Below are 60,948 nucleotides of genomic sequence, written 5' to 3' on the forward strand. Positions count from 1 at the left end.
TCACCAGAGATCAGCGGTGACATCACTGAGAATGCCTCCTATCCATCACCAGAGATCAGAGGTGACATCACTGAGAATGCCTCCTATCCATCACCAGAGATCAGAGGTGACATCACTGAGAATGTCTCCTATCCATCACCAGGGATCAGAGGTGACATCACTGAGAATGCCTCCTATCCATCACTAGAGATCAGAGGTGACATCACTGAGAATGCCTCCTATCCATCACCAGAGATCAGCGGTGACATCACTGAGAATGCCTCCTATCCATCACCAGAGATCAGCGGTGACATCACTGAGAATGCCTCCTATCCATCACCAGAGATCAGCGGTAACATCACTGAGAATGCCTCCTATCCATAACCAGACATCAGAGGTGACATCACTGAGAATGCCTCCTATCCATCACCAGAGATCAGAGGTGACATCACTGAGAATGTCTCCTATCCATCACCAGAGATCAGAGGTGACATCACTGAGAATGCCTCCTATCCATCACCAGAGATCAGAGGTGACATCACTGAGAATGTCTCCTATCCATCACTAGAGATCAGTGGTGACATCACTGAGAATGTCTCCTATCCATCACCAGAGATCAGCGGTGACATCACTGAGAATGTCTCCTATCCATCACTAGAGATCAGTGGTGACATCACTGAGAATGTCTCCTATCCATCACCAGGGATCAGAGGTGACATCACTGAGAATGCCTCCTATCCATCACTAGAGATCAGAGGTGACATCACTGAGAATGCCTCCTATCCATCACCAGAGATCAGCGGTGACATCACTGAGAATGCCTCCTATCCATCACCAGAGATCAGCGGTGACATCACTGAGAATGTCTCCTATCCATCACCAGAGATCAGCGGTAACATCACTGAGAATGCCTCCTATCCATAACCAGACATCAGAGGTGACATCACTGAGAATGCCTCCTATCCATCACCAGAGATCAGCGGTGACATCACTGAGAATGTCTCCTATCCATCACCAGAGATCAGCGGTGACATCACTGAGAATGCCTCCTATCCATCACCAGAGATCAGCGGTGACATCACTGAGAATGCCTCCTATCCATCACCAGAGATCAGCGGTGACCTCACTGAGAATGTCTCCTATCCATCACCAGAGATCAGAGGTGACATCACTGAGAATGTCTCCTATCCATCACCAGAGATCAGCGGTGACATCACTGAGAATGCCTCCTATCCATCACCAGAGATCAGCGGTGACATCACTGAGAATGTCTCCTATCCATCACCAGAGATCAGCGGTGACATCACTGAGAATGTCTCCTATCCATCACCAGAGATCAGAGGTGACATCACTGAGAATGCCTCCTATCCATCACCAGAGATCAGAGGTGACATCACTGAGAATGCCTCCTATCCATCACCAGAGATCAGCGGTGACATCACTGAGAATGCCTCCTATCCATCACCAGAGATCAGCGGTGACATCACTGAGAATGTCTCCTATCCATCACCAGAGATCAGCGGTGACATCACTGAGAATGTCTCCTATCCATCACCAGAGATCAGCGGTGACATCACTGAGAATGTCTCCTATCCATCACCAGAGATCAGCGGTGACATCACTGAGAATGCCTCCTATCCATCACCAGAGATCAGCGGTGACATCACTGAGAATGTCTCCTATCCATCACTAGAGATCAGTGGTGACATCACTCAGAATGCCTCCTATCCACTTGCAATAAATATAATGGTCTGAATCTAGATAGTCTAGTATCCTGGAGACAATCACATGTCATCCATTTACAGCTGCTGGGAAACAGTACAAACACCAGTCAATGATTAAACCTGGTGAAAGAACATGATTCTCACAGTGCAGAGGACAACAAGGGTAAGTTCACACAGGGCATTTTTACTGCTTTTTTTTTCTGCAGCAAAACCTGATCATCTTGGCAGGAAAGAAGCTGCGTCAAAAACGCAGATTTAGGTGCGTTTTTTTTCTTAGTCCAGGCTAATGTCCTTGGATTTTCAGCAGCAAACACGCAGCAAATAATGACACCTGCGTTTTTGCTGCATTTTTTTCAACACCCATTCAAGTCAATGGATGAAAAAACGCAGCAAAAACGTCCTGTGTGGCATTCTCAGTGATGTCACCGCTGATCTCTGGTGATGGATAGGAGGCATTCTCAGTGATGTCACCGCTGATCTCTGGTGATGGATAGGAGGCATTCTCAGTGATGTCACCGCTGATCTCTGGTGATGGATAGGAGGCATTCTCAGTGATGTCAACACTGATCTCTGGTGATGGATAGGAGGCATTCTCAGTGATGTCACCGCTGATCTCTGGTGATGGATAGGAGACATTCTCAGTGATGTCACCGCTGATCTCTGGTGATGGATAGGAGGCATTCTCAGTGATGTCACCGCTGATCTCTGGTGATGGATAGGAGGCATTCTCAGTGATGTCAACACTGATCTCTGGTGATGGATAGGAGGCATTCTCAGTGATGTCACCGCTGATCTCTGGTGATGGATAGGAGACATTCTCAGTGATGTCACCGCTGATCTCTGGTGATGGATAGGAGACATTCTCAGTGATGTCACCTCTGATCTCTGGTGATGGATAGGAGGCATTCTCAGTGATGTCACCGCTGATCTCTGGTGATGGATAGGAGGCATTCTCAGTGATGTCACCTCTGATCTCTGGTGATGGATAGGAGACATTCTCAGTGATGTCACCACTGATCTCTGGTGATGGATAGGAGGCATTCTCAGTGATGTCACCGCTGATCTCTGGTGATGGATAGGAGGCATTCTCAGTGATGTCACCGCTGATCTCTAGTGATGGATAGGAGGCATTCTCAGTGATGTCACCTCTGATCTCTGGTGATGGATAGGAGACATTCTCAGTGATGTCATCGCTGATCTCTAGTGATGGATAGGAGACATTCTCAGTGATGTCACCGCTGATCTCTGGTGATGGATAGGAGGCATTCTCAGTGATGTCACCGCTGATCTCTAGTGATGGATAGGAGGCATTCTCAGTGATGTCACCGCTGATCTCTGGTGATGGATAGGAGGCATTCTCAGTGATGTCACCTCTGATCTTTGGTGTTGGATAGGAGACATTCTCAGTGATGTCACTTCTGATCTCTGGTGATGGATAGGAGGCATTCTCAGTGATGTCACCGCTGATCTCTGGTGATGGATAGGAGGCATTCTCAGTGATGTCACCGCTGATCTCTGGTGATGGATAGGAGGCATTCTCAGTGATGTCACCGCTGATCTCTGGTGATGGATAGGAGGCATTCTCATTGATGTCACCTCGGATATCTAGTGATGGATAGGAGGCATTCTCAGTGATGTCACCGCTGATCTCTGGTGATGGATAGGAGGCATTCTCAGTGATGTCACCTCTGATCTCTGGTGATGGATAGGAGGCATTCTCAGTGATGTCACCGCTGATCTCTGGTGATGGATAGGAGACATTCTCAGTGATGTCACCCCTGATCTCTAGTGATGGATAGGAGACATTCTCAGTGATGTCACCGCTGATCTCTAGTGATGGATAGGAGGCATTCTCAGTGATGTCACCGCTGATCTCTGGTGATGGATAGGAGGCATTCTCAGTGATGTCACCGCTGATCTCTGGTGATGGATAGGAGGCATTCTCAGTGATGTCACCTCTGATCTCTGGTGATGGATAGGAGACATTCTCAGTGATGTCACCGCTGATCTCTGGTGATGGACAGGAGGCATTCTCAGTGATGTCACCGCTGATCTCTGGTGATGGATAGGAGGCATTCTCAGTGATGTCACCGCTGATCTCTGGTGATGGATAGGAGGCATTCTCAGTGATGTCACCGCTGATCTCTGGTGATGGATAGGAGGCATTCTCAGTGATGTCACCTCTGATATCTAGTGATGGATAGGAGGCATTCTCAGTGATGTCACCGCTGATCTCTGGTGATGGATAGGAGGCATTCTCAGTGATGTCACCGCTGATCTCTGGTGATGGATAGGAGGCATTCTCAGTGATGTCACCGCTGATCTCTGGTGATGGACAGGAGGCATTCTCAGTGATGTCACCGCTGATCTCTGGTGATGTATAGGAGGCATTCTCAGTGATGTCACCTCTGATCCCCGGTGATGGAGAGGCGGCATTCTCAGTGATGTCACCGCTGATCTCTGGTGATGGATAGGAGGCATTCTCAGTGATGTCACCGCTGATCTCTGGTGATGGACAGGAGACATTCTCAGTGATGTCACCGCTGATCTCTGGTGATGGATAGGAGACATTCTCAGTGATGTCACCTCTGATCTCTGGTGATGGATAGGAGGCATTCTCAGTGATGTCACCGCTGATCTCTGGTGATGGATAGGAGACATTCTCAGTGATGTCACCTCTGATCTCTAGTGATGGATAGGAGGCATTCTCAGTGATGTCACCTCTGATATCTAGTGATGGATAGGAGGCATTCTCAGTGATGTCACCGCTGATCTCTGGTGATGGATAGGAGACATTCTCAGTGATGTCACCTCTGATCTCTGGTGATGGATAGGAGGCATTCTCAGTGATGTCACCGCTGATCTCTGGTGATGGATAGGAGACATTCTCAGTGATGTCACCTCTGATCTCTGGTGATGGATAGGAGGCATTCTCAGTGATGTCACCCCTGATCTCTGGTGATGGATAGGAGGCATTCTCAGTGATGTCACCGCTGATCTCTGGTGATGGATAGGAGGCATTCTCAGTGATGTCACCGCTGATCTCTGCTGATGGATAGGAGGCATTCTCAGTGATGTCACCCCTGATCTCTGGTGATGGATAGGAGGCATTCTCAGTGATGTCACCGCTGATCTCTGGTGATGGATAGGAGGCATTCTCAGTGATGTCACCGCTGATCTCTGGTGATGAATAGGAGACATTCTCAGTGATGTCACCGCTGATCTCTGGTGATGGATAGGAGACATTCTCAGTGATGTCACCGCTGATCTCTGGTGATGGATAGGAGACATTCTCAGTGATGTCACCGCTGATCTCTGGTGATGGATAGGAGGCATTCTCAGTGATGTCACCTCTGATCTCTGGTGATGGATAGGAGGCATTCTCAGTGATGTCACCGCTGATCTCTGGTGATGGATAGGAGGCATTCTCAGTGAGGTCACCGCTGATCTCTGGTGATGGATAGGAGGCATTCTCAGTGAGGTCACCGCTGATCTCTGGTGATGGATAGGAGGCATTCTCAGTGAGGTCACCGCTGATCTCTGGTGATGGATAGGAGGCATTCTCAGTGATGTCACCTCTGATCTCTGGTGATGGATAGGAGGCATTCTCAGTGATGTCACCGCTGATCTCTGGTGATGGATAGGAGGCATTCTCAGTGATGTCACCGCTGATCTCTGGTGATGGATAGGAGGCATTCTCAGTGATGTCACCGCTGATCTCTGGTGATGGATAGGAGACATTCTCAGTGATGTCACCGCTGATCTCTGGTGATGGATAGGAGACATTCTCAGTGATGTCACCGCTGATCTCTGGTGATGGATAGGAGGCATTCTCAGTGATGTCACCGCTGATCTCTGGTGATGGATAGGAGGCATTCTCAGTGATGTCACCGCTGATCTCTGGTGATGGATAGGAGGCATTCTCAGTGATGTCACCGCTGATCTCTGGTGATGGATAGGAGACATTCTCAGTGATGTCATCTCTGATCTCTGGTGATGGATAGGAGACATTCTCAGTGATGTCACCGCTGATCTCTGGTGATGGATAGGAGACATTCTCAGTGATGTCACCGCTGATCTCTGGTGATGGATAGGAGACATTCTCAGTGATGTCACCGCTGATCTCTGGTGATGGATAGGAGGCATTCTCAGTGATGTCACCGCTGATCTCTGGTGATGGATAGGAGACATTCTCAGTGATGTCACCGCTGATCTCTGGTGATGGATAGGAGGCATTCTCAGTGATGTCACCGCTGATCTCTGGTGATGGATAGGAGACATTCTCAGTGATGTCACCGCTGATCTCTGGTGATGGATAGGAGGCATTCTCAGTGATGTCACCGCTGATCTCTGGTGATGGATAGGAGGCATTCTCAGTGATGTCACCGCTGATCTCTGGTGATGGATAGGAGGCATTCTCAGTGATGTCACCGCTGATCTCTGGTGATGGATAGGAGGCATTCTCAGTGATGTCACCGCTGATCTCTGGTGATGGATAGGAGGCATTCTCAGTGATGTCACCTCTGATCTCTGGTGATGGATAGGAGACATTCTCAGTGATGTCACCGCTGATCTCTGGTGATGGATAGGAGGCATTCTCAGTGATGTCACCTCTGATCTCTGGTGATGGATAGGAGGTATTCTCAGTGATGTCACCGCTGATCTCTAGTGAATGATATCTTATGGCATAATTGATGACTAGACATCTCGCAACATTAATAGTGGCCTCCATTCCTTTCCTGGGTCGTGTTATTTGGACTCTTTTCTATAAGATCTGAACACTTGCCAGATGAGCGAATCTATCTCCAGTGATTCCGTGTAATAAGCGTCTCTTCCTGCAGCAGTGAGAAGCGATCACATTTCTCCGGGGGCTGCTAATTCCTTCCCGTCTGCGTTGTGCCTGACGCTCTTATTTAATTAAATCCAGAGTTGGCTTATTGATAGTCATTTCTCTATAATTGCCAATTAGTCTGTGTTGTGGGTGCAGCCAACTCTCGCCGGGGAGCGACAACTATGCGCATGGTGCTGCAGATCTCAGGATGTCACACAACGAGCACCCATGGGGTTATCTCTGACTTTCTACTCACGCTATACACATATATTTATATATGGCTCCTTATATTATGTAATGCTTAAAATGCCATTATGAGCAAATCCTTAGTCTGTCTTTTCATCACCTAACTTTGAAGTCCAACACCTATTCTTTTGAGTTTTCCTATTCAAAAGGTTTGGGTGACAATGTTCTCAAAATTAGTGATAATAGTTTATTTTTATCAATTTAAATTCAAATTGATGAACAAAAGATAGGCTTTAAATGTATCTGTATTTGGTGACGCCCTTTGCTTTCATCCCTTTTAAGATACACTTGTCACAGTCACGGATTTTGTAGAATTATTGTCAGGTGTATCAGTAACCAATTATATCAAACTGTAGATGCAGGAGGCTTAAATATGGGTGAGGAACAGCGACACTCTGTTACAAAGGTGAGGTTGTTAAAGACAGTTCCCTGTCACAAGTCACACACCATGGCAAGTATAGGCACAGAAAGAAGATACAAGGTAGTTATACTGCATCAGCAAGGTATTTCCCAAGCAAAGATTTTACAGCAGGTTGGGGTTTGCAGATGTTCTCCTCAAGCTCTTTGGAAGATCCATCAAGTGTAAAAGTTGAGGACCGTAGACACAATCGTCAGCCAAGGAAACTTGGTGCAGCAGATAAGACATATCATGCTTTCTCTTGTTTGAAATTGGTAGATTTCCAGCAGTGCCATCAGCTAAAAACTGGCAGCAACCAGAGGAACCCAGCTACACCCATCTACTGTTTCAAGAATGGCGATAAGTCGTCTTCATGGAAGAATTGTGTCCAAAAGCAAGACCTGAAATTTAGAAACAAGATCAAGTGAGTCAACTATGCTCAAAAACAAAGGAGCTGAGATGCCGAAAAAAAGCAGCGGCTCTGGACTGTGGAGTCAAAAGGTGATATATTTGACTGTAACAGTTTGTTCCCGAAGGGCGGCAAAATAATGAGGGTCTGCTTGATTAGTGACGCACAGTGCGGGGTCCAACAAATCTGGGGTTGCATTTCAGCAAATGGAGTTGTGGATTTGGTCAGGATTAATGGTGTCGTCAGTGCCGAAAACTCCAGGGACACACTTGCCCATCATGGGATACGATCAGGACGCATCTGATTGGCTCCAAATTTATTCTGCAAGTTGACAACGACCTTCAACATCCAGCCAATGTCGTTATGAAGAAGTAGTCCTGGGGGTGATGAAAGGCCCCTCAGAGCCCGGATTTCTTATCATCCAGTCTGTCTGGAATTTGAAGTGACAGAAGTATCCACACAAGCCTCATACACAGAAGATCTGGGGGCAGATCTCCAAGGTGTTTAGCACAATCTCCTGCCGAGATCCTCCGTAACCTGTGTACAGGTGATGAGAAGAAGTGATGGAGGTGAAGGGCGCTCACCAGATACAGATGATGGAGGGGACTGGTGGTCACCAGATACTGATGACGGAGATGACACGGAGTAACCATACATGGATGGAGTGACCGGCGGTCAACAGATACTGATGATGGAGGTGACGAACGGTCACTAGATGCAGATAATGGAGGCGACGGGTTGTCACAGATACTGATGATGGAGGTGACAAACGGTCACTAGATGCAGATAATGGAGGCGACGGGTTGTCACAGATACTGATGATGGAGGCGACGGGCGGTCACCAGATATTGATGATGGAGGTGGCGGGCAGTCACCTGATACTGATGATGGAGGGGACAGGCGGTCACCAGATACTGATGATGGAGGAGACGGGCGGTCACCAGATACTGATGATGGAGGTGACGGGCGGTCACAGATACTGATGATTGAGGTGACAGGCGGCCACCAGATACTGATGATGAAGGTGACGGGTGGTCACCAGATACTGATGATGGAGGTGACGAACGGTCACTAGATGCAGATAATGGAGGCGACAGGTTGTCACAGATACTGATGATGGAGGCGACGGGCGGTCACCAGATATTGATGATGGAGGTGACGGGCAGTCACCTGATACTGATGATGGAGGGGACAGGCGGTCACCAGATATTGATGATGGAGGTGGCGGGCAGTCACCTGATACTGATGATGGAGGGGTCAGGTGGTCACCAGATGCTGATGATGGAGGTGATGGGCGGTCACCAGATACTGATGATGGAGGGGTCAGGTGGTCACCAGATGCTGATGATGGAGGTGATGGGCGGTCACCAGATACTGATGATGGAGGGGTCAGGTGGTCACCAGATACTGATGATGGAGGTGATGGGCGGTCACCAGATACTGATGATGGAGGGGTCAGGTGGTCACCAGATACTGATGATGGAGGGGTCAGGTGGTCACCAGATACTGATGATGGAGGTGACGGGTGGTCACCAGATACTGATGGAGGTGATGGGTGGTCACCAGATACTGATGATGGAGGGGTCAGATGGTCACCAGATACTGATGATGGAGGTGATGGGCGGTCACCAGATACTGATGATGGAGGGGTCAGGTGGTCACCAGATACTGATGATGGAGGTGACGGGTGGTCACCAGATACTGATGATGGAGGGGTCAGGTGGTCACCAGATACAGATGATGGAGGTGATGGGCGGTCACCAGATACTGATGATGGAGGGGACAGGCGGTCACCAGATTCAGATGATGGAGAAGACGGGTGGTCACCAGATACAGATGATGGAGGGGACAGGCGGTCACAAGATACAAATGATGGAGAAGACGGGCGGTCACCAGATACTGATGATGGAGGGGTCAGGTGGTCACCAGATGCTGATGATGGAGGTGATGGGCGGTCACCAGATACTGATGATGGAGGTGACGGGTGGTCACTAGGTACTGATGATGAAGGTGACGGGTGGTCACCAGATACTGATGATGGAGGTGACGGGTGGTCACTAGCTACTGATGATGGAGGCGTGGTCACTAGCTAATGATGGGACTTAAATTTTCTCTTTTGTTTATTCACTTAATTGTATATTGTTAATTGATCAAAAATAAGCTAACACTTCTATATCTGAAAGCTTTTTTTTCTTTTACATACCTGCCTAAGACTTTTGCACAACACTGTACACAATGTATGTCCACTTTATTAGATTCATCAGTTGTGGCGATCCATAACTAGACCCGCTTGCTGCATTCCGTTTTGCCATAGGGTAAGCGGCTGCTATGAATGAATGAACGTAGGATGCTCAGTTAAGTCCTGTTTGACCCTCCATCCGCCGGTATCATAGGCGGCAGGGTGTACCAAGAAACGCCTCCCCCATTATTACCGGAGGCTGACCGTATGAGGTCATCCATTGATGTGGCTTGCCCTCCCATGAGCATGGTTTCACGGCAGTCTGGATTTATCTTCCACCACCGCTTAGTGATAGAACTTTTGGCTCTATTGTTCTCTGCAGTCGCTTTTTTTATATTTTCTTTAGCCAGTAATGGCGTTCGAATCAGTCATCTGCTGCAGCAGCTTGTATGTGCTTGTTATTCGCCTCTTCTGGCTCCAGCTCTGGGAGTTTTCCTACTGACACCGACACATGCCTTCGCTTTTGTGTGTGTTGGGTTGTTAGTAGCCAGTCACACATTGCTGACGCCGTTTGCCTAGCCTTAAGGCCAATTCAGTTGGGGGCTCACCACCTCAATATTTAGCTTGTTCAATGACCCAAAGTATGCCACATTACATGCCCAGGTGCCAACATGGCTAAATACTTCGAAAGCGATGTATGCTCGATCAGATCTGCTACAACCAAGTGCCTGTTATGAACTCAGCTCTGCTGTTCCTGGGTTCTGTATGTGGCCTTGGCTCTACTACTCCAATGTGCCTGCCAACTCAGCTCTGCTGTTCCTGGGTTCTGTATGTGGCCTTGGCTCTACTACTCCAATGTGCCTGCCAACTCAGCTCTGCTGTTCCTGGGTTCTGTATGTGGCCTTGGCTCTACTACTCCAATGTGCCTGCCAACTCAGCTCTGCTGTTCCTGGGTTCTGTATGTAGACTTGGCTCTCTTACTCCAATGTGCCTGCCAACTCAGCTCTGCTGTTCCTGGGTTCTGTATGTGGCCTTGGCTCTACTACTCCAATGTGCCTGCCAACTCAGCTCTGCTGTTCCTGGGTTCTGTATGTGGCCTTGGCTCTACTACTCCAATGTGCCTGCCAACTCGGCTCTGCTGTTCCTGGGTTCTGTATGTAGACTTGGCTCTACTACTCCAATGTGCCTGCCAACTAAGCTCTGCTGTTCCTGGGTTCTGTATGTGGCCTTGGCTCTACTACTCCAATGTGCCTGCCAACTCAGCTCTGCTGTTCCTGGGTTCTGTATGTGGCCTTGGCTCTACTACTCCAATGTGCCTGCCAACTCAGCTCTGCTGTTCCTGGGTTCTGTATGTGGCCTTGGCTCTACTACTCCAATGTGCCTGCCAACTCAGCTCTGCTGTTCCTGGGTTCTGTATGTGGCCTTGGCTCTACTACTCCAATGTGCCTGCCTGCCAACTCAGCTCTTTAGTAGCAGAGCCGATTATTAGGAAAGCACACACCGTAAAGTGCCTGACTGCCAACTTAGCTCTGCTCTTCCATGGTGTAGTTCACACACTCGACCCTGCATCAAGGTACCAGTTAGTTTACTCGTTCCTATATTTCCGAGGTGCTGTCCGCCCATTGGACTATGCTATTCCCATATATCTTACATCGCCGTTTTGCTAAAAAATCTTAACATTTAAGTTTCACCAGGTTCTGTATTTCAGCAAAAATGTTCATTGCAACACTGGTGGTTGTGGACTCACTGTGCCATGGGCTGAGCTCATTCTGGAGGGGCATGACTACCAGGTATTCACTAGAGCCTCTGACGGTGAGGATAAGCTTGGCTGCCGTTAAACACCAGGTCCCACTCCAGAGCAGTCCCCGTGACTGCAGCAGCTGACCGGAGGGTCAGAGACACAGGTAAGAGGTAAAGGAGGATGAAGGCAAAGACTTGGTCAGTAAATCCGAGGTCAGGGCAGGCAGCACAGGTTTGCTACCTGTAGCTGAGATCAGAAGCGGAGAGGTCAGACAGGACATGTAAACTAGCCGGGTCTATAACTGGAGTAACAATACAAACAAGCGCAGAACATTATCAGAAACTAGGAACCAAGTTCAGGCAAGGAGTGGTGGAAGAAGTTGCCTCAAATATACCCTGCTCACACGGGATAGGCCAGGAAACCTAATCTCTGCTGTACATGGCAGTTAAATTCCTGTAGAAACTAGCCTTACCCCTTATACCAGGTGGAAACAGCAAGAAGATGCAGCAGTGCTGAGAAGTACTGCAAGAGGCAAACTCAGCGAGATAGCCTGACTCAAAGAGAAGCAGAGCAGAGACTGCAGTTAGTAGGGATACCGCTGACATCCATGCTGTTCACTCTGACTTGTGACTGAGCAATTTCACCTCACCAGGAAAACTTATATGTGCAAAGGATGATTTGTGTGTTCATAGACACTACCGTTATATTTGGCTCGTTTTCTTAGTTGTACCACACTTTTTCCATTGGCATGATTCTACAAATCCTCCTCTGATCCTTACATCACTACAATGCTGCATATTTTTCTCTGCTCCCTTCATCAGAACGATTCTTCACTTCCTTCTCTGATTGTTTAATTAAAAGGATCTTTCACATCTTCCGCTGCTCTTTTTATCAGAACGATTCTTCACATAATCCTCTGCTTCATTCATCAGAATAATGCTTTAAATTCGCTTATCTTTTCTTAAGATTTATTCTTCACATCCTCATCTGCTCCTTTCATCTGACCTATTCTTCATATCCTCATCTGCTCCTTTCAGGCCGATTATTCACTTCTTCCTCTGCTCCTATCATCAGAACGATGGTCCACATTCCCCTCTGCTCCTATTAGCAGAACAATGCTTGACATCTTTCTCTGACCCTTTCATCAGAACCACGATGCACATATTTCTCTGCTTCTTTCTTCACGATTCTTCTCATCCTTTCTTAGATCGTTTCAGCAGAACGATGCTTCACATCCTTCGCTGCTTCTTTTAGCAGAACGATGCTTCTCATCCTCCTCTGCTCCTTTCAGCAGAATGATGCTTCACATCCTCCTCTGCTCCTTTCAGCAAGACAATGCTTCGCATCCTCCTCTGCTTCTTTCTGCAGAACGATGCTTCGCATCCTCCTCTGCTTCTTTCTGCAGAACGATGCTTCGCATCCTCCTCTGCTTTCTGAAGAACGATGCTTCGCAACCTCCTCTGCTCCTTTCAGCAGAACGATGCTTCGCATCCTCCTCTGCTTCTTTCTGCAGAACGATGCTTCGAATCCTCCTCTGCTTCTTTCTGAAGAACGATGCTTCGCAACCTCCTCTGCTCCTTTCAGCAGAACGATGCTTCGCATCCTCCTCTGCTCCTTTCAGCAGAACGATGCTTCGCATGCTCCTCTGCTCCTTTCAGCAGAACCATGCTTCGCATCCTCCTCTGCTCCTTTCAGCAGAACGATGCTTCGCATCCTCCCCTGCTCCTTCCAGCAGAACGATGCTTCACAATCCTCCCCTGCTCCTTCCAGCAGAACATGCTTCACATCCTCCTCTGCTCCTTTCAGCAGAACGATGCTTCATAACCTCTGCTCCTTTCAGCAGAACGATGATTCCGAGACAAAAAGAAAAGCCGGCACCATTCAACCTGTGTTTAACTTGTCCAGGACCAGTAGAAGCACAGGAGAGCATGAAACCATAGTCGTCCTGCAAATGCGCTCCTTCCCTCTTAACAGCCAGTTTTAAAAATGTTTTTCTGAAGAATTCAGATTTGAATTCTACAGGACCGGTGAGTGCCACTGTTTTTTCTTCTCATATACATAAGAAAGATGTTTCACATCCTCCTCTGCTCTTGTCAGCAGAACGATGCTTCACATCCTCCTCCAATCCTTTCATCAGAACAATGCTTCAAAGCCTCCTCAGATTCCTTCATCAGAAATGATGCTTCACATCCTCCTTTGCTGCTTTCATCACAACGTTGCATCGCATCCTTCTTTGATCCCTTCATCAGAATGATGCTTTGCAGCCTCCTCCGATCCCTTAATCAGAATGATGCTTTCCATCATAGACATTTTGTCAATAAATATCAGGGTTGACCTGCAAATTTTAGTTTTTTTAATTTTGGCCTACTGTGTATTTTAGTGTGACATTTATAATTTGCATCTTCTGCTCCTTTCATCAGTTTGATGCTCAACATTCTTCTGATTCTTTCATCAGAATGATTCTTTCTTGCTTTACATTCACCTCTGATCCCTTTGTCAAAAGGATGCTTTACATTCTCCTCTGATCCGTTCGCTAGAACAATGCTTTACATTCTCCTCTGATCCCTTTGTCAAAAGGATGCTTTACGTTCTCTGATCCCTTCATCAGAACTATGCTTTACATTCTCCTCTAATCCCTTCATCAGAATGATGCTTTACATTTTCTTCTGATCCCTTCATCAGAACGATGCTTTACATTTTCCTCTGATCCGTTCGTCAAAAGGATGCTTTACGATCTCCTCTGATCCCTCCATCAGAATGATGCTTTACATTCTCCTCTGATTCCTTGGCCAGAATGTTGCATTACATTCTCCTCTGATCCCTTCGTCAAAAGGATGCTTTACGTTCTCTGATCCCTTCATCAGAACTATGCTTTACATTCTCCTGATCCCTTCATCAGAACGATGCTTTACATTCTCCTCTGATCCCTTTGTCAAAAAGATGCTTTACGTTCTCTGATCCTTTCATCAGAACTATGCTTTACGTTCTCCTGATCCCTTCATCAGAACGATGCTTTACATTCTCCTTTGATTCGTTCGTCAAAATGATGCTTTACGTTCTCCTCTGATCCCTCCATCAGAACGATGCTTTACGTTCTCCTCTGATCCCTTTGCCAGAACGTTGCTTTACATTCTCCTCTGATCCCTTCATCAAAAGGATGCTTTACGATCTCTGATCCCTTCATCAGAACGATGCTTTACATTCTCCTCTGATCCGTTCGTCAAAAGGATGCTTTACATTCTCCTGATCCCTTCATCAGAACGATGCTTTACATTCTCCTCTGATCCCTTTGCCAGAACAATGCTTTACATTCTCCTCTGTTCCCTTTGTCAAAAGGATGCTTTACGTTCTCTGATCCCTTCATCAGAACGATGCTTTACGTTCTCCTCTGATCCTTTCATCAGAACTATGCTTTACGTTCTCCTCTGATCCCTTCATCAGAACGATGCTTTACATTCTCCTTTGATCCGTTCGTCAAAAGGATGCTTTACGTTCTCCTCTGATCCCTCCATCAGAACGATGTTTTACATTCTCCTCTGATCCTTTTGCCAGAACAATGCTTTACATTCTCTTCCGATTCCTTTGTCAAAAGGATACTTTACGTTCTGATTCCTTCATCAGAACGATGCTTTACATTCTCCTCTGATCCCTTAATCGGAATGATGCTTTACATTCTCCTCTGATTCCTTCATCAGATTGATGCTTCACATTCCTCTAATAATATCATCAGAACAATGCTTTATTCTCCTCTGATCCCTTAATCAGTATGATGCTTTACAGTCTCCTCTGATCCCTTCATCAGAACAATGCTTCACATCTTTCTCTGACCCTTTTTTTCATAACTATTCTCAACATCCTCTTTTCCTTTCAATAGAACTATCCTTTACGTCCTCTTATCCTTTTTATCAGAATCATTCCTCACATCCTCCTCTGCCTAATTCATTGGACCTAGTATTTGCATCCTCCTTTGATCCCTTTCATCGAAACGATTTTTTCTTATCCTCTGCTGATCCTTTTTCTAAACTAATTGTTTCTGTCTATTGGTTCCCTTGTAACTAGACTTTTTCTTTCCTTGATCGCACCATGCTTGGTATACTCTCCACACAGCGGCACCAGAAATCCTCACAAGGTTGGCGGTCCCTGTGATCCTGGTCCCGGCCAGTCTAGAACCAAAGACCAGGTTGTTTAAGTCACTTAGACCCTTTTGTTCCATTTCATGAGGGTTGTGATTATTTTTTAAAAAAAGCACAGGTCACCTCTTAAAAGTTTATCAGTTTATTGCACTTTTTCCTGTACAGAAATTCCATTTCATTGTACTGTCCCTTTAATTAACCGTCACATTCAGTTCTGTGCTATTAAGACCAGATAGACAAGCAGCCATCAGTCTCAGACACCCCCCATTAAAATAAGAACTCTTCTGGAGTCCCTCACTTCTTGTTCATTGCATTACATGATGCTGCGACGACGACAACCACTAATCAATTCTTAGAGGCGGGTTGTCAGGAATAAAACTCTTCTGCTCTATGCCGCTTTACACTGAAAATAACATATAAGATAAGGGGGATCGATTTAAGATGGAGTTACCCTTTAAGGCAAGAAGCGTTAATGTTGCAGTTTGCGTAGTGATAAAAAATCAATAAAAATTTGGGCCATGCAGTTCATTTTGTGGATGGGACAGATAGTCGCTTACCATCCGCCTGACAAGGCACTATGTATGTGCGTGGCTGCGATGTAGCAGAGCTGTAGAGCTACAGGCGGCTGGACTGACAACATCAAGCAAAACGGATGCTGGGAGCAGCAGACAAACCCATTGAATGCACATTTCCATCACCCCCAGGACTTTTCCATAAAGTGACTATCACCGTGCGGTATTCTGGAGCGTGTAGTGCACTGGCACAGAACAGTGAGGAAACTGCGGCATTGAAAGCGGAACACCGAGTATCTAACCCTTAGAACCTATGAGGACGCGCCCTCTGTCTCCTGCCGGCTACGGATGGGGCGGTGACGAGCGGTCACCAGCACAAGACGAGGACGGCGGAGCCAACGTGACTCCCATTTCTGTCTGATGTTATGATCGGGGAGGGCTCTGCTCCGGGGAAGTGGGTGGGAAATCTTAGCTGCCAGACCCTCATTCTTCCACGTGGCCGTCTGTGCAGAGACGTCTTCAACAAAATAAAACAGTGAGCGGCTCCTTTAAAAAAAAAAAGAAAAATAAATTAATGGTTACAATTCTTTCATTTCCCAGTTGCCGACGTTGTATTTGAGGACTCATCTGTGACCATTGCAGGTTCAAGTCCCCTAAGGGGACTACAAAAATAAAATAAAAATTTTAAAATCAACCCTTTTTTCTTCCTTTTTAAAATGTGTCTTTAAAAGTCCGATCTATGAAAATGTAAAACGCTGCAAAGAAAAATAGACCTCCAGATTTGCCATTCATCACTTGCCGCACTTCCATAAAAAAAATAAAAAAAGATCTAAACATAATTACCCCAAAATGGTATAAAAACTATATCTGTGTTCAATTTTTTTTTTTTAATAACTAAAATCTAAAATAAATCCTCATTGGCATAATCGAGCTAACTGGGAGAATCATGTGACCAACAATGAAAGCGGTAAAAACAAAACCCCAAAACGTCGGAATTGTGTTTATTCTTCTCCCCAACATTTCATCCCTCTTGGATTTTTTATAATTCTGTTTTTCAGTCTATTATATGGTAAAAATGAATGGTGTCATTCATAACTGCGTGAAAAAAAAAAGTTATGGATCTTGGGAGAAGAGGAAGGAAAATCGAATTAAAAAAAAGTTACGAAAAAAACCCTCAAATCTGGTTTTGGAGGCGACTTCTGGAGATACCCTAATGGAGCATATGGACTTGATATTTTTGGCATGTCCTCAGACCCCCGGACCAGACCACCAGGTGAGGTACAGTCCAAATGCAGAGCTGGTGAAACAAGGGTTAAAGTCTTTCATTTTGGGGGTAGGAAGAGGTGGGTGATACTAGTTCAGATGGGCAGCTACTTACTGGCTCATTTCTCCGCGGGTTCGGCCTTTATAGATCTTTGCTGTTTGCTGGAGTTCGGAGATTTGTTAAGTTCCTCCCCGGTGAGAAGAGCTCGGATTTCGGAAGGTATTTTCCCTTGATCCATGGCTTTACACCACTGCTTGTACTGGAGGGAGCAGAGAACAGAACAGGGGGCACACATTATACAACCATAAGGGTCCAGTTGTTTTAGGTTCTGATAGACTAGACTTTTCCGGACGCACTGACATCAAACTCGTTTTTTTTTTATTTTTAAAATTTGAAAAGGGGGAATGATTGAAACTTTTGGTCGGGGGTCCTGCTGATGGCGGCGGCCTTCTTTGTCCTCCTATACATAGGAGACATGATGCTGTATATATACTGGCGGGCGGGTGTACAGAAGCATTTAGGAGATCGGGAGGTATTGGAATTCTTGTCATTATTAGTTCCCCTGGAGGCGATGACGGCGCAGTGAGATTTATCTGTCTGGATTCTGGGCACATTCCCTGACATGCAAGGTAAGACACAGGAGGACAGGGAGTTACCATCTCCAGCTCCTCCCGCAGCGCACAGATGGCTCGCTCCCGGCTGGACACCAGTTCCTCCAGGTACTGGTAGCGCTGTTTTTTCCGGGCCCGACACTCCCGTGCGCTCTGCCTGCTCCGCTCTAGCTTGGCCTTCAGATCAATCTTGGCCGGTTTCCTCCCTCTCTTCCCCGGCTTCTTCACCTTTCCGCCACAGACCTGTGAAGTGAGGGATGGAGCATAGATACTGGATGTGAGAAATGCTGGATGCTCGTAGTACACAGTACGGGCACGCTCGCACCTCCCGCACATCCGTAGTACCGGCACGCTCACGCCTCCTGCACATCCATAGTACTGGCACGCTCACAGCTCCCGCACATCCATAGTACTGGCATGCTCACACCTCCTGCACATCCATAGTACTGGCGCATCACCCCTCCCGTACATCCATAGTACTGGCACGCTCACACCTCCTGCACATCCATAGTACTGGCACGCACACAGCTCCCGCACGTCCATAGTACTGGCGCATCACACCTCCCGTACATCCACAGTACTGGCACGCAAAGGCCTCCTGCACGTCCATAGTACTGGCACGCTCACACCTCCCGCACATCCATAGTATTGGCACGCCTCCCGCACGCTCACACCTCCTGCACATCCATAGTACTGGCACGCTCACACCTCCTGCACATCCATAGTACTGGCACGCTCAAGCCTCCCGCACATCCGTAGTACCGGCACGCTCACGCCTCCTGCACATCCATAGTACTGGCACGCTCACGCCACCCGCACGCTCACACCTCCCGCACATCCATAGTACTGGCACGCTCACAGCTCCCGCACATCCATAGTACTGGCACGCTCACACCTCCCGCACGTCCACAGTACTGGCACGCTCACACCTCCCGCACATCCATAGTACTGGCACATCACACATCCCGCACATCCATAGTACTGGCACGCTCACACCTCCCGCACGTCCATAGTACAGGCACGCTCACGCCTCCCATACGCTCACACCTCCTGCACATCCATAGTACTGGCACGCTCACACCTCCCGCACATCCATAGTATTGGCACACCTCCCGCACGCTCACACCTGCACATCCATAGTACAGGCACGCTCACACCTCCTGCACATCCATAGTACTGGTACGCTCACGCCTCCCGTACGCTCACACCTCCTGCACATCCATAGTACTGGCACGCTCACGCCTCCCGCACATCCAGAGTACTGGCACGCTCACACCTCCCGCACATCCACACTACTGGCGCATCGCACATCCATAGTACTGGCACGCTCACACCTCCCGCACGTCCATAGTACTGGCACGCTCACAGCTCCTGCACGTCCATAGTACTGGCGCATCACACCTCCCGTACATCCACAATACTGGCACGCAAAGGCCTCCCGCACATCCATAGTACTGGCATGCTCACGCCTCCCGCACGTCCATAGTACTGGCATGCTTACGCCTCCCACACATCCAGAGTACTGGCACGCTCGCACCTCCCGCACATCCACAGTACTGGCACGCTTACACCTCCCGCACGCACACACCTCCTGCACATCCATAGTAATGGCACGCTCACACCGCCCGCACATCCATAGTACTGGCATGTTCACACTTCCCGAACATCCATGGTACTGGCACGCTCACGCCTCCTGCACATCCATAGTACTGGCACGCTCACACCTCCCGCACATCCATAGTACTGGCACGCTCACGCCTCCTGCACATCCATAGTACTGGCACGCTCACGCCTCCTGCACATCCATAGTACTGGCATGCTCACGTCTCCCGCACGTCCATAGTACTGGCCCACTCACACTTTCTGCACGCTCACACCTCCCTCACATCCATAGCACTGGCACTCTCACACCTCCCGCACATCCATAGTACTGGCACGCTCACGCCTCCTGCACATCCATAGTACCTGCCCACTCAGGCCTCCCGCACGCTCACACCTCCCGCACATCCATAGTACTGGCATGCTCACGCCTCCCGCACATCCATAGTACTGGCACGCTCACACCTCCCGTACATCCAGTGCTGGCATGCTCACGCCTCCCGCACATCCATAGTACTAGCACGCTCACGCCTCCCGCACACCCATGGCGCTGGCACGCTCACGCCTCCCGCACAGCCATAGCACTGGCACGCTCACACCTCCCGCACAGCCATAGTACTGGCACGCTCATGCCTCTCACACCTCCCGCACATCAACAGTACTGACACGCTTACACCTCCCGCACGCACACCTCCTGCACATCCATAGTACTGGCACGCTCACACCGCCCGTACATCCACAGTGCTGGCATGCTCACACCTCCCGCACATCAACAGTACTGACACGCTCACACCTCTCGCACATCCATAGTACTGGCACGCTCACACCTCCCGCACATCTATAGTGCTGGCACGCTCACGCCTCCCGCACATCCATAGTGCTGGCACGCTCACGCCTCCCGCACACCCATGGCGCTGGCATGCTCACGCCTCTCGCACAGCCATAGCACTGGCACGCTCACGCCTCCCGCACAGCCATAGCACTGGCACGCTCACACCTCCCGCACATCAACAGTACTGACACGCTTACACCTCCCGCGCGCACACACCTCCTGCCCATCCATAGTACTGGCATGCTCACACTTCCCGAACATCCATGGTACTGGCACGCTCACGCCTCCCGCACATCCATAGTACTGGCACGCTCACGCCTCCCGCACATCCATAGTACTGGCACGCACACACCTCCTGCACATCCATAGTACTGGCACGCTCACACTGCCCGCACATCCACAGTACTGGCACGCTCACAGCTCCCGCACATCCATAGTACTGGCGCATCACACATCCATAGTACTGGCACGCTCACACCTCCCGCACATCCGTAGTACTGGCACGCTAACGCCTCCTGCACATCCATAGTACTGGCACGCTCACGCCTCCCGAACATCCATAGTGCTGGCACCTCCCGCACATCCATAGTACTGGCACGCTCACACCTCCCGCACATCCACAGTGCTGGCATGCTCACGCCTCCCGCACATCCATAGTACTGGCACGCTCACGCCTCCTGCACATCCATAGTACCTGCCCGCTCACGCCTCCCGCACGCTCACGCCTCCCGCACATCCATAGTACTGGCACGCTCACGCCTCCTGCACATCCATAGTACTGGCACGCTCACGCCTTCCGCACATCCATAGTACTGGCACGCTCACGCCTTCCGCACATCCATAGTACTGGCACGCTCACGCCTTCCGCACATCCATAGTACTGGCACAATCACACCTCCATCACGCTCACGCCTTCTGCACATCCATAGTACCGGCACATCACACCTCCCGCACGCTCACGCCTTCTGCACATCCACAGTACTTGCACGCTCACACCTCCCGCACGCTCACACCTGCACATCCAAAGTACTGGCACATAACAACTCCCGCACGCTCACGCCTTCCACACGCTCACACCTCCTGCACATCCACAGTACTGGCACGCTCACACCTCCCACACATCCATAGTACTGGCACACTCACGCCTCCAGCACGCTCACACGTTCCGCACACCCATAGTACTAGCATGCTCACACCTCCCGCACATCCACAGTACTGGCACGCTCACAGCTCCCGCACATCAAAAGTACTGGCGCATCACACATCCCGCACATCCATAGTACTGGCACGCTCACACCTCCCGCATGTCCATAGTACTGGCACACTCACACTTCCCGCAAATCCATAGCACTGGCACGCTCACACCTCCCGCACATCCACAGTACTGGCACGCTCACAGCTCCCCCACATCCATAGTACCTGCACGCTCACGCCTCCCGCACGCTCACACCTCCCGCACATCCATAGTACTGGCAGGCTCACACCTCCCGCACATCCACAGTACTGGCAAGCTCATGTCTCTCACACGCTCACGCTTCCTGCACATCCACAGTACTGGCACGCTCATGCCTCTCGCAAGCTCATGCCTTCCGTACATCCACAGTACTGACACGCTCACGCCTCCTGCACATCCACAGTACTGGCACGCTCACCTCCCGCACATCCACAGTACTGGCACGCTCATGCCTCCCGCACGCTCACACCTGCACATCCACAGTACTGGCACGCTCACACCTCCCGCACAACCACAGTAATGGCACGCTCATGCCTCCCGCACATCCACAGTACTGGCACGCTCACACCTCCCGCACATCCACAGTACTGGCACGCTCATGCCTCTCGCACGCTCATGTCTTCCGTACATCCACAGTACTGGCACGCTCACACCTCCCGCACATCCACAGTACTGGCATGCTCACGCCTCCCGCACGCTCATGCCTCCTGCACATCCACAGTACTGGCACGCTCACGCCTCCCGCACGCTCACGCCTCCTACACATCCACAGTACTGGCACGCTCACGCCTCCTGCACATCCACAGAACTGGCACGCTTACGCCTCCCGCACGTCCACAGTACTGGCACGCTCACGCCTCCTGCACGCTCACGCCTCCCGCACGTCCATAGTACTGGCACGCTCACGCCTCTCGCACGCTCACACCTGCACATCCACAGTACTGGCACACTCACGCCTTCCGCACATCCATAGTACTGGCACGCTCACTCCTTCCGCACGCTCACACCTCCCGCACATCCACAGTACTGGCACGCTCACGCCTCCTGCACATCCATAGTACTGGCACATCACACCTCCCGCACGCTCACGCCTCCCGCACATCCATAGTGCTGGCACGCTCACGCCTCCCGCACATTCACAGTGCTGGCACGCTCACGCCTCCCGCACATCCACAGTGCTGGCACGCTCACGCCTCCCGCACATCCACAGTACTGGCACGCTCACGCCTCCAGCACATCCATAGTGCTGGCACGCTCACACCTCCCGCACATCCATAGTGCTGGCACGCTCACGCCTCCCGCACATCCATAGTCCTGCACATCACACCTCCAGCACGCTCACGCCTTCCACACGCTTATGCCTCCTGCAAATCCATAGAACTGGCACGCTCACGCCTCCCGTACGCTCACGCCTCCCGTACGCTCACGCCTCCCGTACGCTCACGCCTCCCGCTCATCCACAGTACTGGCACGCTCACACCTCCCGCACATCCACAGTACTGGCACGCTCACACCTCCCGTACATCCACAGTACTGGCACGCTCACAGCTCCCACACACCCACAGTACTGGCACGCTCATGTCTCTCACACGCTCACGCCTCCTGCACATCCACATTACTGACACGCTCATGCCTCTCGCAAGCTCATGCCTTCCGTACATCCACAGTACTGGCACGCTCACATCTCCCGCACATCCACAGTACTGACACGCTCACGCCTCCCACACGCTCACACCTCCTGCACATCCACAGTACTGGCACGCTCACACCTCCCGCACTTCCACAGTACTGGCACGCTCATGCCTCCCGCACATCCACAGTACTGGCACGCTCACACCTCCCGCACTTCCACAGTACTGGCACGCTCACGCCTCCCGCACACCCACAGTACTGACATGCTCACGCCTCCCGCACATCCACAGTACTGGCACGCTCATGCCTCTCGCACGCTCATGCCTTCCGTACATCCACAGTACTGGCACGCTCACACCTCTCGCACATCCACAGTACTGGCACGCTCACGCCTCCCGCACGCTCACGCCTCCTGCACATCCACAGTACTGGCACGCTCACGCCTCCCGCACATCCACAGTACTGGCACGCTCACGCCTCCCGCACGCTTACGCCTCCCGCATGCTCACGCCTCCTGCACATCCACAGTACTGGCACGCTCACGCCTCCCGCACATCCACAGTACTGGCACGCTCACGCCTCCCGCACGGTCACGCCTCCTGCACATCCACTGTACTGGCACGCTCACGCCTCCCGCACGCTCACGCCTCCCGCACATCCACAGTACTGGTACGCTCACGCCTCCTGCACGCTTACGCCTCCCGCACGGTCACGCCTCCTGCACATCCACAGTACTGGCACGCTCACGCCTCCCGCACGCTCATGCCTCCCGCACATCCACAGTACTGGCACGCTCACGCCTCCCGCACATCCACAGTACTGGCACGCTCACGCCTCCCACACGCTCATGCCTCTTGCACGCTCATGCCTTCCGTACATCCACAGTACTGGCACGCTTACGCCTCCCGCACGCTCACGCCTTCCGTACATCCGTAGTACTGGCACGCTCACGCCTTCCGCACGCTCATGCCTTCCGTACATCCACAGTACTGGCACGCTTACGCCTCCCGCACGCTCACGCCTTCCGTACATCCGTAGTACTGGCACGCTCACGCCTCCCGCACGCTCACGCCTTCCGTACATCCGTAGTACTGGCACGCTCACGCCTTCCGCACGCTCACGCCTTCCGTACATCCGTAGTACTGGCACGCTCACGCCTTTCGCACGCTCATGCCTTCCGTACATCCACAGTACTGGCACGCTTACGCCTCCCGCACGCTCACGCCTTCCGTACATCCGTAGTACTGGCACGCTCACGCCTCCCGCACGCTCACGCCTTCCGTACATCCGTAGTACTGGCACGCTCACGCCTTCCGCACGCTCACGCCTTCCGTACATCTGTAGTACTGGCACGCTCACGCCTTCCGCACGCTCATGCCTTCCGTACATCCACAGTACTGGCACGCTTACGCCTCCCGCACGCTCACGCCTTCCGTACATCCGTAGTACTGGCACGCTCACGCCTCCCGCACGCTCACGCCTTCCGTACATCCGTAGTACTGGCACGCTCACGCCTCCCGCACGCTCACGCCTCCCGCACGCTCACGCCTTCCGTACATCTGTAGTACTGGCACGCTCACGCCTCCCGCACGCTCAAGCCTTCCGTACATCCATAGTACTGGCACGCTCACGCCTCCCGCACGCTCACGCCTTCCGTACATCTGTAGTACTGGCACGCTCACGCCTTCCGCACGCTCACGCCTTCCGTACATCTGTAGTACTGGCACGCTCACGCCTCCCGCACGCTCAAGCCTTCCGTACATCCATAGTACTGGCACGCTCACGCCTCCCGCACGCTCACGCCTTCCGTACATCTGTAGTACTGGCACGCTCACGCCTCCCGCACGCTCACGCCTTCCGTACATCTGTAGTACTGGCACGCTCACGCTTTCCGCACGCTCACGCCTTCCGTACATCTGTAGTACTGGCACGCTCACGCCTCCCGCACACTCACGCCTTCCGTACATCCGTAGTATTGGCACGCTCACGCCTCCCGCACGCTCACGCCTTCCGTACATCCGTAGTACTGGCACGCTCACGCCTTCCGTACATCCGTAGTACTGGCACGCTCACGCCTCCCGCACGCTCACGCGTCCTGCACGCTCACGCCTGACTCACTGTCATTGTGTTGTTATCATTACTCCAGTCACATCCGGAGCTGCGCTCTCTATTGTGTCCAGCCCCGGGGACTTCTCTCTCCTGTGTGGCCCCCAGGGGCCCTTCTCTCTCCTGTGTGGCCCCCAGGGGCCCCTCCATCCCAGCACCTCCATCCCAGCAGAGGAGTCCAGTGACCACTGCCCTGGGGATAATGGACATTATACTGTTTGGGGTGTCGGCTCTTACCTTGCTTTCCTCCATCTTGCTGATCCCTTGTATGATGCCCGGCCGGACCCCTGACTCGTCCTGGGGCCCCTGGTCCAGCTCTACACAGACTTTTGTGGACGAGCTCAGTTTGTTTACAATAGCTCAGCTGACTCCTGATCTTTAATCGGGAAGTGGCGCTGTACCTCATGGGAACTGTAGTTCTCCAGTCGATTGACTTGTTAGAAAAAAAACAAGCGCAGACTACATCTCCCATGAACACGCGCGCTGCTGGGGCGTCTGTAGAAGCTACGTCAGAGCTGTTATGTAAAAGTCGTTTGTATCGCGCCACCAGGGGGCGGAGGTGAGCGGCGGCAGGGAGTGAGGACTGGTGCGGGGACAGACCAGGGGGTCCGCTCCCCGTCACTAGTGTCCTCTGCTGAGAGAGCGCGATCTCTGCGGCGCCGCCATATTGTTGTAGACCGACTCGTTACATTCCAGCGGCGGGCGGCAACAAAACGGCCTGTGATTGGTGTGCTTCCCCCAGAGAAGACACAGGGCGAGTGGTTACCCATAGCAACCAATCAGGGCGTTGCTTTCATTCTCAATATTGGAGATGGAAACTGGTTGCTAAGGGCAACATTCGATTGTTTTATCTGCATTTGTTTTCATAAAGCTTATAAGTTATTATGGAGCAGGGGGACTACAAGGACCAGCAACACCTGCTAGTGTATCTGCATGGTATAGTATTACACTATTATAATGTACGGGGCTGTAATTACAGTGTTATTAGATCACATTATTACTCTGTCATTACAGTGCGGAGGTTATTAGATCACATTATTACTCCGTTATTACAGTGCGGTGGTTATTAGATCACATTATTACTCCGTTATTACAGTGCGGAGGTTATTAGATCACATTATTACTCCGTTATTACAGTGCGGAGGTTATTAGATCACATTATTATCCCGTTATTACAGTGCGGAGGTTATTAGATCACATTATTACTCTGTCATTACAGTGCGGAGGTTATTAGATCACATTATTACTCTGTCATTACAGTGCGGAGGTTATTAGATCACATTATTACTCTGTTATTACAGTGCGGAGGTTATTAGATCACATTATTACTCCTTTATTACAGTGCGGAGGTTATTAGATCACATTATTACTCCGTTATTACAGTGCGGAGGTTATTAGATCACATTATTACTCCGTTATTACAGTGCGGTGGTTATTAGATCACATTATTACTCTGTTATTACAGTGCGGAGGTTATTAGATCACATTATTACTCCGTTATTACAGTGCGGTGGTTATTACATCACATTATTACTCCGTTATTACAGTGCGGTGTTATTAGATCACATTATTACTCCGTTATTACAGTGCGGTGGTTATTAGATCACATTATTACTCTGTCATTACAGTGCGGAGGTTATTAGATCACATTATTACTCCGTTATTACAGTGCGGTGGTTATTAGATCACATTATTACTCCGTTATTACAGTGCAGTGTTATTAGATCACATTATTACTCCGTTATTACAGTGCGGAGGTTATTAGATCACATTATTAGCCCGTTATTACAGTGCGGTGGTTATTAGATCACATTATTACTCCGTTATTACAGTGCGGAGGTTATTAGATCACATTATTACTCCGTTATTACAGTGCGGTGGTTATTAGATCACATTATTACTCCGTTATTACAGTGCGGAGGTTATTAGATCACATTATTACTCCGTTATTACAGTGCGGTGGTTATTAGATCACATTATTACTCCGTTATTACAGTGCGGAGGTTATTAGATCACATTATTACTCTGTTATTACAGTGCGGAGGTTATTAGATCACATTATTACTCTGTTATTACAGTGCGGAGGTTATTAGATCACATTATTACTCCGTTATTACAGTGCGGAGGTTATTAGATCACATTATTACTCCGTTATTACAGTGCGGAGGTTATTAGATCACATTATTACTCCGTTATTACAGTGCGGAGGTTATTAGATCACATTATTACTCCGTTATTACAGTGCGGTGGTTATTAGATCACATTATTACTCCGTTATTACAGTGCGGAGGTTATTAGATCACATTATTACTCCGTTATTACAGTGCGGAGGTTATTAGATCACATTATTACTCCGTTATTACAGTGCGGAGGTTATTAGATCACATTATTACTCCGTTATTACAGTGCGGAGGTTATTAGATCACATTATTACTCCGTTATTACAGTGCGGAGGTTATTAGATCACATTATTACTCAGTTATTACAGTGCGGAGGTTATTAGATCACATTATTACTCCGTTATTACAGTGCAGTGTTATTAGATCACATTATTACTCCGTTATTACAGTGCAGTGTTATTAGATCACATTATTACTCCGTTATTACAGTGCGGAGGTTATTAGATCACATTATTACTCCGTTATTACAGTGCGGAGGTTATTAGATCACATTATTACTCCGTTATTACAGTGCGGAGGTTATTAGATCACATTATTACTCCGTTATTACAGTGCGGAGGTTATTAGATCACATTATTACTCCGTTATTACAGTGCGGAGGTTATTAGATCACATTATTACTCCGTTATTACAGTGCGGAGGTTATTAGATCACATTATTACTCCGTTATTACAGTGCGGAGGTTATTAGATCACATTATTACTCCGTTATTACAGTGCAGTGGTTATTAGATCACATTATTACTCCGTTATTACAGTGCGGAGGTTATTAGATCACATTATTACTCCGTTATTACAGTGCGGAGGTTATTAGATCACATTATTACTCCGTTATTACAGTGCGGAGGTTATTAGATCACATTATTACTCCGTTATTACAGTGCAGTGGTTATTAGATCACATTATTACTCCGTTATTACAGTGCGGAGGTTATTAGATCACATTATTACTCTGTTATTACAGTGCGGAGGTTATTAGATCACATTATTACTCCGTTATTACAGTGCAGTGTTATTAGATCACATTATTAGCCCGTTATTACAGTGCGGAGGTTATTAGATCACATTATTACTCTGTTATTACAGTGCGGAGGTTATTAGATCACATTATTACTCCGTTATTACAGTGCGGAGGTTATTAGATCACATTATTACTCCTTTATTACAGTGCGGAGGTTATTAGATCACATTATTACTCCTTTATTACAGTGCGGAGGTTATTAGATCACATTATTACTCCGTTATTACAGTGCGGTGGTTATTAGATCACATTATTACTCTGTTATTACAGTGCGGAGGTTATTAGATCACATTATTACTCCGTTATTACAGTGCGGAGGTTATTAGATCACATTATTATCCCGTTATTACAGTGCGGTGGTTATTAGATCACATTATTACTCCGTTATTACAGGGCGGTGGTTATTAGGTCACATTATTACTCCGTTATTACAGTGCGGAGGTTATTAGATCACATTATTACTCCGTTATTACAGTGCGGAGGTTATTAGATCACATTATTACTCCGTTATTACAGTGCGGAGGTTATTAGATCACATTATTACCCCGTTATTACAGTGCGGTGGTTATTAGATCACATTATTACTCTGTTATTACAGGGCGGTGGTTATTAGGTCACATTATTACTCCGTTATTACAGTGCGGAGGTTATTAGATCACATTATTACTCCGTTATTACAGTGCGGAGGTTATTAGATCACATTATTACTCCGTTATTACAGTGCGGAGGTTATTAGATCACATTATTACTCCGTTATTACAGTGCGGAGGTTATTAGATCACATTATTACTCCGTTATTACAGTGCAGTGGTTATTAGATCACATTATTACTCCGTTATTACAGTGCAGTGTTATTAGATCACATTATTACTCTGTTATTACAGTGCGGACGTTATTAGATCACATTATTACTCCGTTATTACAGGGCGGTGGTTATTAGATCACATTATTACTCTGTTATTACAGTGCGGAGGTTATTAGATCACATTATTACTCTGTTATTACAGTGCGGAGGTTATTAGATCACATTATTACTCCTTTATTACAGTGCGGAGGTTATTAGATCACATTATTACTCCGTTATTACAGTGCGGTGGTTATTAGATCACATTATTACTCCGTTATTACAGTGCGGTGGTTATTAGATCACATTATTACTCCGTTATTACAGTGCGGAGGTTATTAGATCACATTATTACTCTGTTATTACAGTGCGGTGGTTATTAGATCACATTATTACTCTGTTATTACAGTGCGGAGGTTATTAGATCACATTATTACTCCGTTATTACAGTGCAGTGTTATTAGATCACATTATTACTCCGTTATTACAGTGCAGTGTTATTATATCACATTATTACTCCGTTATTACAGTGCGGAGGTTATTAGATCACATTATTACTCCGTTATTACAGTGCAGTGTTATTAGATCACATTATTACTCCGTTATTACAGTGCGGTGGTTATTAGATCACATTATTACTCCGTTATTACAGTGCGGAGGTTATTAGATCACATTATTACTCCGTTATTACAGTGCGGAGGTTATTAGATCACATTATTACTCCGTTATTACAGTGCGGAGGTTATTAGATCACATTATTACTCTGTTATTACAGTGTGGAGGTTATTAGATCACATTATTACTCCGTTATTACAGTGCGGAGGTTATTAGATCACATTATTACTCTGTTATTACAGTGCGGTGGTTATTAGATCACATTATTACTCTGTTATTACAGTGCGGTGGTTATTAGATCACATTATTACTCCGTTATTACAGTGCGGTGTTATTAGATCACATTATTACTCTGTTATTACAGTGCGGTGGTTATTAGATCACATTATTACTCTGTTATTACAGTGTGGTGGTTATTAGATCACATTATTACTCCGTTATTACAGTGCTGAGGTTATTAGATCACATTATTACACTCCGTTATTACAGTGTGGAGGTTATTAGATCACATTATTACTCTGTTATTACAGTGCGGAGGTTATTAGATCACATTATTACACTCCGTTATTACAGTGTGGAGGTTATTAGATCACATTATTACTCCGTTATTACAGTGCGGTGGTTATTAGATCACATTATTACTCCGTTATTACAGTGCGGTGGTTATTAGATCACATTATTATCCCCTTATTACAGTGCGGAGGTTATTAGATCACATTATTACTCCGTTATTACAGTGTGCAGGTTATTAGATCACATTATTACTCTGTTATTACAGTGCAGTGTTATTAGATCACATTATTACTCCGTTATTACAGTGCGGAGGTTATTAGATCACATTATTACTCTGTTATTACAGTGCGGTGGTTATTAGATCACATTATTACTCTGTTATTACAGTGCGGAGGTTATTAGATCACATTATTACTCCGTTATTACAGTGCGGTGGTTATTAGATCACATTATTACTCTGTTATTACAGTGTGGTGGTTATGAGATCACATTATTATCCCGTTATTACAGTGCGGAGGTTATTAGATCACATTATTACTCTGTTATTACAGTGCGGTGGTTATTAGATCACATTATTATCCCGTTATTACAGTGCGGTGGTTATTAGATCACATTATTACTCTGTCATTACAGTGCGGTGGTTATTAGATCACATTATTACTCCGTTATTACAGTGCGGTGTTATTAGATCACATTATTACTCCGTTATTACAGTGCGGTGGTTATTAGATCACATTATTATCCCGTTATTACAGTGCAGAGGTTATTAGATCACATTATTACTCTGTTATTACAGTGCGGAGGTTATTAGATCACATTATTACTCTGTTATTACAGTGCGGAGGTTATTAGATCACATTATTACTCCGTTATTACAGTGCGGAGGTTATTAGATCACATTATTACTCCGTTATTACAGTGCAGTGTTATTAGATCACATTATTACTCTGTTATTACAGTGCGGTGGTTATTAGATCACATTATTACTCCGTTATTACAGTGCGGTGGCTATTAGATCACATTATTACTCTGTTATTACAGTGCAGTGTTATTAGATCACATTATTACTCCGTTATTACAGTGCGGACGTTATTAGATCACATTATTACTCCGTTATTACAGTGCGGTGGTTATTAGATCACATTATTACCCCGTTATTACAGTGCGGTGGTTATTAGATCACATTATTACTCCTTTATTACAGTGTGGTGGTTATTAGATCACATTATTATCCCGTTATTACAGTGCGGAGGTTATTAGATCACATTATTACTCTGTTATTAAAGTGCGGAGGTTATTAGATCACATTATTACTCTGTTATTACAGTGCAGTGTTATTAGATCACATTATTACTCTGTTATTACAGTGCAGAGGTTATTAGATCACATTATTACTCCGTTATTACAGTGCGGTGGTTATTAGATCACATTATTACTCCGTTATTACAGTGCGGTGGTTATTAGATCACATTATTATCCCCTTATTACAGTGCAGAGGTTATTAGATCACATTATTACTCCGTTATTACAGTGCAGTGTTATTAGATCACATTATTACTCCGTTATTACAGTGCGGAGGTTATTAGATCACATTATTACTCCGTTATTACAGTGCTGAGGTTATTAGATCACATTATTACTCTGTTATTACAGTGCGGTGGTTATTAGATCACATTATTACTCTGTTATTACAGTGCGGAGGTTATTAGATCACATTATTACTCCGTTATTACAGTGCGGTGGTTATTAGATCACATTATTACTCTGTTATTACAGTGTGGTGGTTATTAGATCACATTATTATCCCGTTATTACAGTGCGGAGGTTATTAGATCACATTATTACTCTGTTATTACAGTGCGGAGGTTATTAGATCACATTATTACTCTGTTATTACAGTGCGGAGGTTATTAGATCACATTATTACTCCGTTATTACAGTGCGGAGGTTATTAGATCACATTATTACTCCGTTATTACAGTGCGGTGGTTATTAGATCACATTATTATCCCGTTATTACAGTGCGGTGGTTATTAGATCACATTATTACTCAGTCATTACAGTGCGGTGGTTATTAGATCACATTATTACTCCGTTATTACAGTGCGGTGGTTATTAGATCACATTATTACTCTGTTATTACAGTGCGGAGGTTATTAGATCACATTATTACCCCGTTATTACAGTGCGGAGGTTATTAGATCACATTATTACTCTGTTATTACAGTGCGGAGGTTATTAGATCACATTATTACTCCGTTATTACAGTGCGGTGGTTATTAGATCACATTATTATCCCGTTATTACAGTGCAGAGGTTATTAGATCACATTATTACTCTGTTATTACAGTGCAGTGTTATTAGATCACATTATTACTCCGTTATTACAGTGCGGAGGTTATTAGATCACATTATTACTCCGTTATTACAGTGCGGTGGTTATTAGATCACATTATTACTCTGTTATTACAGTGCGGAGGTTATTAGATCACATTATTACTCCGTTATTACAGTGCGGTGGTTATTAGATCACATTATTACTCCGTTATTACAGTGCTGAGGTTATTAGATCACATTATTACTCTGTTATTACAGTGCGGTGGTTATTAGATCACATTATTACTCCGTTATTACAGTGCGGTGGTTATTAGATCACATTATTACTCCGTTATTACAGTGCGGTGGTTATTAGATCACATTATTACCCCGTTATTACAGTGCGGTGGTTATTAGATCACATTATTACTCCGTTATTACAGTGCGGTGTTATTAGATCACATTATTACTCCGTTATTACAGTGCAGTGTTATTAGATCACATTATTACTCCGTTATTACAGGGCGGTGGTTATTAGATCACATTATTACTCCGTTATTACAGTGCAGTGTTATTAGATCACATTATTACTCCGTTATTACAGTGCGGTGGTTATTAGATCACATTATTACTCCGTTATTACAGTGCGGAGGTTATTAGATCACATTATTACTCCGTTATTACAGTGCGGTGTTATTAGATCACATTATTACTCCGTTATTACAGTGCGGTGTTATTAGATCACATTATTACTCCGTTATTACAGTGCGGTGTTATTAGATCACATTATTACTCCGTTATTACAGTGCTGAGGTTATTAGATCACATTATTACTCTGTTATTACAGTGCGGAGGTTATTAGATCACATTATTACTCCGTTATTACAGTGCGGAGGTTATTAGATCACATTATTACTCTGTTATTACAGTGCGGTGGTTATTAGATCACATTATTACTCTGTTATTACAGTGCGGAGGTTATTAGATCACATTATTACTCCGTTATTACAGTGCAGTGTTATTAGATCACATTATTACTCTGTTATTACAGTGCGGTGGTTATTAGATCACATTATTACTCCGTTATTACAGTGCGGTGGTTATTAGATCACATTATTACTCCGTTATTACAGTGCGGTGGTTATTAGATCACATTATTACTCCGTTATTACAGTGCGGAGGTTATTAGATCACATTATTACTCTGTTATTACAGTGCGGTGGTTATTAGATCACATTATTACCCCGTTATTACAGTGCGGTGGTTATTAGATCACATTATTACTCCGTTATTACAGTGCGGTGTTATTAGATCACATTATTACCCCGTTATTACAGTGCGGAGGTTATTAGATCACATTATTACTCCGTTATTACAGTGCAGTGTTATTAGATCACATTATTACTCCGTTATTACAGGGCGGTGGTTATTAGATCACATTATTACTCCGTTATTACAGTGCGGTGTTATTAGATCACATTATTACTCCGTTATTACAGTGCGGTGTTATTAGATCACATTATTACTCCGTTATTACAGTGTGGTGTTATTAGATCACATTATTACTCCGTTATTACAGTGCGGAGGTTATTAGATCACATTATTACTCCGTTATTACAGTGCGGAGGTTATTAGATCACATTATTACTCTGTTATTACAGTGCGGTGGTTATTAGATCACATTATTACTCTGTTATTACAGTGCGGAGGTTATTAGATCACATTATTACTCCGTTATTACAGTGCAGTGTTATTAGATCACATTATTACTCTGTTATTACAGTGCGGTGGTTATTAGATCACATTATTACTCCGTTATTACAGTGCGGTGTTATTAGATCACATTATTACTCTGTTATTACAGTGCAGTTTTATTAGATCACATTATTACTCCGTTATTACAGTGCAGTGTTATTAGATCACATTATTACTCTGTTATTACAGTGCAGTGTTATTAGATCACATTATTACTCCGTTATTACAGTGCGGACGTTATTAGATCACATTATTACTCCGTTATTACAGTGCGGTGGTTATTAGATCACATTATTACTCCTTTATTACAGTGTGGTGGTTATTAGATCACATTATTATCCCGTTATTACAGTGCGGAGGTTATTAGATCACATTATTACTCTGTTATTACAGTGCGGAGGTTATTAGATCACATTATTACTCTGTTATTACAGTGCAGTGTTATTAGATCACATTATTACTCTGTTATTACAGTGCGGTGGTTATTAGATCACATTATTACTCCGTTATTACAGTGCGGTGGTTATTAGATCACATTATTACTCCGTTATTACAGTGCAGTGTTATTAGATCACATTATTACTCTGTTATTACAGTGCAGTGTTATTAGATCACATTATTACTCCGTTATTACAGTGCGGAGGTTATTAGATCACATTATTACTCCGTTATTACAGTGCGGAGGTTATTAGATCACATTATTACCCCGTTATTACAGTGCGGAGGTTATTAGATCACATTATTACTCCGTTATTACAGTGCGGACGTTATTAGATCACATTATTACTCCGTTATTACAGTGCGGTGGTTATTAGATCACATTATTACTCCTTTATTACAGTGTGGTGGTTATTAGATCACATTATTATCCCGTTATTACAGTGCGGAGGTTATTAGATCACATTATTACTCTGTTATTACAGTGCGGAGGTTATTAGATCACATTATTACTCTGTTATTACAGTGCAGTGTTATTAGATCACATTATTACTCTGTTATTACAGTGCGGTGGTTATTAGATCACATTATTACTCCGTTATTACAGTGCGGTGGTTATTAGATCACATTATTACTCCGTTATTACAGTGCGGTGGTTATTAGATCACATTATTATCCCCTTATTACAGTGCAGAGGTTATTAGATCACATTATTACTCCGTTATTACAGTGCAGTGTTATTAGATCACATTATTACTCCGTTATTACAGTGCGGAGGTTATTAGATCACATTATTACTCCGTTATTACAGTGCTGAGGTTATTAGATCACATTATTACTCTGTTATTACAGTGCGGTGGTTATTAGATCACATTATTACTCCGTTATTACAGTGCGGTGGTTATTAGATCACATTATTACTCTGTTATTACAGTGTGGTGGTTATTAGATCACATTATTATCCCGTTATTACAGTGCGGAGGTTATTAGATCACATTATTACTCTGTTATTACAGTGCGGAGGTTATTAGATCACATTATTACTCTGTTATTACAGTGCGGAGGTTATTAGATCACATTATTACTCCGTTATTACAGTGCGGTGGTTATTAGATCACATTATTACTCTGTCATTACAGTGCGGAGGTTATTAGATCACATTATTACTCTGTTATTACAGTGCGGTGGTTATTAGATCACATTATTATCCCGTTATTACAGTGCGGTGGTTATTAGATCACATTATTACTCTGTCATTACAGTGCGGAGGTTATTAGATCACATTATTACTCTGTTATTACAGTGCGGTGGTTATTAGATCACATTATTACTCTGTTATTACAGTGCGGAGGTTATTAGATCACATTATTACTCCGTTATTACAGTGCGGAGGTTATTAGATCACATTATTACTCCGTTATTACAGTGCGGTGGTTATTAGATCACATTATTACTCTGTTATTACAGTGCGGTGGTTATTAGATCACATTATTACTCTGTTATTACAGTGCGGTGGTTATTAGATCACATTATTACTCTGTTATTACAGTGCGGTGGTTATTAGATCACATTATTACTCTGTTATTACAGTGCGGAGGTTATTAGATCACATTATTACTCCGTTATTACAGTGCGGAGGTTATTAGATCACATTATTACTCCGTTATTACAGTGCGGTGGTTATTAGATCACATTATTACTCTGTTATTACAGTGCGGAGGTTATTAGATCACATTATTACCCCGTTATTACAGTGCGGAGGTTATTAGATCACATTATTACTCTGTTATTACAGTGCGGAGGTTATTAGATCACATTATTACTCCGTTATTACAGTGCGGTGGTTATTAGATCACATTATTACTCCGTTATTACAGTGCGGTGGTTATTAGATCACATTATTATCCCGTTATTACAGTGCAGAGGTTATTAGATCACATTATTACTCTGTTATTACAGTGCAGTGTTATTAGATCACATTATTACTCCGTTATTACAGTGCGGTGGTTATTAGATCACATTATTACTATGTTATTACAGTGCTGAGGTTATTAGATCACATTATTACTCCGTTATTACAGTGCGGTGGTTATTAGATCACATTATTACTCTGTTATTACAGTGCGGAGGTTATTAGATCACATTATTACTCTGTTATTACAGTGCGGAGGTTATTAGATCACATTATTACTCCGTTATTACAGTGCGGTGGTTATTAGATCACATTATTACTCTGTTATTACAGTGCGGTGGTTATTAGATCACATTATTACCCCGTTATTACAGTGCGGAGGTTATTAGATCACATTATTACTCTGTTATTACAGTGCGGTGGTTATTAGATCACATTATTACTCCGTTATTACAGTGCGGTGGTTATTAGATCACATTATTACTCTGTTATTACAGTGCGGAGGTTATTAGATCACATTATTACTCCGTTATTACAGTGCAGTGGTTATTAGATCACATTATTACTCTGTTATTACAGTGCGGTGGTTATTAGATCACATTATTACTCCGTTATTACAGTGCGGTGGTTATTAGATCACATTATTACTCTGTTATTACAGTGCGGAGGTTATTAGATCACATTATTACTCCGTTATTACAGTGCGGTGGTTATTAGATCACATTATTACTCCGTTATTACAGTGCAGTGTTATTAGATCACATTATTACTCCGTTATTACAGTGCGGAGGTTATTAGATCACATTATTACTCCGTTATTACAGGGCGGTGGTTATTAGATCACATTATTACTCTGTTATTACAGTGCGGAGGTTATTAGATCACATTATTACTCCGTTATTACAGTGCGGTGGTTATTAGATCACATTATTACTCCGTTATTACAGTGCGGAGGTTATTAGATCACATTATTACTCCGTTATTACAGTGCGGAGGTTATTAGATCACATTATTACTCCGTTATTACAGGGCGGTGGTTATTAGATCACATTATTACTCTGTTATTACAGTGCGGAGGTTATTAGATCACATTATTACTCCGTTATTACAGTGCGGTGGTTATTAGATCACATTATTACTCCGTTATTACAGTGCGGAGGTTATTAGATCACATTATTACTCTGTTATTACAGTGCGGAGGTTATTAGATCACATTATTACTCTGTTATTACAGTGCGGTGGTTATTAGATCACATTATTACTCTGTTATTACAGTGCGGAGGTTATTAGATCACATTATTACTCCGTTATTACAGTGCGGAGGTTATTAGATCACATTATTACTCCGTTATTACAGTGCGGAGGTTATTAGATCACATTATTACTCCGTTATTACAGTGCGGAGGTTATTAGATCACATTATTACTCCGTTATTACAGGGCGGTGGTTATTAGATCACATTATTACTCTGTTATTACAGTGCGGAGGTTATTAGATCACATTATTACTCCGTTATTACAGTGCGGAGGTTATTAGATCACATTATTACTCTGTTATTACAGTGCGGAGGTTATTAGATCACATTATTACTCTGTTATTACAGTGCGGAGGTTATTAGATCACATTATTACTCCGTTATTACAGTGCGGTGGTTATTAGATCACATTATTACTCCGTTATTACAGTGCGGAGGTTATTAGATCACATTATTACTCTGTTATTACAGTGCGGAGGTTATTAGATCACATTATTACTCCGTTATTACAGGGCGGTGGTTATTAGATCACATTATTACTCTGTTATTACAGTGCGGAGGTTATTAGATCACATTATTACTCCGTTATTACAGTGCGGTGGTTATTAGATCACATTATTACTCCGTTATTACAGTGCGGAGGTTATTAGATCACATTATTACTCTGTTATTACAGTGCGGTGGTTATTAGATCACATTATTACTCCGTTATTACAGTGCGGAGGTTATTAGATCACATTATTACGCTTTGTTATTACAGATGATGTTGCTGATCGCCTGCAGCTGCTGGGACTCCCCAGCATGACGTCATGGCCCCGCCCCTATTGATGACGCACTTGGAGGCCACGCCGCTGTCTCCGCCTCCGGTTTTGATTGGCTGGCGCTGACGTCATGCGGCTCCGCTTCCCGGTGACCTCATCGCAGCCGCTCTCACCCGCTCCGCCCGGAGCCCGGACACTGACCCTACGGCGAGGCCCGGACAGCAGGCCCGGAGCAGCGGTGAGTACTGCGGGGAGGCCCGTGACGTCATCAGTCTGCGTCACTGACACCTGTGACATCACCTCAGCCTGTCACCGCGGAGACCCTGAGTGTGCGCCCCAGTGCCGGAGCGTGGAGGCAGGGGACCACCGGAGACTGCCCGGGGTCTGGGGGTCTGCGCATGGAAGGAGCCGGCGCTGTGTAAGGAAGTGGCTGATAACAGAGAGCAGTCGCTCCTCTCAAGGTCACTACTTCTCCATGTGCTGCGGGTGAGCTATTGCTCTCTGTTATCAGCCAGTGACTGCTGGACGGCGTCAGAAAGCGACAGGGATCACCTGACAGCGCGACGACCAAACCGCTTCCACGTTACATTTTTCCACCAACTTAGCCGCTCTATATTTAATCTGTTCTGTTGTGTCTGCCCCGTTCCTCCCCCCCGCCGCGTCCCCGTTCCTCCCTCCGCCGCGTCCCCGTTCTCCCTTCTCGGTATTTCTATTCCTCCCCCCTCCGTATCTCCGTCCCCCCCCCCCATCCACCGCGTCCCCATTCCTCCCCCCATCCACCGCGTCCCCGTTCCCCCCCATCCACCGCGTCCCCGTTCCCCCCCATCCACCGCGTCCCCGTTCCCCCCCATCCACCGCGTCCCCGTTTTTCCTCCCCTCCGCAGCGTCCCCGTTCCCCCCCCCCATCCGCCGCGTCCCCGTTCCTCCCCCCTCCGCGTCCCCGTTCCTCCCCTCCGCCGCGTCCCCGTTCCTCCCCTCCGCCGCGTCCCCGTTCCTCCCCTCCGCCGCGTCCCCGTTCCTCCCCTCCGCCGCGTCCCCGTTCCTCCCCTCCGCCGCGTCCCCGTTCCTCCCCTCCGCCGCGTCCCCGTTCCTCCCCTCCGCCGCGTCCCCGTTCCTCCCCTCCGCCGCGTCCCCGTTCCTCCCCTCCGCCGCGTCCCCGTTCCTCCCCTCCGCCGCGTCCCCGTTCCTCCCCTCCGCCGCGTCCCCGTTCCTCCCCTCCGCCGCGTCCCCGTTCCTCCCCCCCTCCGCGTCCCCGTTCCTCCCCCCCGCCGCGTCCCCGTTCCTCCCCTCCGCCGCGTCCCCGTTCCTCCCCTCCGCCGCGTCCCCGTTCCTCCCCTCCGCCGCGTCCCCGTTCCTCCCCTCCGCCGCGTCCCCGTTCCTCCCCTCCGCCGCGTCCCCGTTCCTCCCCTCCGCCGCGTCCCCGTTCCTCCCCTCCGCCGCGTCCCCGTTCCTCCCCTCCGCCGCGTCCCCGTTCCTCCCCTCCGCCGCGTCCCCGTTCCTCCCCTCCGCCGCGTCCCCGTTCCTCCCCTCCGCCGCGTCCCCGTTCCTCCCCTCCGCCGCGTCCCCTTTCCTCCCCTCCGCCGCGTCCCCTTTCCTCCCCTCCGCCGCGTCCCCGTTCCTCCCCTCGCCGCGTCCCCGTTCCTCCCCTCCGCCGCGTCCCCGTTCCTCCCCTCCGCCGCGTCCCCGTTCCTCCCCTCCGCCGCGTCCCCTTTCCTCCCCTCCGCCGCATCCCCCGTTCCTCTCCCTTCCGCGTCCGCCCCGTGTTCCAGCGATTGACCAGCCAGGGCACGGCCTGTACGGGGGAGCAAACCATTGAGCAAACACTGGGGTTTATGTGGAAATCCGTTTGTGACTGGTCCTTTTAAAGCTGAACCCCCAACCTGTTAACTCTGAGGGTTCGCTGCAGTTGCATCCTTCCTATACAATCCTCTGTGAGCTCCTCAGACACTGATACAGTGTAACAAACGCTCAGCTGTGAGAAGCCCTGGGCCCCTACCGCTGGCCGAATATAAATAGTAGAATGTTTTCTTTGTTTAGCAGTCGGCAGAGATCTTAGAAATGGGGAAGAGTTGAAACCTCTGAGAACAAGCTGCCAATCGTTTTATTACATGACGATCGTTATTTCTCAGACTGGACACCGGCCCTTTAAGGCTCTCCGGCGTCAGAGCTGCATCAAACCACGGCAGGGTTTATACACCGTCCCTTTAAGACTCCGAACATCAGCTGTTTGTCAGGACAGTAAATGACACCGTAACGTTGTAGCCACTTATTACAGGACTGAATCCAGAACCAAAGGTCCGTTCTGTATAAAGTCCAGTAATCCGGCGTCCAGTCATCCAGAACATTTAAAGGGATTTTCCGATGTTACTGCCCAGATACCCCCCCCCCCCCCCCCCCTTCCCCATCTCCACTTTCTCGTTATTAGTTACCATTAATGTGAAGCGGTAAGAACCCTGGGAAATGTCAGGATTCTCGTTCTCGGCGGAGGGTGAAGGGTTAAGGCCCGGGGCCCCGGGTGACATCATGCTGCATTGTGATCACAGCTGCAGCGGAGGGAGGGGGCTCGCACCCCAACTGGCGGGATCACAGGGCTGATGTCATGGTGGAGCTATGCTACACGAAATGGAGGGAAAGTGGGAGAGCGGACCCCCCCGCTGCACCTCGTACATGGACCGCTCCGATCCCCACCGATCACGGGATCCACACCAGAAATCTCCCCAAAGCCACCGAATGTGTGTCTGTGGGTCAGACCCCTGATAGAGCGTTTATTACCGACACTTCTCACCGCTGAGGGTTTGTTACAGTTGTATCCAGTCCGGTCGATTGTCACTATGGTCTCCGGCGAATCCTCTGGTGCTTTGTTGATAAACCCTCAGCTCCGAAGCAGGACAAGGGCCCGTGCACTGCCGGGGGGCGGACACATCGGGCCCTGCTGGGGGGACACACGGCTGCTATCGGGCCCTGCTGGGGGGACACACGGCGGCAATCGGGCCCTGCTGGGGGGACACACGGCTGCTATCGGGCACAGCTGGGGGGACACACGGCTGCTATCGGGCCCTGCTGGGGGGACACACGGCTGCTATCGGGCCTTGCTGGGGGACACACACGGCTGCTATCGGGCACAGCTGGGGGGACACACGGCTGCTATCGGGCCCTGCTGGGGGGACACACGGCTGCTATCGGGCCCTGCTGGGGGGGACACACAGCTGGTATCGGGCCCTGCTGGGGGGGACACACGGCTGGTATCGGGCCCTGCTGGGGGGACACACGGCTGCTATCGGGCCCTGCTGGGGGGGACACACGGCTACTATCGGGCCCTGCTGGGGGGGACACACGGCTGGTATCGGGCCCTGCTGAGGGGACACACGACTGGTATCGGGCCCTGCTGGGGGGGATACATGGCTGCTATCGGGCATTGCTGGGGGGACACACGACTGTGATCGGGCCCTGCTGGGGGGGATACACGGCTGCTATCGGGCACAGCTAGGGGGACACACAGCTGCGGTCAGGCCCTGCTGGGGGGGGACACATAGCTGCGGTCAGGCCCTGCTGGGGGGGACACATGGCTGCTATCGGGCACAGCTGGGGGGCACATGGCTGCTATCGGGCCCTGCTGGGGGGAACACACGGCTGCTATTGGGCCCTGCTGGGGGGACACACGGCTGCTACCGGGCCCTGCTGGGGGGGACACACGGCTGCGGTTGGGCGCTGGTCTTATTAAAGGGAGATCTCTTGTGAATGTGGCTGACATAGGTGGGGGAGTGCTCCAGTCACATCCAGAGCTGCCACCAACGACCTGGTTCCTGTTAGCCGCATGGCCACCTGAGCTTCCTTGTTGCATTGTGGAGTCTGCACCTGGATATGTCGGATCACGGGCGCTGTGCCAGGGGTGTGATTACTTTTCTTCAAGGGCGTTTTCATGATTCATGTGATACTGCTAAGGTGTTTCTTGCTTTCGGCGTCTCCCATCAGTGACTTCATCTGATCTGTGGGAAAGTTGGGTGACAACCAATATGGCTGACAGGGAGTGATGTGTGCAGTTCTGACCGCCCCACGTGAGATCACCGCTCCCCCTTATCTGTGCATGAGGTTATTTTGTTACAAGGCCAAAGATCACATGACTTCATCCGGACGACCGCTGATAACCGCTCCGGACTTTATCCCTACAGTGGAGGCAAAACGTTACACAAGATACAACATAGGTCACCAGCGGACAAGTACGTGGGCGTGGTAGGCAGAGCGCCAGCGGAGATCAGCGGTGACATCACTGAGAATGTCTCTTATCCATCACCAGAGATCAGCGGTGACATCACTGAGAATGCCTCCTATCCATCACCAGAGATCAGAGGTGACATCACTGAGAATGCCTCCTATCCATCACCAGAGATCAGCGGTGACATCACTGAGAATGTCTCCTATCCATCACCAGAGATCAGAGGTGACATCACTGAGAATGTCTCCTATCCATCACCAGAGATCAGCGGTGACATCACTGAGAATGTCTCCTATCCATCACCAGAGATCAGCGGTGACATCACTGAGAATGCCTCCTATCCATCACCAGAGATCAGCGGTGACATCACTGAGAATGCCTCCTATCCATCACCAGAGATCAGAGGTGACATCACTGAGAATGTCTCCTATCCATCACCAGAGATCAGCGGTGACATCACTGAGAATGTCTCCTATCCATCACCAGAGATCAGCGGTGACATCACTGAGAATGCCTCCTATCCATCACCAGAGATCAGAGGTGACATCACTGAGAATGCCTCCTATCCATCACCAGAGATCAGAGGTGACATCACTGAGAATGCCTCCTATCCATCACCAGAGATCAGCGGTGACATCACTGAGAATGTCTCCTATCCATCACCAGAGATCAGAGGTGACATCACTGAGAATGCCTCCTATCCATCACCAGAGATCAGCGGTGACATCACTGAGAATGCCTCCTATCCATCACCAGAGATCAGAGGCGACATCACTGAGAATGTCTCCTATCCATCACCAGAGATCAGCGGTGACATCACTGAGAATGTCTCCTATCCATCACCAGAGATCAGAGGTGACATCACTGAGAATGCCTCCTATCCATCACCAGAGATCAGAGGCGACATCACTGAGAATGTCTCCTATCCATCACCAGAGATCAGCGGTGACATCACTGAGAATGTCTCCTATCCATCACCAGAGATCAGAGGTGACATCACTGAGAATGTCTCCTATCCATCACCAGAGATCAGCGGTGACATCACTGAGAATGTCTCCTATCCATCACCAGAGATCAGAGGTGACATCACTGAGAATGCCTCCTATCCATCACCAGAGATCAGAGGCGACATCACTGAGAATGTCTCCTATCCATCACCAGAGATCAGAGGTGACATCACTGAGAATGTCTCCTATCCATCACCAGAGATCAGCGGTGACATCACTGAGAATGCCTCCTATCCATCACCAGAGATCAGAGGAGACATCACTGAGAATGCCTCCTATCCATCACCAGAGATCAGAGGTGACATCACTGAGAATGCTTCCTATCCATCACCAGAGATCAGAGGTGACATCACTGAGAATGTCTCCTATCCATCACCAGAGATCAGAGGTGACATCACTGAGAATGTCTCCTATCCATCACCAGAGATCAGCGGTGACATCACTGAGAATGCCTCCTATCCATCACCAGAGATCAGAGGAGACATCACTGAGAATGCCTCCTATCCATCACCAGAGATCAGAGGTGACATCACTGAGAATGCTTCCTATCCATCACCAGAGATCAGAGGTGACATCACTGAGAATGCCTCCTATCCATCACCAGAGATCAGAGGTGACATCACTGAGAATGTCTCCTATCCATCACCAGAGATCAGAGGTGACATCACTGAGAATGTCTCCTATCCATCACCAGAGATCAGAGGTGACATCACTGAGAATGTCTCCTATCCATCACCAGAGATCAGCGGTGACATCACTGAGAATGTCTCCTATCCATCACCAGAGATCAGAGGTGACATCACTGAGAATGTCTCCTATCCATCACCAGAGATCAGAGGTGACATCACTGAGAATGTCTCCTATCCATCACCAGAGATCAGCGGTGACATCACTGAGAATGTCTCCTATCCATCACCAGAGATCAGCGGTGACATCACTGAGAATGCCTCCTATCCATCACCAGAGATCAGCGGTGACATCACTGAGAATGCCTCCTATCCATCACCAGAGATCAGAGGTGACATCACTGAGAATGTCTCCTATCCATCACCAGAGATCAGCGGTGACATCACTGAGAATGTCTCCTATCCATCACCAGAGATCAGCGGTGACATCACTGAGAATGCCTCCTATCCATCACCAGAGATCAGAGGTGACATCACTGAGAATGCCTCCTATCCATCACCAGAGATCAGAGGTGACATCACTGAGAATGCCTCCTATCCATCACCAGAGATCAGCGGTGACATCACTGAGAATGTCTCCTATCCATCACCAGAGATCAGAGGTGACATCACTGAGAATGCCTCCTATCCATCACCAGAGATCAGCGGTGACATCACTGAGAATGCCTCCTATCCATCACCAGAGATCAGAGGCGACATCACTGAGAATGTCTCCTATCCATCACCAGAGATCAGCGGTGACATCACTGAGAATGTCTCCTATCCATCACCAGAGATCAGAGGTGACATCACTGAGAATGTCTCCTATCCATCACCAGAGATCAGCGGTGACATCACTGAGAATGCCTCCTATCCATCACCAGAGATCAGAGGCGACATCACTGAGAATGTCTCCTATCCATCACCAGAGATCAGCGGTGACATCACTGAGAATGTCTCCTATCCATCACCAGAGATCAGAGGTGACATCACTGAGAATGTCTCCTATCCATCACCAGAGATCAGCGGTGACATCACTGAGAATGTCTCCTATCCATCACCAGAGATCAGAGGTGACATCACTGAGAATGCCTCCTATCCATCACCAGAGATCAGAGGCGACATCACTGAGAATGTCTCCTATCCATCACCAGAGATCAGAGGTGACATCACTGAGAATGTCTCCTATCCATCACCAGAGATCAGCGGTGACATCACTGAGAATGCCTCCTATCCATCACCAGAGATCAGAGGAGACATCACTGAGAATGCCTCCTATCCATCACCAGAGATCAGAGGTGACATCACTGAGAATGCTTCCTATCCATCACCAGAGATCAGAGGTGACATCACTGAGAATGTCTCCTATCCATCACCAGAGATCAGAGGTGACATCACTGAGAATGTCTCCTATCCATCACCAGAGATCAGCGGTGACATCACTGAGAATGCCTCCTATCCATCACCAGAGATCAGAGGAGACATCACTGAGAATGCCTCCTATCCATCACCAGAGATCAGAGGTGACATCACTGAGAATGCTTCCTATCCATCACCAGAGATCAGAGGTGACATCACTGAGAATGCCTCCTATCCATCACCAGAGATCAGAGGTGACATCACTGAGAATGTCTCCTATCCATCACCAGAGATCAGAGGTGACATCACTGAGAATGTCTCCTATCCATCACCAGAGATCAGAGGTGACATCACTGAGAATGTCTCCTATCCATCACCAGAGATCAGCGGTGACATCACTGAGAATGTCTCCTATCCATCACCAGAGATCAGAGGTGACATCACTGAGAATGTCTCCTATCCATCACCAGAGATCAGAGGTGACATCACTGAGAATGTCTCCTATCCATCACCAGAGATCAGCGGTGACATCACTGAGAATGTCTCCTATCCATCACCAGAGATCAGCGGTGACATCACTGAGAATGCCTCCTATCCATCACCAGAGATCAGCGGTGACATCACTGAGAATGCCTCCTATCCATCACCAGAGATCAGAGGTGACATCACTGAGAATGTCTCCTATCCATCACCAGAGATCAGCGGTGACATCACTGAGAATGTCTCCTATCCATCACCAGAGATCAGCGGTGACATCACTGAGAATGCCTCCTATCCATCACCAGAGATCAGAGGTGACATCACTGAGAATGCCTCCTATCCATCACCAGAGATCAGAGGTGACATCACTGAGAATGCCTCCTATCCATCACCAGAGATCAGCGGTGACATCACTGAGAATGTCTCCTATCCATCACCAGAGATCAGAGGTGACATCACTGAGAATGCCTCCTATCCATCACCAGAGATCAGCGGTGACATCACTGAGAATGCCTCCTATCCATCACCAGAGATCAGAGGCGACATCACTGAGAATGTCTCCTATCCATCACCAGAGATCAGCGGTGACATCACTGAGAATGTCTCCTATCCATCACCAGAGATCAGAGGTGACATCACTGAGAATGCCTCCTATCCATCACCAGAGATCAGAGGTGACATCACTGAGAATGTCTCCTATCCATCACCAGAGATCAGCGGTGACATCACTGAGAATGTCTCCTATCCATCACCAGAGATCAGCGGTGACATCACTGAGAATGCCTCCTATCCATCACCAGAGATCAGAGGTGACATCACTGAGAATGCCTCCTATCCATCACCAGAGATCAGAGGTGACATCACTGAGAATGTCTCCTATCCATCACCAGAGATCAGCGGTGACATCACTGAGAATGTCTCCTATCCATCACTAGAGATCAGCGGTGACCTCACTGAGAATGCCTCCTATCCATCACCAGAGATCAGCGGTGACATCACTGAGAATGTCTCCTATCCATCACCAGAGATCAGCGGTGATATCACTGAGAATGTCTCCTATCCATCACCAGAGATCAGAGGTGACATCACTGAGAATGTCTCCTATCCATCACCAGAGATCAGCGGTGATATCACTGAGAATGTCTCCTATCCATCACCAGACATCAGAGGTGACATCACTGAGAATGTCTCCTATCCATCACCAGAGATCAGCGGTGACATCACTGAGAATGCCTCCTATCCATCACTAGAGATCAGCGGTGACATCACTGAGAATGCCTCCTATCCATCACCAGAGATCAGCGGTGACATCACTGAGAATGCCTCCTATCCATCACCAGAGATCAGAGGTGACATCACTGAGAATGTCTCCTATCCATCACCAGAGATCAGCGGTGACATCACTGAGAATGTCTCCTATCCATCACCAGAGATCAGAGGTGACATCACTGAGAATGTCTCCTATCCATCACTAGAGATCAGAGGTGACATCACTGAGAATGCCTCCTATCCATCACCAGAGATCAGCGGTGACATCACTGAGAATGCCTCCTATTTATCACCAGAGATCAGCGGTGACATCACTGAGAATGCCTCCTATCCATCACCAGAGATCAGTGTTGACATCACTGAGAATGCCTCCTATCCATCACCAGAGATCAGAGGTGACATCACTGAGAATGCCTCCTATCCATCACCAGAGATCAGCGGTGACATCACTGAGAATGCCTCCTATCCATCACCAGAGATCAGAGGTGACATCACTGAGAATGTCTCCTATCCATCACCAGAGATCAGCGGTGATATCACTGAGAATGCCTCCTATCCATCACCAGAGATCAGCGGTGACATCACTGAGAATGTCTCCTATCCATCACCAGAGATCAGCGGTGACATTCCTCAGACTGCCGCCTACCTACCCACCGGAGCGTCTGAATGCAGCTTTGGATGTGAGTGGAGCACATGATATGTCGCAGGGCTCTGTATTCTGCGTCTTCTGCGCTGATGGTCACATGACATCGGGGAGTTGAGCTTCTGCTCGCGCTGTTACTTTTCTCTGCTGTCACCCAATTAGTGTTCAGAGGATCCATCATCTGCTGGAAACTTTACTGGGGAAGAAAAAATCCCCTGATGGAGCGATGATGGGGAGAGGCTGAGCCCTCTGGTATCCAGGTAGGTGACCGCCGCCTCCTGCTCCAGTTGTGGTCTTTGTTTGGGGGGCTTGTCTCAGGATGTGGGGGACCGGTGCCCCTGCGGAGCTGCTATTGACGGCCCACACGTGCGGAGTTTATTTCACCATTTCTGTGTTTCTTTTCCAGGATCCGTCGCTTCTTGTGACCTCTGCGGCAGGAGGCAATGATGTCGTAACTACACGTCGGAGATCGCAGCGGCAGCAGATCCCCCCGCCCTTTGTACAATGCTTTTACATTCGGTTATGGTGGAGGATGGGGTCCTCTCGGCCCTGAGGGCCGCTGCTTACTGACCCCTGTGTGTGTGACTGGCAGGAGGTGGGCCATGGCTGCCATGGGCCCGCGCTGCCGAGTGCTGACTGTTGACAAGCTGGTAACGTGGATGGAGAGCGGCACGGAGAAGGTTCTCCTGATTGACAGCCGCCCCTTCGTGGATTATAACATGTCCCACATCCTGGACGCCATCAACATCAACTGCTCCAAACTGATGAAGAGGCGGCTGCAGCAGGACAAGGTGCAGATCACAGAGCTCATCCAGCACTCCGCCAAGCAGAAGGTAAACGGCGACTACTACTATCATCATCCGACTATCGTACTACTACTGCCGTCCGACCCTCACTGGTGCACCTACTACTATCATCCGACCCTCACTAGTGCACCTACTACTACTACTACTACTACTACTACTACTACTACTATCATCCGACTATCATACTACTACTATCATCCGACCCTCACTAGTGCACCTACTACTACTAACATCCGATCCTCACTAGTGCACCTACTACTACTAACATCCGACCCTCACTAGTGCACCTACTACTACTCCCATCCGACCCTCACTAGTGCACCTACTACTCCCATCCGACCCTCACTAGTGCACCTACTACTACTATCATCCGACCCTCACTAGTGCACCTACTACTACTATCATCCGACCCTCACTAGTGCACCTACTACTACTCCCATTTGACCCTTACTAGTTCACCTACTCCCATCCGACCCTCACTAGTTCACCTACTACTACTCCCATCCGACCCTCACTAGTGCACCTACTACTCCCATCCGACCCTCACTAGTGCACCTACTACTACTGCCATCCGACCCTCACTAGTGCAACTACTACTACTCCCATCCGACCCTCACTAGTGCACCTACTCCTACTCCCATCCGACCCTCACTAGTTCACCTACTACTACTCCCATCCGACCCTCACTAGTGCACCTACTACTACTCCCATCCGACCCTCACTAGTGCACCTACTACTCCCATTTGACCCTCACTAGTGCACCTACTACTACTCCCATCCGACCCTCACTAGTTCACCTACTACTACTACCATCCGACCCTCACTAGTGCACCTACTACTACTGCCATCCGACCCTCACTAGTTCTACTACTACTCCCATCCGACCCTCACTAGTGCACCTACTACTGCCATCCGACCCTCACTAGTGCACCTACTACTACTCCCATCCGACCCTCACTAGTGCACCTACTACTACTCCCATCCGACCCTCACTAGTTCACCTACTACTACTACCATCCGACCCTCACTAGTGCACCTACTACTACTCCCATCCGACCCTCACTAGTGCACCTACTACTACTCCCATCCGACCCTCACTAGTGCACCTACTACTACTGCCATCCGACCCTCACTAGTGCAACTACTACTACTCCCATCCGACCCTCACTAGTGCACCTACTACTACTCCCATCCGACCCTCACTAGTGCAACTACTACTACTCCCATTTGACCCTCACTAGTGCACCTACTACTACACCCATCCGACCCTCACTAGTGCACCTACTCCTACTCCCATCCGACCCTCACTAGTGCACCTACTACTCCCATTTGACCCTCACTAGTGCACCTACTACTACTCCCATTTGACCCTCACTAGTGCACCTACTACTATCATCCGACCCTCACTAGTGCACCTACTACTACTCCCATTTGACCCTCACTAGTGCACCTACTACTACTCCCATCCGACCCTCACTAGTGCACCTACTACTACTCCCATCCGACCCTCACTAGTGCACCTACTACTACTCCCATCCGACCCTCACTAGTGCACCTACTACTACTCCCATCCGACCCTCACTAGTGCACCTACTACTACTGCCATCCGACCCTCACTAGTGCAACTACTACTACTCCCATCCGACCCTCACTAGTGCACCTACTACTACTGCCATCCGACCCTCACTAGTGCAACTACTACTACTCCCATTTGACCCTCACTAGTGCACCTACTACTACACCCATCCGACCCTCACTAGTGCACCTACTCCTACTCCCATCCGACCCTCACTAGTTCACCTACTACTACTCCCATCCGACCCTCACTAGTGCACCTACTACTACTGCCATCCGACCCTCACTAGTGCACCTACTACTACTCCCATCCGACCCTCACTAGTGCACCTACTACTCCCATTTGACCCTCACTAGTGCACCTACTACTACTCCCATTTGACCCTCACTAGTGCACCTACTACTACTCCCATCCGACCCTCACTAGTTCACCTACTACTACTACCATCCGACCCTCACTAGTGCACCTACTACTACTGCCATCCGACCCTCACTAGTGCAACTACTACTACTCCCATCCGACCCTCACTAGTGCACCTACTACTACTCCCATCCGACCCTCACTAGTTCACCTACTACTACTACTCCCATCCGACCCTCACTAGTGCACCTACTACTCCCATCCGACCCTCACTAGTGCACCTACTACTACTACTGCCATCCGACCCTCACTAGTGCAACTACTACTACTCCCATCCGACCCTCACTAGTGCACCTACTACTACTCCCATTTGACCCTCACTAGTTCACCTACTACTACTCCCATCCGACCCTCACTAGTGCACCTACTACTCCCATCCGACCGTCACTAGTGCACCTACTACTACTCCCATCCGACCCTCACTAGTGCACCTACTACTATCATCCGACCCTCACTAGTGCACCTACTACTACTCCCATTTGACCCTCACTAGTGCACCTACTACTACTCCCATCCGACCCTCACTAGTTCACCTACTACTACTGCCATCCGACCCTCACTAGTGCACCTACTACTACTCCCGTTTGACCCTTACTAGTTCACCTACTACTATCATCCGACCCTCACTAGTTCACCTACTACTCCCATCTGACCCTCACTAGTGCAACTACTACTACTCCCATGCGACCCTCACTAGTGCACCTACTACTACTCCCATCCGACCCTCACTAGTGCACCTACTACTCCCATCCGACCCTCACTGGTGCACCTACTACTACTCCCATCCGACCCTCACTAGTGCACCTACTACTACTCCCATCCGACCCTCACTAGTTCACCTACTACTACTGCCATCTGACCCTCACTAGTGCAACTACTACTACTCCCATCCGACCCTCACTAGTGCACCTACTACTACTCCCATCCGACCCTCACTAATGCACCTACTACTCCCATCCGACCCTCACTAGTGCACCTACTACTACTCCCATCCGACCCTCACTAGTGCACCTACTCCTACTCCCATCCGACCCTCACTAGTTCACCTACTACTACTGCCATCCGACCCTCACTAGTGCACCTACTACTCCCATCCGACCCTCACTGGTTCACCTACTACTACTGCCATCTGACCCTCACTAGTGCACCTACTACTACTCCCATCCGACCCTCACTAGTGCACCTACTACTACTCCCATCCGACCCTCACTGGTGCACCTACTACTACTCCCATCCGACCCTCACTAGTGCACCTACTACTACTCCCATCCGACCCTCACTAGTGCACCTACTACTACTGCCATCCGACCCTCACTAGTGCACCTACTTCTCCCATGCGACCCTCACTAGTGCACCTACTACTACTCCCATCCGACCCTCACTAGTTCACCTACTACTACTCCCATCCGACCCTCACTAGTGCAACTACTACTACTCCCATCCGACCCTCACTAGTGCACCTACTACTACACCCATCCGACCCTCACTAGTTCACCTACTACTATCATCCGACCCTCACTAGTGCACCTACTACTATCATCCGACCCTCACTAGTTCACCTACTACTCCCATCCGACCCTCACTAGTGCACCTACTACTACTCCCATCCGACCCTCACTAGTGCAACTACTACTACTCCCATCCGACCCTCACTAGTGCACCTACTACTACACCCATCCGACCCTCACTAGTTCACCTACTACTATCATCCGACCCTCACTAGTTCACCTACTACTACTGCCATCCGACCCTCACTAGTGCACCTACTACTACTCCCATCCGACCCTCACTAGTTCACCTACTACTACTCCCATCCGACCCTCACTAGTGCACCTACTACTACTCCCATCCGACCCTCACTAGTTCACCTACTACTACTCCCATCCGACCCTCACTGGTGCACCTACTACTACTCCCATCCGACCCTCACTAGTGCACCTACTACTACTCCCATCCGACCCTCACTAGTGCACCTACTACTACTCCCATCCGACCCTCACTAGTGCAACTACTACTACTCCCATTTGACCCTCACTAGTGCACCTACTACTACTCCCATCCGACCCTCACTAGTTCACCTACTACTATCATCCGACCCTCACTAGTTCACCTACTCCCATGCGACCCTCACTAGTGCACCTACTACTACTCCCATCCGACCCTCACTAGTTCACCTACTACTATCATCCGACCCTCACTAGGTTCACCTACTACTACTCCCATCCGACCCTCACTAGTGCACCTACTACTACTCCCATCCGACCCTCACTAGTTCACCTACTACTATCATCCGACCCTCACTAGTGCACCTACTACTCCCATCCGACCCTCACTAGTGCACCTACTACTCCCATCCGACCCTCACTAGTGCACCTACTACTCCCATCCGACCCTCATTAGTTCACCTACTACTATCATCCGACCCTCACTAGTGCACCTACTACTACTCCCATCCGAAGCTCACTAGTTCACCTACTACTATCATCCGACCCTCACTAGTGCACCTACTACTACTCCCATTTGACCCTCACTAGTGCACCTACTACTACTCCCATCCGACCCTCACTAGTTCACCTACTACTACTCCCATCCGACCCTCACTAGTGCACCTACTACTCCCATCCGACCCTCACTAGTGCACCTACTACTACTCCCATCCGACCCTCACTAGTGCACCTACTACTACTGCCATCCGACCCTCACTAGTGCACCTACTACTACACCCATCCGACCCTCACTAGTGCAACTACTACTACTCCCATCCGACCCTCACTAGTGCACCTACTACTACTCCCATCCGACCCTCACTAGTGCAACTACTACTACTCCCATTTTACCCTCACTAGTGCACCTACTACTACTCCCATCCGACCCTCAATAGTTCACCTACTACTATCATCCGACCCTCACTAGTTCACCTACTACTACTCCCATCCGACCCTCACTAGTGCACCTACTACTACTCCCATCCGACCCTCACTAGTGCAACTACTACTACTCCCATCCGACCCTCACTAGTGCACCTACTACTACTCCCATCCGACCCTCACTAGTGCAACTACTACTACTCCCATCCGACCCTCACTAGTGCACCTACTACTACTCCCATCCGACCCTCACTAGTGCAACTACTACTACACCCATCCGACCCTCACTAGTTCACCTACTACTATCATCCGACCCTCACTAGTTCACCTACTACTACTCCCATCCGACCCTCACTAGTTCACCTACTACTTCTCCCATCCGACCCTCACTAGTTCACCTACTACTATCATCCGACCCTCACTAGTGCACCTACTACTACTCCCATCCGACCCTCACTAGTGCACCTACTACTACTCCCATCCGACCCTCACTAGTGCACCTACTACTACTCCCATCCGACCCTCACTAGTGCACCTACTGTGGTACTGTGCAGTGTATATATACAGGAGGAGTGGTACTGTGCGGTATATATATACGGGGGTGTTGCTGTGCGGTGTATATACAGGGGTGGTGCTGTGCGGTGTATATACAGGGGTGGTGCTGTGCGGTGTATATACAGGGGGGTGGTGCTGTGCGGTGTATATACACGGGGGTGGTGCTGTGCGGTGTATATATACGGGGGTGGTGCTGTGCGGTGTGTATATATACGGGGGTGGTGCTGTGCGGTGTGTATATATACGGGGGTGGTGCTGTGCGGTGTATATATACGGGGGTGGTGCTGTGCGGTGTATATATACGTGGGTGGTGCTGTGCAGTGTGTATATACGGGGGGTGGTGCTGTGCGGTGTGTATATATATGGGGTGGTTCTGTGCAGTATATATACGGGGGTGGTGCTGTGTATATATACGGGGGGGGTGCTGTGCGGTGTATACATGTGGTGCTGTGTATATATACGGGGGTGGTGCTGTGCGGTGTATATATACGGGGGTGGTGCTGTGCGGTGTATATATACGGGGGTGGTGCTGTGCGGTGTATATATACGGGGGTGGTACTGTGCGGTGTACATATACGGGGGTGGTACTGTGCGGTGTGTATATATACGGGGGTGGTACTGTGCGGTGTATATATACGGGGGTGGTGCTGTGCGGTGTATATATACGGGGGTGGTGCTGTGCGGTGTATATATACGGGGGTGGTGCTGTGCGGTGTATATATACGGGGGTGGTGCTGTGCGGTGTATATATACGGGGGTGGTGCTGTGCGGTGTATATATACAGGGGGGTGCTGTGCGGTGTATATACGGGGGTGGTGCTGTGCGGTGTGTATATACGGGGGTGGTGCTGTGCGGTGTATATATACGGGGGTGGTGCTGTGCGGTGTATATATACGGGGGTGGTACTGTGCGGTGTATATATACGGGGGTGGTACTGTGCGGTGTATATATACGGGGGGGGTGCTGTGCGGTGTATACATGTGGTGCTGTGTATATATACGGGGGCGGTGCTGTGCGGTGTGTATATATACGGGGGTGGTGCTGTGCGGTGTACATATACGGGGGTGGTACTGTGCGGTGTGTATATATACGGGGGTGGTGCTGTGCAGTGTATATATACGGGGGTGGTGCTGTGCGGTGTATATACACGGGGGGGTGCTGTGCGGTGTATATACACGGGGGGGGGGTGCTGTGCGGTGTATATATACGGGGGTGGTGCTGTGCGGTGTATATATACGGGGGTGGTGCTGTGCGGTGTATATATACGGGGGTGGTGCTGTGCACTGTCGCTGATGTCTGTCACCTCTGTGCTGACCCCGTGTCCCCATCTTTTCTCCGCAGGTGGAGTTGGAGTGTCAGGTGCAGCAGGTAGTTGTGTACGATCAGAGCTCGGCGGACGTCTCCTCTCTGCCCACTGACTGTTTCCTTTTTGTTCTGCTGGGAAAGCTGGAGAAGCTGTTCAGCCATGTGCATCTCCTGTCAGGTATCGGCGTCCGTCCACTTTGGATTCACAGCCCAATAGTAAAAGCTCAGGATGGCAGAGACTTGCTCCTTTCTTGTGCAGTGTGGATGCAGTGTAACAAACCCTCAGCTGTGACGGCTGTCCGGCAGTGCTGATCTTCAGCCTCTGGTTACAGATGTCTGTATTCAGTGACACGTCGTTTGTCATGTTCTGTGTAATCCTGATTGCTCTTGGGGAGCCGCGTTCCCACTAGTTTGGAGGGGTCAGGCCCCTTTCACACATCAGTTTTTTGCCGTCAGTCACAATCCGTTGGATCGACGGATCCGTTTTTTGGATGGATCCGACTAGCAGATCTGGCTAATTGTATTGGAGCATGCTTAGTTAAAAAAAAAACGGAATCCGTCGCCATAGGCTTCCATTCGAGCAAACGACGGACAGCGATGTATCTGTCGCTGTCCGTTTTTTCGACATACAAAAAAATTGTTACTTGTCCGTTGTTTCCGGCCGACAGACAATTTTCAATGGATCCGGCGAACGACGGATGAAACGTGAGGTCATCCGTCACTAATACAAGTCTATGAGAAAAAAACGGATCCGGCAGCATCAGTCGCTGGATCCGTTTTTTTTCAAAATTCAATGGATTGCGACTGATGGCAAAAAAACTGATATGTGAAAGGCGCCTTAGTCATTTTGGGCGCTTTCCCACCTGCGGGTTTTTTTGCGCTTTCCCACCTGCGGGTTTTTTTGCGCTTTCCCACCAGAGGTTTTTGACGCTTTCCCACCTGCGGGTTTTTTGTCACCTTCCCACCTGCTGTTTTTTTTGCTTTTTTCCCACCTGCTGTTTTTCAACACTTTCCCACCTGTGGGTTTTTTGGCTCTTCCCCACCAGCGGTTTTTGGTGCTTTCCCACCTGCGGGTTTTTTGGCACTTTCCCACCAGCGGATTTTTTGGCGCTTTCCCACCTGCGGGTTTTTTGGCGCTTTCCCACCTGCGGGTTTTTTGGCGCTTTCCCACCTGCGGGTTTTTTGGCGCTTTCCCACCTGCGGGTTTTTTGGCGCTTTCCCACCTGCGGGTTTTTTGGCGCTTTCCCACCTGCGGGTTTTTTGGCGCTTTCCCACCTGCGGGTTTTGGCGCTTTCCCACCAGCATTTTTTGTCACTTTCCCACCTGCTGTTTTTTGGCGCTTTTCCACCAGCGTTTTTTTTGTCACTTTCCCACCTGCTGTTTTTTGGCGCTTTCTTACCTGTGGGTTTTGTCGCTTTCCCGCCTGCTGTTTTTCGGCACTTTCTTACCTGCGCTTTCCTCTTTTCCAGGTGGCTTTTATCAGTTTTCCTCGTACTTCCCAGGCTTGTGTGAAGGGAAAGCCTCCATCGTCCCCACCTGCATCTCTCAGCCATGTCTCCCCGTGTCCAGCGCCGGCCCCACGCGGATCTTGCCTCATCTCTACCTGGGCTGCCAGCGGGACGTCCTCAACAAGGTGAGGAGCCGAATATCCGCAGATTTAAAGGGCCAGTAGCCCTGAGGTGTGCCAGCTGATATGGAGAAATTGGCGCAGTGATCACAGCGACCGTTTATTCCAGTCCTCTGTGGTCACCGCTGATCGCCCCAATCTCTGCGATTTCCTCCTTCCGCAGGAGCTGATGCAGCAGAACGAGATTGGTTTTGTCCTGAATGCGAGTAACACCTGCCCCAAACCCGACTTCATCTGCGACTCTCACTTCCTGCGCGTCCCGGTGAACGACAGCTTCTGTGAGAAGATCCTGCCGTGGCTGGACAAGTCTGTGGACTTCATAGGTGAGGTCTCGCGGTGGTGGGAGGGGCTTCTGACCAGTGACCCCGCCCCTGCCCTGTCCCGCCATTATATTTAGTACATTTTTTTTTCCTGTTGCACAGAAAAGGCGAAGGCCTCCAACGGGCGGGTCCTGGTGCACTGCCTGGCGGGAATCTCGCGCTCTGCGACAATCGCCATCGCCTACATCATGAAGAGGATGGACATGACCCTGGATGAGGCTTATAGGTGACGCCCCTCTCTGGGTGGGAGCCGCTGGGTGTGATGGCGGCGCCTCGGAGATCGGAGCAGTTCTGACCTCTCGCTTCTCTCCGCAGGTTTGTAAAGGAGAAGAGACCGACCATCTCCCCGAACTTCAACTTCCTGGGGCAGCTCCTGGACTTCGAGAAGAAGATCAAGACTCCGACTGGCCAGACACCCCCGGTCTGCAAACTGAAGCTGCAGCTGGAGCACGGCGGCCCCCCGTTGGAGCTTCCTCCGCAGCCAGCGAGCCCACCGCTCGCTCACCCTACCTCAGCTGAGAAAATGCAGGAGGAAGACGCGGCTCCTCTTCTGCAGGGCATCAACGGGCTGCACGTGTCCCAGCGGGAGAAGCTGGAGGACAGCAATAAGATGAAGCGTTCCTTCTCCCTGGACATCAAGTCCGTGTCTTACTGCAGCACGGGCAGCGCAGCCGCCTCCTCCTCCGAGGAGCACAAGGAGTTCTACAAAGCTTCCAGCAGCCATGAAGGAGGTAGCAGTAAGATGTTCCAGTTCTCCCCCGTGGAGGAGGTGTCGGAGCAGACCCCGGAGGCCAGCCCTGACCGTGAGCAGGCGGCAGCAAGGGTCCCGGAGCAGCCGAGCTCCTGCCGGCAAGCAGAAAGTAAAGCACGGCAGCAGCAGATGATGAGCCGCAGCGGCGCCCGCTCCCTGGCGGCTCCACTGTTCCGTAGCGGGAGCATGGAGGACAATCGCAAAAGTAACTTTCTGTTTGGACTGTCCAGCAGCCAACAGCACCTGTCCAAGCCGGCGCTGGGTATGAAGGACTGGCACTCGGACATCTTGGCGACTCGGGCCTCCTCGCTGACCGGCAGCTGGTACTTCACCCCCGACGTCCCTTCCCACTTCTACTCGGCGTCTGCTCTGTACGGAGGGGGAAACTTCACGGCCTTCAGCTGCGGACAGTTGCCCGCCGACCCTTGCTGCGCAGTGCGCAGGAGGCAGAAGCCGAGCACCCGCGGGGACTCTCGGCGCAGCTGGCACGAAGAAAGTCCCTTCGAAAAGCAATTTAAAAGGCGCAGCTGCCAAATGGAGTTTGGAAATGAACTGGTGGACGGCCGGTCCCGGGAGGAGCTGGGAAAGGTTGGCAGCCAGAACAGCTTCTCCGGCAGTATGGAGGTTATCGAGGTGTCGTGAGGCGGGCCCTGGCGGGAGGTGGTGGTCCTGGGGTGGTGAGGCGGGCCCTGGTGGGGTATAGGCAGGCCCTGGCCGGAGGTGGTGGTCCTGGGGTGGTGAGGTGGACCCTGGTGGGGTATTGGTGGGCCCTGGGGGGGTGGTGGTCCTGGGGCGGTGAGGTGGGCCCTGGTGGGGTATAGGCGGGCCCTGGGCAGTGAAGCGGAGCCGTCTGCCATCACCTTAAATATTTGTTCCCTATAAATCTGAATGTGGACTTGCAGGATGTTGCGTCTGGTTCAGCCGTTCTGCACCTAATAATTACTAGCAGCAAATCCCCCAGGATGCTGATGCCCCATCCATCCTGTGGGGGCGCTGCAGATCACACTGGCATTTAGTAATCCCATCCCTCCACAGCACTGGGCACAATGAATGCTCTGGTGCTGTCTGACCACCAGGGAGCCGGATCGGCCGGCGCCGCCTCTTGTATCATGGGGACACGTCGGCCGCTGCAGACACCGATGGGGGAAGGGAAGTAAGGGCAGTGGGTTCTGGAGGCTTGGGCAGGGCAGGGGTGTGAATGTTTAGGGATGTTCGGAGTTCCAATGCGGTGTGGCTCTAAAACATGACGGAAAGCGTTACAAGTCCTAACTCGCATCAGATCTTCTACTCCAGTCACATCCAAAGCAGCACCTACGAATCAGGCTGGGCTGTAAATTGCATAGTGGGAACAAGCTGCATTGTGTAGTAAAGGATCGAGCGTTCTCAACATTGTCTGTAATGCAGCAGCAACCAACTCCGGCAGAAGGGTGATTGCAGCTCTGGAGGTGATGGGGAGATTATAAGATGCGATTATAGCGAAGTGCCTGCAGCGCATGTGCTATGGTGACAGGTGGAGGACGGGGTCCAGGACCTCTGGTGACGGGTGGAGGACGGGGTCCAGGACCTCTGGTGACGGGTGGAGGACGGGGTCCAGGACCTCTGGTGACGGGTGGAGGACGGGGTCCAGGACCTCTGGTGACGGGTGGAGGACGGGGTCCAGGACCTCTGGTGACGGGTGGAGGACGGGGTCCAGGACCTCTGGTGACGGGTGGAGGACGGGGTCCAGGACCTCTGGTGACGGGTGGAGGACGGGGTCCAGGACCTCTGGTGACGGGTGGAGGACGGGGTCCAGGACCTCTGGTGACGGGTGGAGGACGGGGTCCAGGATCTTTGGTGATCGGGTGGAGGAGGGGGTCCAGGGCCTCTGGTGACGGGTGGAGGACGGGGTCCAGGACCTGTGGTGACGGGTGGAGGACGGGCTTGAGGGCCTCTGGTGATCGGGTGGAGGACGGGGTCCATGGCCTCTGGGGACGGGTGGAGGACGGGGTCCATGGCCTCTGGGGACGGGTGGAGGACGGGGTCCAGGACCTCTGGTGACGGGTGGAGGA

General features: G+C 49.1%; 2 protein-coding genes across 3 annotated transcripts; one reads left to right on the forward strand and one right to left on the reverse strand.

Annotated features, from left to right (window-relative positions):
• Positions 1-15,765: 15,765 nt before the first annotated feature.
• Positions 15,766-26,146, reverse strand: CREBL2 (cAMP responsive element binding protein like 2). Its single transcript, XM_077267131.1, has 4 exons — positions 25,667-26,146; positions 18,072-18,269; positions 17,530-17,674; positions 15,766-16,697 (listed from the first exon to the last, which is right to left on the reverse strand). The coding sequence occupies exons 1-3, from the start codon at positions 25,679-25,681 to the stop codon at positions 17,534-17,536; spliced, it is 354 nt and encodes a 117-aa protein (XP_077123246.1). The 5' UTR covers positions 25,682-26,146; the 3' UTR covers positions 15,766-16,697; positions 17,530-17,533.
• Positions 26,147-26,236: 90 nt separating this feature from the next.
• On the forward strand, positions 26,237-60,556 carry DUSP16 (dual specificity phosphatase 16). Of its 2 annotated transcripts, XM_077267128.1 has the most exons (8): positions 26,237-26,365; positions 39,037-39,275; positions 49,080-49,506; positions 56,239-56,380; positions 57,672-57,835; positions 57,993-58,152; positions 58,252-58,375; positions 58,465-60,556. In XM_077267128.1, the coding sequence occupies exons 3-8, from the start codon at positions 49,276-49,278 to the stop codon at positions 59,540-59,542; spliced, it is 1,899 nt and encodes a 632-aa protein (XP_077123243.1). In that variant the 5' UTR covers positions 26,237-26,365; positions 39,037-39,275; positions 49,080-49,275; the 3' UTR covers positions 59,543-60,556. The 2 variants fall into 2 exon arrangements, with proteins under 2 accessions (XP_077123243.1, XP_077123245.1); XM_077267130.1 differs by lacking the exons at positions 26,237-26,365; positions 39,037-39,275 and adding an exon at positions 39,353-39,455.
• The last annotated feature ends 392 nt before the right edge of the window (positions 60,557-60,948 follow it).

This window comes from Ranitomeya variabilis, chromosome 5 (genome assembly GCF_051348905.1).
Source record: "Ranitomeya variabilis isolate aRanVar5 chromosome 5, aRanVar5.hap1, whole genome shotgun sequence".
In the NCBI taxonomy this organism is placed as follows: domain Eukaryota; kingdom Metazoa; phylum Chordata; class Amphibia; order Anura; family Dendrobatidae; genus Ranitomeya; species Ranitomeya variabilis.

Coding starts and splice junctions, on each gene's coding strand:
- CREBL2 (XM_077267131.1), bottom strand. Junction 17,675..18,071: donor TGCGGGAGGAGCTGGAGATG/GTAACTCCCTGT, acceptor TGCTCCCTCCAG/TACAAGCAGTGGTGTAAAGC.
- DUSP16 (XM_077267128.1), top strand. CDS start 49,276: ATGGCTGCCATGGGCCCGCGCTGCCGAGTGCTGACTGTTGACAAGCTG. Junction 49,507..56,238: donor AGCACTCCGCCAAGCAGAAG/GTAAACGGCGAC, acceptor TTTTCTCCGCAG/GTGGAGTTGGAGTGTCAGGT. Junction 58,153..58,251: donor CAAGTCTGTGGACTTCATAG/GTGAGGTCTCGC, acceptor CCTGTTGCACAG/AAAAGGCGAAGGCCTCCAAC.